General features: G+C 45.6%; 1 protein-coding gene, 1 long non-coding RNA gene and 1 pseudogene across 4 annotated transcripts; all 3 read left to right on the top strand.

Moving 5' to 3' along the window:
• Positions 1–376: 376 nt before the first annotated feature.
• Positions 377–1,999, top strand: LOC146969733 (uncharacterized). 2 transcript variants are annotated; one of them, XR_015038068.1, is made up of 4 exons: positions 377–458; positions 570–754; positions 1,235–1,271; positions 1,898–1,999. It is a non-coding gene; the product is annotated as an uncharacterized LOC146969733 (long non-coding RNA). The 2 variants fall into 2 exon arrangements; XR_015038067.1 differs by lacking the exon at positions 1,898–1,999 and adding an exon at positions 1,769–1,829.
• Positions 2,000–7,906: 5,907 nt separating this feature from the next.
• Positions 7,907–33,740, top strand: LOC146969732 (uncharacterized; annotated as a pseudogene). Its single transcript, XR_015038048.1, has 3 exons — positions 7,907–7,959; positions 28,199–28,316; positions 29,922–33,740. The product of XR_015038048.1 is annotated as an uncharacterized LOC146969732 (transcript).
• A 10,881-nt stretch (positions 33,741–44,621) lies between these two features.
• LOC146969731 (verrucotoxin subunit beta-like) lies at positions 44,622–46,613 on the top strand. Its single transcript, XM_085804384.1, has 2 exons — positions 44,622–44,746; positions 44,857–46,613. The coding sequence occupies exons 1-2, from the start codon at positions 44,647–44,649 to the stop codon at positions 46,611–46,613; spliced, it is 1,857 nt and encodes a 618-aa protein (XP_085660510.1). The 5' UTR covers positions 44,622–44,646.
• Positions 46,614–60,948: the final 14,335 nt, after the last annotated feature.

Here is a 60,948-nt window from a genome sequence, read left to right as displayed (position 1 = left end):
TGTAGAGTAGCGAATACTTTATTCATCCCTAGGAGGGAAATTCAAATTAGTCTAGTAGCTCACACGACAATGACACAAAAAAGAAAAAAAGATGGAGCAGGGCCGCCGGATGGAGCAGGGCCGCCGGATGGAGCAGGATCGCCAGATGGAGCAGGGCCGCCGGATGGAGCAGGAACCACCAGGTGGAGCAGGACCGCTGGATGGAGCAGGGCTACCGGATGGAGCAGGGCCACCGGATGGAGCAGGACCACTGGGTGTAGCAGGACCCACCGGAAGGAGTAGGAACCACCGGATGGAGCAGGGCCACCGGATGGAGCAGGGCCGCCGGATGGAGCAGGACTGCTGGATGGAGCAGGAACCATCAGGTGGAGCAGGAACCACCAGGTGGAGCAGGACCGCTGGATGGAGCAGGAACCACCAGGTGGAGCAGGACCGCTGGATGGAGCAGGAACCACCAGGTGGAGCAGGGCCGCCGGATGGAGCAGGAACCACCAGGTGGAGCAGGGCCGCCGGATGGAGCAGGGCCGCTGGATGGAGCAGGAACCAACAGGTGGAGCAGGAACCACCAGGTGGAGCAGGACCGCTGGATGGAGCAGGAACCACCAGGTGGAGCAGGGCCGCCGGATGGAGCAGGAACCACCAGGTGGAGCAGGGCCGCCGGATGGAGTAGGGCCGCTGGATGGAGCAGGAACCAACAGGTGGAGCAGGAACCACCAGTTGGAGCAGGACCGCTGGATGGAGCAGGAACCACCAGGTGGAGCAGGACCGCTGGATGGAGCAAAGCCACCGGATGGAGCAGGGCCGCCGGATGGAGCAGGGCCACCGGATGGAGCAGGAACCACTGGATTTAGCAGGAACCACCGGATGGAGTAGGAACCACCGAATGGAGCAGGGCCGCCGGATGGAGCAGGAACCAACAGGTGGAGCAGGGTCACCGGATGGAGCAGGAACTGCCGGATGGAGCAGGAACCACCGGATGGAGCAGGACCACCGGATGGAGCAGGAACCACCAGGTGGAGCAGGACCGCTGGATGGAGCAGGGCTACCGGATGGAGCAGGGCCACCGGATGGAGCAGGAACCAACAGGTGGAGCAGGGTCACCGGATGGAGCAGGAACCGCCGGATGGAGCAGGAACCACCGGATGGAGCAGGACCACCGGATGGAGCAGGGCCGCCGGATGGAGCAGGGCCGCTGGATGGAGCAGGAACCAACAGGTGGAGCAGGAACCACCAGGTGGAGCAGGACCGCTGGATGGAGCAGGAACCACCAGGTGGAGCAGGACCGCTGGATGGAGCAAAGCCACCGGATGGAGCAGGGCCGCCGGATGGAGCAGGGCCACCGGATGGAGCAGGAACCACTGGATGGAGCAGGAACCACCGGATGGAGCAGAGCCGCCAGATGGAGCCGGAACCAACAGGTGGAGCAGGGTCACCGGATGGAGCAGGAACTGCCGGATGGAGCAGGAACCACCGGATGGAGCAGGACCACCGGATGGAGCAGGACCACCGGATGGAGCAGGACCGCTGGATGGAGCAAAGCCGCCGGATGGAGCAGGGCCGCCGGATGGAGCAGGGCCACCGGATGGAGCAGGAACCACTGGATGGAGCAGGAACCACCAGGTGGAGCAGGGCCGCCGGATGGAGCAGGACCGCCGGGTGGAGCAGGAACCGTCGGATGGAGCAGGAACTGCCAGGTGGAGCAAGGCCACCGGATGGAGCAGGACCGCCGGATGGAGGAGGAACCGTCGGATGGAGCAGGAACTGCCAGGTGGAGCAGGGCCACCGGATGGAGCAGGACCGCTGGATGGAGCAGGAACCGTCGGATGGAGCAGGAACTGCCAGGTGGAGCAGGACCACCGGATGGAGTAGGACCATCGGATGGAGCAGGAACTGCCAGGTGGAGCAGGGCCACCGGATGGAGCAGGACCATCGGATGGAGCAGGAACTGCCAGGTGGAGCAGGGCCGCCGGATGGAGCAGGGCCGCCGGGTGGAGCAGGAACTGCCAGGTGGAGCAGGACCGTTGGATGGAGCAGGACCATCCGGCTGCCCCACTACTATATTCCTCCATCTTGCAGCAAGGAGAGAGGAGCCGTCCACCACCGCTGCTTTCCTGGTCAGTCAAGGTGCCATGAAGTGGATGATCCAGGCCGTCCAGTATTGCTTCCTCCTTCTACAGTGCTCTAGTGCCTCAGGATGTTTAGTCTGTATCCTAGCAACAACTTCGTGGAGAACTTCAGATGGAACTTCGGCAGTTACCATTGGGTGGGATGTACAAGTGTTGTTGTTAATGAAAAGCACAGAGAGGTCGGCTGTACCTTTGATTACCTAGAGTCTTGAGGAGGCCTTTCTAACCAAAGTGCTAAAATATCAGCAGCTGAAGCAGACCATCTCTCAGCTGGGCTAAAGATGTAAACTTTTAGTTTTTATATTTGGTAGTCTGGGGCATGTGCACAAGTTGGTTGTGAGGGGCCTTCAGATGGCCGGCCTCCCTAAAAGAAGTTAGCCAGGTACTGCTCAGTATCGGTTATTATTGGAAGCCACTCAGTCTGGAGGAGAAAATGTTTTCTGTATCCTTGAATGATGTCTGCTTTCCATCTGACCTATAAGTCATCATATATGTAACAGTGTTCAGCTGCCCAGGCGCTTTGTAACTGACCAACTCCTGTTGTCAACTGCACTAACAGTATTTATGTCTTTTATTATGCCTTTTTCTTACCTCCAGAATTAATGCTGTCATCAGTACTATTATGAGTTATGTTTGCTATATATTTGCTATTATCCCTACTACCCTTTATATCGTGTTTGTTATTGCGACCTGTCACCGTCGTGATTCTTTAATTTCTTTCCTTATCTTTGCACTATTACCATCACGACACTACACTGCACTCGAACTACACACGCACATCTTGTGTATCCATTGCTCTATGTCTGTTATGTTGTTTGTCTTTTGTTTCACAATAAAAAAAAATAAAATAAAAAAAACAGTATTTATGTCCCTTGTGCAGGAACCCTTGTACTTTTTTATGTGGGCATAAAGAAATATTTCAAATGTGTCCTCAAGTCCTTGTGTCAACAGGACATCAGCGTGATTCAAAAGACTATGGACTCATAAATTAAGATAAAACACAATAAAGATTAATGGCTTCATTTTCACTTTCATGTTTGCAGCCAGATTTAGCTCAGAAATATTGCACTGACTTATGTGATTAAAATTAAATATATTGAAATATATTAAATAAGTAAGCAGTAAGCAATGAAAAAGGTAATACAATTTGGTCAATTATCTGAATTATGAGAATGAGAAACTTATTTACGTATTGATCATTTAACCAAAAGGAGTTTCAAAGTGTTGTAAAGCTGGGGACACACTACACGATTTCTTGCCCGATTCTACCCACGATTCACAGTCAGGTCTAGTCTGCACCAGTCAGCTCTGGTTGGGTAGAGTCTGCATGGCGAGTTGGTGCAGAAATCTGTAAGCGTGTTATGGGATACAGCTTCAAATCGCCAAGTGTGTGAGGCGAACAAAAACTGCCTGACTTCAGCCACAGCAATTCCAACATGTTTCATTTTTCATTTTTTGAGCCAACTCTACAGTAGTAGGCAAGGCAGGTCAATTGTATTTGTATAGCCCATTTTTCAATCATTCATTCATTCAATCATTGGAGTTTAACAAACGTCTACTGCTCAGGCATACTATCACCTAGAGACTTCATTTAAACTTTAAACTGTAGACACAAGTCTTGTGTACTGGCGTATTACTCCACGTTTTGATAGGTCATACAGTTTTTGATCAATCCCTGATCAATGACCATGATCATTTTTGGAGAAATTATGAGATTATAATGGTTGTGTATTGCACGGAATGTTCGTGTCAGAGTGCGTGACATCATCGGTTAGAGTGGGAGAGAGCCCAGAAAAACTCCAGATTTTTTCTCTTTCCACACTCGGCCCGGCCACAATTTACATTCTACACACATGATTTTTTCAGAATTTGTAAGACAAACTTGTTATCTCTCTCATCATGTGCTCAAAATATCAGAGAGACTTACAGAATTTACAGAATCAGCCTCTGAGTGCGGCCACGTCTGTCTCTGCTCCTCATTGACTCCAATACAAATATTTTCTGAGAGAAGCAGAACGGGCCATGTTTTAAAACTGCCAGCGTCTCCAAAATATTTACTGTAGAAACACCAAATCGTATCACATTTTTCAGGAAGTCCTTAGAGCACCGTTGATCTGTGTTTTGTTCTGATAAGAGTTACCGTTTTGTCACCCTAAGCCTTTTGCGAGACCAGTGCAGAAGCAGAAAATCGCTCTTTTTCTCAACGTTTCTGTCTGTCTCAGCCTGGGGGGCCCCTATCGCCGTGGTAACCTCTGTGATTCTCAGGCCAGAGCTCGTTATCTTCATAAACAATCCACCTGGCGCTCGTTTAAATTTTTATAAACACAGACACAGCTAAATCAGACTGACACAGGATGCAGCTCATAGCCACACACACACAGGCTCTAGAACCAGCTTCATGTGATTACAGTTACAGACACACACACACATCAAAACACACAGGTAACATACAAAGGTAACTTCATGTGATTACACACACACACACACACACACACACACACACACACACACACACACACACAGGTAACCTAATGTGGTTATGTGGTTACAGCTCCTCCATATCAGTGCCTATCCACCTTATTCCTGGGGTCGTTACTGTAGAAACGGTTATGGGTGGAACTTCCGGTCAGCACCGGAAGTAGCAGTGAGCCATTGGCTAACAGCAGTGGTTGCTAGCGGTCTTCATTACTGTTAGCGGGTTATTTGAAAGTTTTCACATTGTTTTCTGTTTTCTTAGTTAATTCGGTAGATGAGGCAATTCATGTAGTGATAATAGATCGGTTATTGATCCATGGTGGTGAGCCTCGTAATTAAAAAAAATCAGCTCGAGTGAAGAGAGAGAGTAGCGCTGTTTGGTTGACCCGTCTGCAGCTTCTGGGGGCTGCGGGTGGAGGACTGGACTGTGTTGGACGAGTCAGACCAACAGGTCCGCTTGGACCGCGGCCACTCGGACCAACAGGTCCGCTCGTACAACGTAATCTGGGCAGGAGACCGAGAAGTGGACGGGACTGAACCGGGAGTGAGGCAGTCACTGGGCGTGTGTGTGTGTGTGTTGTGACGGGAGTGAGGGGGCGCGCCGCCCGTCACAGAGGAGAAATGCATTGTAATGAATGTAACAGCCCCCCCCCCCTCGAGATTATTGTTATTCTGACACATGAGTTAAATAACAGCTGTGTTTGAAACCACGCTGCGGTTCGTAATCGCGGTGCAGAAGAATGAGTTTGGAGCTGACGAAAGGAGAGAAAAAAGAGAGTCGGTGGAAAATGCTCATTGATTAGAGAGACAGCGATCAGCTCCGCGGTGCTGACGAACCCGCTTCAATATGACAAACTATGACTGTGATTAAAAGAACCTAAACCAAGTCGATTAGAGCTGAGCTGTAACTGTGTAGTGGAGAAGGGGCAACACCATAGACGCGCGGTCGTCCCCTCAGATGCGGCTGCATCTCTCCAGGACACTGGTGTGTGTGAGTGTGAGAGAAATAAAAGCTGTGACTTGCTTGGGCAGACGTTGTTTGGTGTCACCCGCTGATTTGCATAGGTACATAAATATCTAGACCCCGAATCTATAAGACTATATGTATACAAATAAAAAAATTTATAAAAAATTGCGTGTATCATTTAGGGGTTTTTATATCCCTAAATGATACACGCAATTTTATGTTTACTGTTTCATTCCGTGTAAACGTTGTGTACACTGACACACCCCTCTGTATCAAAAGTATAGGTCTTTATGATTAAAATAAACTAAATGGATTTTTTTTTTACTACAACTTTGTTGGTTGGACACTCGGATGTGTCTGTGTGTGGTCTTATAATAGATCCATGGTGAGAACCTACAGTAAAATACTGCGCACCCACCACCACCACCACCACCACACACACACAATCCCTGAGAGCAGACAGTAAAGAGGTGAGTGAGAGAGAGACCCCCCCCCCACACTTTATAAAAGAGGAATGTGTTTTAAAATAAAATTATTCCAACTTATATGAGGCAACTTTCCAGAGCTAGCAGATAGCTCGTTGCCTCAACAACTGAAGCAACCAAGTTAACAAGTAGCTAAATATGCTACTGTACGTTATCTTTTTATTTTTGGACACTTTTTTAAGTCGTCCTCACACCTCACAATATTAGTAGGCAGCAGTATTATGATATTGTCTCGTTTGAGTTCTAAAAGGTGGTGTTTTATGTCTCTAACGCTCGCAGAAAGTGGATTAGCGCGTACTGTTAGCATGTAAACAAACGCTACTTCCGGTTCGCACTGGAAGCTGCGCCCATAATTCCCGCAAAGCATCATGGGGGCTAGGAATAAGGTGGATAGAAAGATGATCATGTGTCTGATCAGTTCTGTCTTGACCTTAAGATCGTGGGTTTGATTCCCATGTTGACAGAGATGGCAAAACCGGCAGTAGTCCCGTGGCCCATTCAAAATTTCCCCAGGGGAAATTTTCTAGTTACTGTAATATAATAATTCGGTTCCACCCCTACCAGGAACCCTTGTACTTTTTTATGTGGGCATCAATAAATATTTCAAATGTGTCCTCAAGTCCTTGTGTCAGCAGGACATCAGCGTGATTCAAAGGACTATAGACTCATAAATTAAGATAAAACACAATAAAGATTAACAGCTTTATTGTCACTTTCATGTTTGCACTAAGACAATGAGAAACTTATTTACGTGTTGATTATTTAACCCAAGGGAGATTCAAAGTGTTACATATATAAAGCTGGGGACACACTCCACGATTTCTTGACCAATTCTACCCACGATTCACAGTCAGGTCTAGTCTGCACCAGTCAGCTCTGGTTGGGTAGAGTGACAGTCTGCATAGCAAGTTGGTGCAGAAATTTCTCAGTGTGTTATGGGATACAGCTTCAAAACAGCAAGTGTGTGAGGTGAACAAACACCGCCTGACTTCAGCCGCAGCAATTCAAACATGTTTGATTTTTCATTTTTTGAGCCAACTCTACAGTAGTAGGCAAGGCAGGGCAATTTTATTTGTATAGCCTGTTTTTACAAACAGTTTGTCTCTCCCTCACATCCACTGAGGAAAAACTCCATAGAAAACCCTTTTTAACAGGGAAAACTTCGAGAAAGCTCAGGGTGAGCAACAGAGGAGTTTATCTGTGCATATATCTGTTTCAGTCTACTCTTGCCTCCTGCTCTGCCCTGTCGCGCTCAGCCCTGCGTTTCAAGCCTCAGTTATCTACTCTGCTTCAAGTCGTCCCCTGTTTTTGTTCCTGCTAATAAAATCTTTAACCTGACGTCTGTCGGATAGTGGGCCCACTATTCTTCAAATGGTTCAAGCAGTTCAAACGACAGCAGTAAATGAGGAATGTTAGTTGACACTATAAAACAAGAAGGTGGTGTGATCTGAAGCCAAATATCTCTAACTTTATTAATGATTACATAACTTGACACATAGGACCATGGACTTACAGTCCACAATGTCCATGTGTCTTTTTGTGTGTGTGTGTGTGTGTGTGTGTGTGTGTGTGTGCGTGCGTGTGCGTGTGAGTGCAGACTATATACAGAAGCTGTAGAACAGAGACCGGCCTCTGTTTCTGAGCCTGATCTCTGGTAAGTACCTGAACTCACTGAGTCGTTAGTTCCACTCTGTCTGTGCTTGTTTCAGTGTCAAACCTCAGTTTACATCTTTCTCAATAAGTAATCACCTGTGAAAATGCAGATAATAAGACAATGTCACAGGAATGTCTTCTCATGAAATGATTGAGGTCTTTTTGTTTTCCATCAGAAATGGGGAACTCAGCATCATGTGGAAGGAGAAAAGAGATGATGGTGGACAAGGACCAGGAAGCAAGACACAAACAGGTGAGGAAGGTGAAGACAACATAGTTTGTGGGGAACAGGGAGGTGAGACAGAAAAGTCAGCTCAGGTCTATGAGGTGAGGAAAAACGTTGAAAACATGGGTGGGTGGGCAAGTGGTGACATTTGTGGTGGACAGATACGAGGCTGTGAAGATGATGCAGTAAGACTGTGTGTACCTCAACTACAAAGAAACAACAGCAACAAAAATGATGGATAGGTGGACAGACAGGTTGAGATTCCGTGGCCCTTTTTATGTAGCTGTAATAATGACCCTGGCACTACTCGCTGTCAAAACTTCATTCCATTGTAAATTTTGCTGTGGTTTGTTGCAGTAGTGTTATATGTAATACATCACGACAGGCCGTGGTATACACTCATTATATCACAGCCAAGGGGCGTTCTTCGGCTAGTTTGCTAGACCGCGTTGCGCCGAGATGGGTGTGGCGGTGAGTGCGCTGAAAGCCCGCCAACTCAAACCAGGTCTACTCTTGGCACAAGGCGAAGTGCAGCCGGCACAGTGGTAGATTGGCTGACTGGCGTGCAGTGCGCACACGTCACCAAGACCTCACAGGCAGGTTCCCACAGTTCCAGGCACATTTTGCAGACTGTGAGTGACTGCATGTTGCTGCCGTGTTGAGACTAAACACTGTGCTGTTGTGATGATCCGCTTTATTTATTTATTTACTTACTTATTAAAGGTTCATGAGGCAAGAAATTCACATGCGTTTTAAGTTTTTTACTGCTAATGGGCGATGAAGCGTTAAAAACCAAAAAGAATGAGCCCACTCGCGTATCTCTCCGTTGCCTTGAACAGGCTGTGTGCTGCATAATGCGCTGCAATTCTGGGTCCGAATTTCCCACGCTGTCCGCGGATGTGACGTCAAATGACGCTGCATGCGCGTCCTCGACAGCTTCGGCTTTCCTCCGCTTGCGACCAGCGGTCGGCGGATGTCTTGCAGCCTGAACAGTCATGTGAGCAGCGAGTAGAGAAGTAACGTCACTTTCTTACATTTTAATATTTTTTCATGCGAGAAAGTGACGGTTTAGATTCCCAATCTGTTGTCAGTTTATCCAAATAACATCTGTAAGTACTAGATTTGCTCCGACATTTTTCGGAGGAGTGCAGAGCCACACACACGCAGCAGCAGCAGCAGCAGCGGCTCGTCACAGAGGCTGCAGCCGGGGAGCTGAGCTCATCGGCCGGGCAGCAGCTGTCCTCCTCCCAGGGAAGAAAACCAGCCGAGTAACTTCCCCACAGGTTTTTAGAGGTTTTCTGCCGGCTGGTTTAATTGTTTTTAGGAGATAAATGCTGGATGAAATCTAACAGTGGCACTGTGGCAGTCGGATTAGTTCATTTGAATGAAAAGTGAAGCTTCAGGTGTCTGTGAGCAGCGCAGCCTTGGGGCTCTGTACGTACAAAAATCACCATATTTAGGCTACTTCAATAAATAAATAAATAGTTTTACAATGAGCCGATTGATTCATCCGTGGTCAGTTTATCCAAACAACGCCTGTAAGGAAATTCTCCGACGTGTTGGGAGGAGTGCAGAGCCACTAGAGCAGCCGAGCGGCACCAGCGGCTCACAGAGGCGGCGGTGGCCGGTGCTGACCTGATGCCCGGGCGGTCAACCTCCCGGTGTCACGGTAAATTGAGCACTGTACAATGAGCGCGGCACGGCGCATTTACTGTTTATTAACAGCCAGGCGCGGTGTGTGTAGCCTACGTGTGTGTGTGTGTGTGTGTGTGTGTGTGTGTCTGCTCTGTGTCGTGAGACAGCAGGGAGAGGGGCTGACTGGCAGAGATGAGAGATAGTGAAAGCTGTTCTTTTTTCTGTGAGAGACTGCTGCGGTGGACACAAACCAAACTGTGGCGGCTGATTAATGGAAAACACTGGTATAGTAACGTTACGTCGTTTCCAATTCAGCCACAGTGTCACTGTCACAGCATCAGCTGCTGCTGTGGAGAGTTGATGCGCCCTCCCGCACCAGCTTGGCTGATATGGTTGCAGTAACTCTGACGGCCGCTACGGCCGTTGTATCGCTAGTGAGTTTTATTCCTCGATCTTGCCTCAAGCTCCTTTAATTTATTAGTGGGAGTGCAAGTGTGTGAGTGTGAGTGCCTTTGTTAGTGGAAAGTGTGCGTGTGTGTTTATTTTTTATTTTTACACTGCGCAACTGTTCTTACTGTATCAGGTCAAAACCTGATTAACGATAGTAACCTCGGGCACTCTGAGCTCGGACCTCCGGACCAAAACAGCTGTTTCCTCCTGGGAGAGGTTCGGCCTCTGGCGTCGCTGCAGTCCCGGCGGCAAGGGCGGGCCTGGGCGGGCCGTGCCCGCCCACGGAGTCAGCTGTGCCCCCCCTGGACTGGAAGCTGTTAATTTTATTTGGGTTTTGGTTTTTACCTCGGAGTGGCCAACTCTCTCTTAGTCCTATCTTTATTAGCGACAATGACCGCAGGTGCTCGTCCTGTAGGATCTCAACTCTCTGATGCACACAGCCCAAAGCCTACTACCCCATCATCACCGCAGCACCTCAAGCCTGTAACGGGCCGACCCGCGGTTGTTGGAAAAAAAAAAAAAAAAAGACTCATATTTTTGAACCAGCGCGTCCACACCTTACAGTCTATGGTCCACACCGGTCGAGTTGGACCATCCATGCGCACTCAGGGGCGGATCTAGGATTATGGGAGATCCGAGGCTTAGCCCAGAGGGAGAAAAGATGTATGCACAAAGTTCTTTTTTTAACTTAATTTTTTATTGCTAATTCAGAAAACACATTACATACATACTTTATCTAGACAAAGGTGCTGTCCTGAAGGATCCACGAATAGTGTGTTGCATCCGCTGAAAAAAGAAAAGATAAAAAGGTGTTAAAACTGATCATAAGCATTACATTAAAATCTTGCAGTGCATGTAATCCTGATTGACATCTCAGAAACTTCAGAACTGAAAAACAAACGAACAAGAAGTTTGTTTTATTATCTTACATTAATGCTGCCTGGCACCTCTGCTGTCTTGCTCTGTTCTTCACTCCTCTCTTCTAAACTCCTTTTTGCTTCTCTGTCCACTCCTTTCCTTTCCAGCATTAGTTTGATATCTTCAATATGATTCTGTCTGCTCTAAACAGTTTCATCTCTTGTGTTGAATAGTCATTTTTGCTTCTCTGTCCACTCCTTTCCTTTCCAGCATTTGTTTGATATCTTCAGTTTGACTCTATCTGTCTATCTCTTGTGTTATGTGTTCTCAGTTTCTCTTCAAGAAAGAGAAACTGAGAACACATAACAAGAGATGAAACTGAGTTTAGAGCAGAGTCTTGTACTGAAGATATCAAACTAATGCTGGAAAGGAAAGAAGTGGACAGTGAAGCAAAAACTAGAAAATTTCCTCTGGGGAAATTTTGAATGGCCCACGGGGCTACTGCCGGTTTTGCCATCTCTGTCAACATGGGAATCAAACCCACGATCTTGAGGTCAAGACAGAGCTGATTACATTAGGTGATGACATTAGGTTAACTGTGTGTGTGTGTGTGTGTGTGTGTGTGTGTGTGTGTGTGTGTGTGTGTGTGTGTGTATAATCACATGAAGTTACCTGTGTGTGTTAGAGTGTGGGAGAGGAGTGCATTTGTATGTACCTGTGTGTGTGTGTGTGTGTGTGTGTGTGTGTGTGTGTGTGTGTGTGTGTGTGTGTGTGTGTGTGTGTGTGTGTGTAACTGTAATCACATGAAGCTGGTTCTAGAGTCTGTGTGTGTGTGTGTGTGTGTGTGTGTGTGTGTGTGTGTGTGTGTGTGTGTGTGTGTGTGCGTGTTATGAGCTGCAACCTGTGTCAGTCTGATTTAGCTGTGTCTGTGTTTATAAACATTTAAACGAGTGCCAGGTGGATTGTTTATGAAGTTAACGAGCTCTGGCCTGAGGATCAAAGAGGTTACCACGGCGATAGGGGCCCCCGCAGGCTGAGACAGACAGAAACGTGGAGAAAAAGAGCCATTTTCTGCCTCTGCACCGGTCTCACATTTAGGCTTAGGGTGAGAAAACGGTAACTCCTATCAGAACAAAACACAGATCAACGTTGCTCTAAGGACTTCCTGAAAAATGTGGTACGATTTGGTGTTTCTACAGTAAATATTTTGGAGACGCTGGCAGTTTTAAAACATCGGTCCGTTCTGCTTCTCTCAGAAAATATTTGTATTGGAGTCAATGAGGAGCAGAGACAGACGTGGCCGCACTCAGAGGCTGATTCTGTAAATTGTGTAAGTCTCTCTGATATTTTGAGCACATGACATGAGAGATAACAAGTTTGTCTTACAAATTCTGAAAAACTAGTAGCGAATCGAAAATAGTCCGGAAGAGGACGAAGAATAATAAGGAAGAAAAAATCCACACAATAACAGTAGTGCCAGGGCTTTGCTCCCCTTCCTCCTCCTTCTCTTCCTCCTTCCATCTTCTTTTTTCTTTTCCTCCTCTTCCTCCTTCTTCTTTCTTTTCCTCTGTCCTCCTCCTTGTCTTTCTCCCCCTCCTTCTCTTCCTCCTTTTCTCCCTCCTCCTCCCTCTCCTTTCTTTTCCTCCTTCCTCCTCCTCCTCTTCCCTTTCTCCCTCCTTTTCTTCCTTCCTCCTTCCTGGTCTTTTCCCCTTCTTCCTCCTTCTCATTCTCCTTTTCTTTCTCCCTCTCCTTCTTCTTTCTTTTCCTCCTTCTCTTCCTCCCCCTCCTGCTCTTTCTCTTCCTCCTCCTCCTCTTACTCAGCCTCCTCCTTTTCCCCCTTCTTCTTCCTTCTCCTTTTCTTCCTTCCTCCTCTTTTCCTCATTCCTCCTCCTTCTCTTTCTATTCCTCCTCCTCCTCCTTTTCCCACCCTTCTTCTTCTTCCTCGTCCTTCGCCTTGAAGGTGAAGCAAAAATGACTACGGTAAGTTGTGTTGAATAGTCATTTTTGCTTCACTGTCCACTCCTTTCCTTTCCAGCATTAGTTTGATATCTTCAGTACAAGACTCTGCTCTAAACTCAGTTTCATCTCTTGAAGAGAAACTGAGAACACATAACACAAGAGATGAAACTGAGTTTAGAGCAGAGTCTTGTACTGAAGATATCAAACTAATGCTGGAAAGGAAAGAAGCAAAAATGACTATTCAACACAAGAGATGGAAGAAAAGGAGAAGGACGAGGAGGAAGAGTTCCTCTTGTGTTGAATAGTAATTTTTGCTTCTCTGTCCACTCCTTTCCTTTCCAGCATTAGTTTGATACCTTCAATATGACTCTGCTCTAAACTCAGTTTCATTTCTTGTGTTCAGAAGCCCTAACCCTGCTTCACTATCCACTATCCTACCCCCCAACCCCTCTCTCCCAACTAAAGCTTTTTTTCTACTTTTCTTGTGGTGGTGGTGGCAAAATGAGGCTGTGCCGACGTGGTTTCAATTGGGCAAATCTGTCAATAACATTGTCTGGGGTTATGGCATCCAGGTTGTCCTTTTCGATGGATATGATAGCAAGGTCATTAAGCCTGTCTTGGCCCATAGTGCTCCTTAGCCATGTGTGCAAACGACGTAATGCACTGAAGGACCGTTCACAGCTACAGCTGCTTACAGGAATTGTCAGGGCCACATGGAGGACAGCTTTCAGGGTTGGAAACATGTCCTCATCAAGCATGTGGAACACAGTGGCTATGTCAGGGTCTTTCTCTTTCACACTGGAGACTTGTTTCCCTTTCTCCTTCTCAAGCTTCCTCTTGATGAAATTTGTAGCTACCATAAGCTCTTCTGACTTCAGTGGGATCTTGTAATGGGTAGCAAGGTTTTGGAGGGCATCTTTAGAGAGAAAGGTCGGAGAAGTTGGGTTGCAGGCTTGAATGCCTGACATGAGTTCTTCCCCTACATCTGAAAAACGGTGATTAAGCTCCTGCAACATCCTGTCAAGACATGGATAAAAAAGATGATGCCTGAAATCACCTGAGGTGGTCGGATTAGAAGTTGCCCCACAGGCTGACCCCACCACGAAATCATCCAGTCGTTTTTGTTTGTGCCAGGAACCAGCAGGGAGCTGGATGTCGTTTTCCTCACATAAAGTCATGGCACTCTTAAACATGTCTTCAGCCCCAGAGTCCGTGCGGAGATCTGCCAAGGTTTCAGTTATTGCCGTCTTATACTGCGCCAAGTCCACATTTTCTCCCTGCAGGTAACGATGGAGCCCTTCAGTTATCCCTAGGACTTTGGAAAACACCACTAGCATGTAGATGGTCTTCAGTTTGCAGAGCTTTGACAGGATTCCCTGGGCCATGGCTGTCTTCATGGTTCGGAGACATGTAAGAATTGCAGGGAGGTTGCTCATGACAGCTTTGACAGACCTCACCTGGCTTGCCCATCTAGTTGTGGAGAGCTGCACAAGTTCAGATGTCTTCAGTCCAAGTTGGTTTTGGACTTCTGTGAACTTGTTGTGGTTGACAAGGGAGTTGCTGAAGAACGTGTAAAGATTTTCAAGCAGGTCAAAGCATGCTGCAGCTTCTGGTATCTGGCTTCTGGCTCTACATGAGTGGGACAGAACCAGGTTCAGCTCATGTGCATAACAGTGCACATAAACTGCTTCTGGGTGTCGCTCTCTGAAGCGGGCCTGGACCCCTCCCACTGCTCCACTCATTACTGCTGCTCCATCGTACGTTTGAGCAACGCACATGAGGCCCTCTAAGTTGTGGGAATGAAGCACCGCCTCTATACCATCTGCAATGGATTTTGCATCAAACTTGTCCAGCTTGTATAGACCAAGAAAAGCCTCCCTTGGGGTACCCTCTTCAGTGACAAAACGGACACATACTCCCAGCTGCTGTGTGTGGCCATCTCGGGCTTCATCTGCCATCACAGAATACATTTTGGAGGATGTAACTTGCTTGGTGACATGTATAGTTATTTCTTGTGCAATGCTGGATATCATTTCATTTTGTGATGAATGTGAAAGGTATGTAGTATTTTTTTGTGGTACATATTTTTGCAGAAATGGGTCGAATTGTGTAAGAAGCTTCATGCATTCGAGGAAATTGCCTGAGTTACGGCTGTCTTCTTGTTCGTTATGGCCACGGAATGCGATGCCTTGTTTTCCCAGAAAAGTAGTGACAGCTACAATGCGCTGGAGGTAGCAGCATCTGTCTAATATATCCTCTGCATTTGCAGTATGGAGCTGCTCGACCACATCCCCGTAGGTTTGTGTGTCCTTCCTTATAACTCTGCCAGCAGCCCATACTCATCTTGTGGAGCTCAGATTTCTCGTGTTCACGGAATGAATTCAGAGCTCCTTTCCAGTTAGAAAATCCAGAGCTTCGGATTAGAGCATCCTTGTTGGTACGGACATGCTGCCTTCCAAATTGATGACAAGGGAAACAAAATGCAGAGTCTTCCTCAAACCAAAACAAAATTCCTCAAACCAACTCTTGTTAAATGCCCTCTGCTGGATACCAAATTGGCTGAACGGGTACTGGGAGAGGGGCACCTGCTTTGGGCCACTTTCTTTTGTCCCTAAATCAATAGGAGGCAGTACACCTGCTCTCTCTTGTTGCTGTGCTGTCCCTTGCTGCTCATCCCTGCATGTAGCTGACTTATCTGCGTAAAACAAAACAAAAATCCTTTTCACATGTCAAATTACAGTGAAAGGGACAAATTTAGCTAACCTCTAACTCACCACTAATTTCTTGAAATGGTTTTCACTTTTCATAGAGAGCAGCACTAGTCTAGAACCATTAAAATAGAAATACATAGAAGAACATTATTTATTTTACAAACCTGAAACAGCATCTGGAGGACTGGCTGATGCTGATGCAGCTGAAGTGGATGGCAGCTGATCTGAATGGCAAAATACACACACGCACACGCACGCGCAAACACACACACATGCGCGCACACACACACAGTCAGTGACTCATGTGGTTATATTTTATCCACTTTACCCTTCAATTTAGATTTTTATCATGTAGCGTTTATGTTGTTGTATTCACTTTAATTGCGTGTGCTAACTGTTATCTGTCAGTAAAGTGTCAGACACCTAGTGTTAATCTAAAAATTCACAGACCTGAAACATCTGTTCCGGCGTTGGCATTGCTGGTTGGTCGTTGCGCCGCCGCTGAGAAAAATTTCCTAATATCCATTATCTTCTACGTCCATCTGACAGATCGCGGAATCAACACAGGAAACAGAATCAGGGAGGACACACTTCTTCTCGGGAGGGCAGGCTATGAACGCAGGTTACTTTCCCTGTTAAGACCGGGTAAATGGACTCGGAGGCAGAGACAGAGGCAGAGGCAGCAGATCAGTGCAAGAATTTATTATTCTTTAGCAGGAAGATTCTGGGAACCCAGCAGCGCTCCTCAGGGCCATAGCCCTCCCAGTCCACCAGGTAACGGAAGCCACGCCCCTGGCGGCGAACGTCCAGGATGCGCCGCACCGTATGGACGGGACCACCATCCACCATGCGGGCGGGAGGGGGGGCAGCATCAGGAGGAGAGAGAGGACTGGAATGAACCGGCTTCAGCTGGGACACGTGAAACGTAGGATGTATCCTACGTAAGGAGGCTGGGAGCTTCAGACGGACAGCACAGGGGTTAATTACAGTCTCAATTTCAAAAGGCCCAACATACTGGGGAGCCAGCTTCCGAGACTCCACTTGGAGAGGCAAGTCCTTGGAGCGAAGCCACACCTTCTGACCCGGGGCATAACTGGGAGCTGGAGCACGCCGTCGGTTTGCTTGCGCCTGGGTCTTGGCTGAAGCACGTAGCAGGGCAGCACGAGCACGCTTCCAAGTGCTACGGCAACGACGCATATGGGCCTGAACAGATGGGACTGAGACCTCTTCCTCCTGATCTGGAAACAAAGGGGGCTCATAGCCGAGAGAAAAGAGGAAGGGAGACATACCAGACGAGGCATTGGGGAGCATGTTGTGGGCATACTCTACCCAAGACAGCCGAGTACTCCAGGACAATGGGTCCGCTGCTGAAACGCAGCGAAGAGCAGCCTCCATCTCCTGATTTGCCCGCTCCGTCTGGCCATTGGACTGTGGATGGTATCCCGAAGACAAACTGGCTGTCGCCCCGATGGATGTACAGAAAGCCTTCCAAACCTGGGAGGTAAACAGATGGAACAGGCTGCCACAAATGACCGGGTGTCTGCATCCATAGTGGGCCACCAGAAGCGCCTCTTTAGGAACGAGATGGTGCGGTGAGACCCAGGGTGACAGGTAAGGTGGGAGGAGTGGGCCCACTGCAGTACCTGAGAACGGACAGGATCTGGGACAAAGAGACAATTAGGTGGTCCATTACCTGGATCAGGTTGAGTGGTCTGGGCCTGGCGGACCTTGGCTTCTATCTCCCAGGTGAGAGAGGCTATGATACGAGATGGAGACACAATGGGTTCCGGTGTGGCAGGCTCCTCCTCTGCAGAGAACTGGCGGGACAGGGCATCCGGCTTCACATTCCGGGAACCTGGACGGTAAGTCATGATGAAATTGAATCTCTCTAGGAATAAGGCCCACCTCGCTTGACGAGCATTCAGACGCTTGGCCGTCTGGATGTATGAGAGGTTCCTATGGTCGGTCCACACTATGAAAGGATGTTCCACGCCCTCCAGCCAGTGCCGCCATTCCTCCAACGCCAGAACCACTGCCAGCAGCTCCCGGTTACCAACATCATAGTTCTAAGGACTAAGTTTATGGGAGAAAAAGGCACAAGGATGCAACTTATTATCCTTGGGTGAGCGTTGAGAAAGGACAGCACCTACCCCTGTGTTGGATGCGTCCACCTCCACAATAAACTGCAGCGACCGGTCAGGATGGATTAGGATGGGCGAAGAGGTGAACTGGCGCTTGAGCTCCAAGAAGGCCGCCTCGGCTTCAGGGGTCCAGTGGAACGGAACAGATGGAGAGGTGAGTGCAGTTAGGGGGGCAGCTATGCTGCTGTAATTCTTCACAAACCTCCGATAGAAGTTGGCAAAGCCGTTGAAGCCCTGCAGCTTCTTGAAACCTTGGCTGGATCCATTCTGAGTTCTCCCTGTGAGACAATGTAGTCGAGAAAGGAGGTAGAGGTGGCATGAAACTCACATTTCTCGGCTTTGACGAACAGCTTGTTCTCCAGGAGGCGCTGCAGGACTGAGTGGACATGCTCTTGGTGTTCCTGGAGAGAGCGAGAGTAAATCAAAATGTCATCTATATAGACAAACACAAACCGACCAAGCATGTCACGAAGCACATCATTCACCAGGGCCTGGAAGACTGCAGGAGCATTGCACAATCCAAAGGGCATAACAAGATACTCGAAATGACCCAAAGGTGTATTGAAAGCTTCACTCAATAGGAATTTTCATAGACCTGAAAAAAGCCTTCGACACCATTAACCATGATATCTTAATATCTAAACTGGAAAGATATGGCATTAGAGGCATAGTACTGAAGTGGGTCAAGAGCTACTTAGACAAAATATCCCAATATGTTAAAATAGATGATTACTCATCCACTTGCCCAGACATAGTCTGTGGGGTCCCGCAGGGCTCAGTTCTAGGTCCGAAGCTGTTTATACTATATATAAATGACATATGTAAAGTGTCAAACATTCTGAAACTAATTCTGGGAGTAACTTGATCCAACTCGTGGAAACGGTTAACCACGAAATGGCCAAGCTCCATGTGTGGTTTAACATAAACAAACTATCACTAAATTTAGAGAAAACAAAATACATGCTATTTGGGGAAAAAGGCCTCAGCAACAGTATTAACATCCAAGTAAATGGAGTGAATATTGAAAGGGTTAGTGAGAATAAAGTACTGGTGTGACTATTGATATGTTAAGCTGGAAGCCACACATAAGAACTTTAAAAAGCAAGTTGGCCAGAAGTGTATCCATAATATGGAAAGCACAAAAAATAATAAATCAAAAAGCCCTCCATATGTTGTACTATGCACTAGTCTCTCCACACCTACAGTACTGTGCAGAGGTGTGGGGACACACATACAAAGGCTCCACCCATCCATTGTTAATACTCCAAAAAAGAGCACTGAGGATCATTATGCCAATTATAGGGCACACACAAATCAGTTATTTATTAAATCTAATATTCTCAAACTATGTGATTTAATAAACTATCGCACCATGCAAATGATGTACAAAGCTGCCAACAACAGCCTCCCCCTCAACCTGCAAAAGCTATTCATGAACAGAGAAGGGAGACACAATCTTAGAGGGGAAAACATCTTTAAGCTGAGGAGGGTACGAACCACACTAAGATCCTTTTCCTTATCGGTCGCAGGCGTCAAACTATGGAATGTGCTAGAGGATGAAGTCAAAAAATTACCAACATTTAACGTCTTCAAGAAAAAGTATGTAAACTCAACGATTGACCGGTACAGAATGATACATGAGAGCTGATAAAGGTCAGAGAGGCTAACGGCAGACACAGTATCGAGACTACAAGGGGAAATAACAAAAATCATTGTGTTCCCAAAACAATGTGATGAACCAGAGAAACTTGTGTGGCCAGAGGCCAATGTCAGTTTGTACGTAGTATGTTATTATAGTACGTAGTATGTTATTATAATGAGTATCAACAGGGTGATGATAAATTGGGGCACAAATGCAACTGTGATTTAATTTTGAGAAATCAGTCAAGTGAAGAACTCAACTAACTGCTAATCGACACACCAACGCCAATCAACTGGTCCACGATGGAGTTGCTGAGCTGGTCACTGAATGCGATTGACAGAGTGTTCTCAACAAGGCGTGCGGCCTCTGGTGAGCCAAGATGCCCGGACGGAACCTTCATGTCCGGCTACATGCTGGATGGATGGGAGAAGTGGAGAGTCCTTTGCCTTGCCCCACTGGATGTGGAGGATGTCGAGGACGTGTACATCTTCACGTTCATGACAATTGGAATGATCGCCCTGGGTTTTGGCGCCTACATGCAGTATCGGAAAATGAGAAAGATCGCCACCGAGCAGACCGACGCGAGGGAGGATAACGCAACAACTCGGAGTGCTGTGGTCGGGATACGGTCCGACATATCTGCAATCCGAGAGTATGTGTCACTGATGCGAGCTCACATAGCCAAAACTCGGGAGGAAATCGAGAGAAATGGCGACAAAAACCGCAGAGAATGAGTAAAAAGAAGAATTAGCACAAAAAGGGCTCCCACACCATCCCACCATCCCAACAAATAATCAGTACACTGGACTTTTGCTCTCTGTCAATTGGACCACACCAGACTTTGCTCTCTGTCAATTGGACCATCTTGTGACTTTGTGACTTTTGTGACATGCCTGGCAATAAGAAGAGACTGTTGTTTGCTCATGACGGAAAAAAAATTTTTTTGGACACATGTGCAGACACACACGTAATCCTTATGCTCTATCTAGAGCTGGACTTCAATTTCTTCAACTCTACATACTGCCTAATGCTGCAACACATTGTCAAAATGTCAAATGTTGAAAAAAAAAAAAAAAAAAAAGTGAGAAATGTCATGTTAAAAAAAAAAAAAAAAAAATGTTATGTCAAATGTTAAATTTTGAAAATACTGGAAGAATGTTATGTCAAAAATGTAACATGCAGAAAAAATGAATATGTGAGTATTGGGGGCGGGACTAGATAAGCTTTTGCTTCTCCCGCTTTCCCTTTCGGTCATGTGTATTGTATTAATTGGATTGAGATGATGTGTGATGATGATGACTAATTGACATGCCCGAAATGAACCAAATAAATAAATAAAATAAATAAAAGCAGTCTTCCACTCATCACTCTCCTTTATGCGCACCAGATGGTAGGCGTTGCGCAAGTCCAGTGTGGTGAAGATGGTTGCTCCTTGTAGAGGGACAAAGGCAGAGTCAATGAGAGGCAGGGGATACTTGTTTTTGACAGTAATGTTGTTAAGCCGTCTAAAATCAATACATGGTCTTAATGTGCCATCCTTTTTCCCCACAAAGAAAAATCCAGCACCTACCGGAGAGGACGATGGACGAATGATCCCAGCTGCTAAGGACTTCTGAATATACTTCTCCATGGTTTGTTGCTCTGGACGGGAGAGGTTGTACAGCCTGCTGCTGGGGAGTGGAGCTCCAGGCAGGAGCTCAATTGCACAGTCATAGGGCCGGTGAGGGGGAAGAGAAAGGGCCTGCTCTTTGCTGAAAACCGGGGCTAGGTCATGATAGGCTTCAGGAACAGACGACAGATCTAGGGGCTCCACTGCAGGCTGAGGATCAGAAGTAGAGGTCAGGGCTGAGCGGAGACAATGAGAATGGCAGAAAGGGCTCCAGGAACGGATCTTTCCAGTGGTCCAATCAAAATGAGGATTATGAAGCCTTAACCAGGGAAACCCCAGGATCAGAGGTACATGAGGGGAGTCAATCACATGAAAACCTATTACCTCCTGATGATTGCCAGATAGATGCATGGTTACCGGGGCTGTCTTACGGTTGATTGTGGCCAGCAGCATGCCATTGAGGGCCTTGGTCTCCAGGGGAACATCGAGGGGCTCGGTCTGGATACCCAGTTGCTGTCAAACAACGCTGTCAATAAGGCTCTCGTCGGCCCCTGAGTCAATGAGTGCTGTGAGGGGGAAAGACTGACCCCTCAACAAGAGGGCAGCCTCAAGCTGAGGTCGGTCTGGGGGAGAAGGGCTGACTACACGGCTCGACAGTATCTCCCCAACTACTGCCAAGCCGGACCTTTTGCTGGACGGATAGGACAATTAGCAATGAAATGGCCAGCTTGGCCACAATACAAACAGGACTGGGCCTAAATTTTGCGGGCCTTCTCTTCAGGGGACAGGTGAACACTATCTACTTGCATGGGCTCGGGTTCAGGGCTCTTCGGCATCTCCCGGTGGACCTCACAGGAACTTGTCACCTCTCGGCGTGGGCCGAGGGATGCTCACTGCTCAAAACGGTAAGTAGGGGAAACAGTTGATTCAGAACGCCACAGGGACAGTTGGTCACTTACTTTAATAGCTGATTTTATGGCCTCATCTAAAGTTGTGAACTCACCCCAGACTGCTAGCTCCCTTCCGATGTCACGGTTGAGCCCGTTCTGGAAAGCTGTGATAAGTGCTGCCTCATTCCAGCCCGACTCCACTGCAGATCCTCGGAATTGACTTTCAAATTCTCGGACAGGAAGTCTCCCTTGGCGGATCCTTGAAAGCTGCAGACCAGCCTGCTGGCCCCGTATGGGATGATCATACACCCGCTTAAGCTCAGTAGCAAGTGCATCAGCAGACATGGCGAGGGGGGAGCGTTGCTCGAACAGGGCATTGTAGAAGCTGAGGGGGGGACCCTCCAACAGGTTTACCAGGTAGGCCACTTTAGGTGCCTCACTGGCATAACGATTAGGCTGAGCATTGAATGTTAGCTGGCACTGGGTGAGAAATTGGCGACATGTGTTGGGATCACCTGAGTATTTTGCTGGAGGTGGAATGTGGGGGTCGTTGCCAGCCGGGTGGAGCAGCTGGAAGAACTGGAGGGGCTTGCGGCGCAGCCAGCGGCGCTTGTTGGTCAGCAGGTGGCTGAAAGGCAACAACAGTGTTAAGTCGATCGGTAACAACAGCCAGGGCAGCAGTAATTTGACTGAGTTGATCCCTAACGTCGTTCAGGGATGTGTTGAGATGTCCCAAATGCACACCCTGGAGTGTCACTGCCTGCCTGATTGCCTCCTGCTCTGCAGAGTCCATGCTGGCTGGATGATACTGTTAAGACCAGGTAAATGGACTCGGAGGCAGAGACAGGGGCAGAGGCAGCAGATCAGTGCAAGAATTTATTATTCTTTAGCAGGAAGATTCAGGCCGTGGGATTCTGTCGATGTGAGGCAGGTAGAGCAGGAAACTGGCTGAAGAACTCTGGTCGAGTGCAGAACTGGGCTGGCGATCCTAAACCTTCCTTATCATCCAGCACCGACTGCGCACTTAGCCCAAAAGAACAGCTAGGCAGCCCAGTCCAGAGAGCAACAAAGAGGAGCAGAGAGAGACAGCAGAGTGTCTCTGTGTGTGCATGTCTGTGTGTGTGTGTGTGTGCATGTCTGTGTGTGTGTGTGTCTCTGTGTGTGTGTGTCTGCTGTAAAAGATAGGCTAATTCTATAATCATAGAAGGCTGAAAATCTCAGGACATGTCTGCTCCAACTATTCAGCAGTGTAAAGCCAAAGCACGTGTGGGCCTTCTGTCATATAGATATCTGACAGTAGCTGCAGCATCAAGATAGAGATGAGAATAGGCCAGAAGTGTGGAAGAAGACAGTGGCCTGAAGAGCTCCATGGTGAAGCAGAGGAAGGATTGTCACTGGCCGGTCCAGGCCAAAATATTAAAAATTTGAGTTTTGTTTTTGCTCTCCAGCCACAGCTCCACACTAGACCAGTTCTGAGTTCAGTTTCATACACTTCAGCCATTCTTTTTTTTTTTTTTTAAAGTATATTTTTCGGCTTTTTGCCTTTATTTGATAGTGATGACAGTAGAGATAGACAGGAAATGGGGAGGCAGAGAGAGGGGGAATGACACGCAGGAAAGGTCTGCCCGACGCGGGATTCGAACCGGGGACGCCTGCGGCGAGGACTGTAGCCTCTACATGGGGCGGCCGCTCTACCCATTGCGCCACGCACCGCCCCACACTTCAGCCATTCTTGCAATTACAATGATAGGAACCTCAGTCAGTAGGTAAAAACATAATTTTAGTGTTTTTAAAACATGTAGGAATTTACCAGTAGGGTTTGCCCAGGTCTTATTTAATCTATTTATTAGAAACACTTTACTTTAACTCCATTTTTACTGTTGATGAAAGACAGTAAAAAAAAAGCCTGGCCCGTAGCCAAGGGGGATCAGGATTCGTCCCCCCCCAAAGAAAAGCAAATGCGGCACAGTAGGGCGCCGCGCGAGTTGACGCTCTGCAACCTGCGGTGCGGTGTTGCGTCAGCATCACTGACATGCTGCTCTAAAGTCCTGCTCCTGGCATCAAGCTGAACGGGCCTGAAAGTTAAAAGCCGAACCCGGTCTGACCCGCGGGTGTTGAAACCCGGACCCTGAATTACAGTAAGTTGGTTCGAACCCGACCAAAGAAAAAAAAAAAAAAAGAGAGAGAGAGAAGAAGCCGAGTAGGAGCGCGACCTGACCGAATTAATTTCTACATATTTTCGGACCGAACTGACGCGGCCGGTCCGTGAGAATTCAAATCTAAGTCCACCTGGTAGCCCAAAAGAACAGCCAGGCAGCCAAGTCCAGAGAGCAGAGGAGAGGGAGACAGCAACAGGTGTGTGTGTGTGTGTGTGTGTGTGTGTGTGTTTGCGTGCGTGCGTGCGCATGCCGGTACAATCATGTCATATTACGTGCGCACCTATCAACTGGATGTGTCACACCCGCGTGCTTTGACGCCTGTGCAGCAGACAGCGCCTGACGTGTAATGTAGTTTCCTCATTGACTTATAATGGCCCCCCGTTCACGCGTGATGGCTGCTGCACGCCTGTAATCACACTACGCGGAGTGACCACGTGTAACATTCATGCGTTTTTCAGCGAACGCACGCATTAACGCTCGCGTGAAGCTGATTGAACATTTTTGTCAGGCAATCACGCGTACGCGGAAACGACGTGCGCAAACTGTGTCACGCGTGACAAGAAGCTGCGTTCGTATGAAGCAGATTGTGCACGTCTGTCTGTCACTGTTTGACTAATGTTGTTACGCGTTCACACGTGCATGCGGTCGCAGAATCTATTGCTGCGCAGCCGGAAGTTGATCTGCCCGGTGCGCACCACTACGCGTAACGTGACGCGTAGTGTAACTTACTTGTTCTGTGTTGCATTTTCATTTTCATCCAGTAGATGGTGCAGTCGATCCAATACGAGATACAGATATATAGGCTGTTGCATGACATGATTTATTTGTTCAATGAAGACAGAGAGAATAATCCGTGTCCCAGCTGGCCACAGCGGCCGGCCGGAGCCACTCTCTCCACACCTTGCGTCTGAGCCGCTGTGGACCGTGGTCCACATGCCATCCCCGGGTCAAGCTGCTGCTCCGCCCCGCTGACCAGGCAGCTCACAGCGGCAGTGGCGGCTGCGGCGACGTCGCTCCCCGGTCCTTCTTCATTTCGTCCGGCAGGCAAAGTCTGGCTCACTGCTGCCTCCCCTGGTTGACTAAAATGAAAAGGCCAACTACATTACACGTCAAGTTACGCGGAGTGGTGCGCACGGTGCAGATCAACTTCCTGCTGCGCAGCAACAACATCTGCGACCGCACGTACGTGTGAACGCGTAACATAATTTGTCAAACAGTGACTGACAGACATGCACACGCTGCTTCATACGTACGCAGCTTTTGTCACGCGTGAAATACAACCTGCGCGTAACAACGCATGCCCGCACGCACGCGTAACAAAGTAACCATGCGTGCACACACACGTCACTGTGCGTCTTTCCGGTTGTTTTGACTTTGATTTCACCTCATAGCGTGCGTATGTGTGTGCATGCGTGCTTATGTGTGTGTGCATGCGTGCTTATGTGTGTGTGCATGTGCATGTGTGCGTGTGTTATACCTGCAACCTAAATGGGAATGGGAGCCTCCTTTCATTTATATCTGACAGTAGCTACAGCCATCATACAGATGAGAACAGGGCAGAAGTGGTGGTGGTGGTGGTGGTGGTGGTGTGGTCTTAAAGAGGCTCATGGTGAAGAAGAAGTGTTTTTTCTCACCAGCCACAGCTCCCCACTAGACCAGTATCATACAGTCCAGCCATTCTTGCCATTACAAAGACAGAAACCTCAGTCAGTAGCCTACCAAATGTTTTTGTTTGTTTGTTTGTTTGTTTGTTTGTTTTATTCATGAAGTGAATGTTGTCTTCCCATTATATTCTTCTCAGAGTACACCAGAATGCTTCATTTACCTCTTAAAATCATAAATTTTTTCTGGGGGGACCCAGACCCTCAGTTTGCAGGTACCTATGTGTGTGTGTGTGTGTGTGTGTGTGTGTGTGTGTGTGTGTGTGTGTGTGTGTGTGTGTGAGTGAGTGAGAGAGAGATAGGGAGAGAGATACATTTAATTACATTTAACATTATTATGATTATTGTTATGAAAAAGCTAAGACTTTTTTTTTTTTAAATAAAAATAAATTCGGCCTACATGGTGAAAATGTTGTTGTTAATGAGAGCAACAGTAGGTAATGGATGGAGAACAACAGAGAAGAGAAACATGTGATGTCAAAGTGAAGTTGTAATGGGGGAAAAAAGAAGTGTGTGCCTGTATTATTATTATTATTATTATTTATTTTATTTTTTTTTTTGGGAGGGGGGGAGTCCACTTTTTAGGGAAAAAGAACCCCCCCTCCACAAGGCTGGCTACGGGCCTGAAAGCTGACTTACTTTTGAACTGGGTTTAGACAGGAAAAGTGACTTTACCTGTCTAAGGCAGTGGCGAGATCATGGGAAGATCCAGATTAAACCCCAGTGTCAGCAGGATATACTTAATGCCGGAGATAAGGACACTGAGACTGTGGAACTAGAACATCATCATAACACAGGATCAGGCAGCTCTCCCTCACAGGGAGCTTCTGCCTCTGATACCTAAGTATCCGAGTTGTTGTGTTTGTTGTTGAGGACATTTATTCTCATTTATTCATATCGTTATTCTTATGGGCACGTCTGGTTTATTTAAGTGTGACGGCATCGTCATTGTCAATTGTTCATTTCTTGTCGTCCAATTGGGATGATTTATAACTTTATAACTGAACTATAACTTTATAACGGTGATTAAATGGCCGTGGTTGTTGGGCGCTTTGTCAGCATGCTTTGTTTTTCAGTGATGTGTGTTTAAGGATTGCATCATTGAACTGTATTAATATCTTCCTTATTAATATGATATATTGTGTGTTTTATGCCACACGTTTACCAATTATGCATGTAATTATTCTGGAAATAAACAAGTGGCATGGTCATATGTTTGTGCGCTCCTGATTGGCATTCTCAGATATCACACAAATTCACAACTGTTCTGAGAGATTACAGTATTAGCTTATTCCTCATTCCATTTCAGTCAGAGGTCTCACTCCTGCACCTCCTTTACAAGAGACCCAGTTTGAATGGGGGGCGACCAAATCTCTCTCTTTCAATATATAAATAATTTTAAACATAAAACAATAAACATATCTGAATACCAATGTACTGTAAATGGTCATTTCAGCCTTGGTTTACAAAATGCAACAAACAAACGTACCAACTCTACATTTAACAACACATTAGGTCTCATTCATGAAACGTTATTTAGAGAGAATACTTTTGGGTGAAATGGAGTCCAGAAAAAATATTTAATTCTCTTCTAGTAGTGGTGTGACTGGGACAGTCACAGGGTAAATCAAAGGCGTGGAGGGAAGTTACAGATCCTTGGTTTAAAGAACCATTTAAGAAGCAAAGCCAGAATAGTTCTACATAAAACATGGAAAAAATAAATAAATAAAATAAACACAACTACAGAGCTACAGCAGCCACAGGAGGAGGAGGCTCTTCACAGCCTCAGCTGTAGCGGAGCATGGTATCAACACATGAAGTTATAGGCAGGTTATATTGTTACAGAAGCACCAGCCGTCTGTCACAGCTCCATCCAAACCGGTGCCGACTGCACTATTACGCAGGATGAAGTGTGCATCCACCGAGCATGTAGCAATACACACTTTGCATCGCATATCGGTTGCACATTTATGGAATGAAAGTTTTTCAGTTTCTTTATCAGATTATTATCATTAGATTGCTGTGCATTCCTACATTTACACAAGCGCTAGACACAGTCAGGAGCAGGTGTAGATTTTGTGAGTAGCTACAAAAAGATCAGTGCTACTAAAAAGATTGATGAATGCGGAAATCCATGTAAATTTCGCTGCACACGGTTTACACACAAATCCGTGCTGCTCACATTTCATGAATGAGACCCATTGTGTGTTACTGATTCATTCAAAAATGTTTGTGTGTAGTTATGTCTTTTGTGATTTTTCTGAATTTCCACAAAAAGACTTTTGGAGAGACTTTTTCTCCACCTTATGCACTCAGGAGTATTTAATTGACTTAAAGGGATAGTTCAACATTTTGGCAAATTGGCCCATTGCCATAATCCCTAGTCATAGCAGTAGGTTCGTTATCTTTGTTTGTCTGCTCAGCCTTAGCTTGCACCAACAATTAAAGGTAACGAACCTACTGCTATGACTATAGCGATTATGGCAATGGGCCAGTTTGCCAAAATGTTGAACTATCCCTTTAACTGATAATTAATTGAATGATTTTCCAGGTGAAACATAGTGACATCATGGTCTCAGCTGGTGATGAGACCATAGAGACTGCAGCCCTGGGAAGACCATTCCAGCTTGGCATGCTGTATGACTGCAGGAGGGACCTTCTTGTTCCAGGTAGGACCTGATGGATGTGATCAGAGCCTCAGTGAATTTTAACATACTGCTTAGTGCCAGTGAAGGCGATACAGACCCCCTCAGGCCATGACAGAGGTGTCATTCAACCTGTTGTAAGTCGACTTTTTCTCTGCAGCTCCAAGGCTGTGGAACGCCCCCCCCCCCCCCAGACCACCTGAGGGCCCCACCACTTATGTTTTTAAACAAAATCTAAAGACAAATTTATTCAAGAAAGCTTTCTGCTAAATTTTAGTACACTTTTCATTGTCGTTTCTTAACTTTTATTAACTTGTGTCCAGTGGCGGCTGGTGGTGAAATTAGTTGGGTGGGCTAATAAATAAATTATACCCATTAAATGGTTAACACAGTAGTAGCGAAAAGTTACATCCCATCTGACTGGCACAAAAGTATAGCAACTAACTAGGCCTACACACTGGATCACCTGGTTATCTCACACACTCACTCACACACACACGCAGTTTCTCTCTCTCTCTCTCTCTCTCTCTCTCTCTCACACACACACACACACACACACACACACACACACTGTTGTTGATGTCACTTGTTCCCTTTTGTGCTCCAAGTGCCAAAAGGGAACCAGTGACATCATCACCCTTGTGAAAGCCCACACAAGAGGTTAAATACTGGGTCTCCACACCAGTTAGTTGGACCAGTCCCAGCCTGGTCAGATGCTACGTGAACTGATGAAGCCTCTTGGATGAGAGGTGAAACGTCTTCCTAGACAAATAACTAAGTCCAGTTGCTTTCGATTTAACCTCCTTTGAGATACTATGACCTGGACAAATGAGAATATGCACAGGCTTAGGTAGGCTAATTACACTGTATTTACTTACAATATGCTTATAGCTCATATCGACTGCCTTTCTGGTGCTCCCAGTGAGTTTAGAAACTTTCGTTCATGTTAGCAAAGACAGTTTAGATCAGTAAAGTAATGCTACCTGTGATGCTAGCGCCTAGCGCCGCTGTTTCTGTCTTCTCCCTCCCACAACAACACAACTTTTCCTCTGGTTCCTGTCATTGGTCTGAAGACAGCGGTGTTGGGCTAAATGAAATTAGCCCCAATGACAAGTAAACCAAGGGGGCGGGACATGACGCCTGTCAATCACTGACCCTGCGTCAGCTCGCTGCTGATTGGTCAGAACCGATCGGCCTGTGGGCTGAATGAAGTTAGCCCAAACAGTCGGTCAATGGCGAGGGTGGGACATGGCACCTGTCAATCATCCACAGTCGGAAAATGAATGAGAGCAGACTCGGAGAGTTCGGGCTGATTAAAATTAGCCGATTTAGATATATCCTGTGTTTTTTTTGAAACTATTTAATATTGTTGCCACTTCGGCTTTCACTAAGACTTATAACAATCTTTTGTATATTATTTAGAAAATATTTTTCCTCATCTTTTGTTGTGTAATGCAGAGAGGGCTTAGCCCCACTAGCCCATTGATACCAGCCGTCACTGCTTGTGTCCCTTTTAAATTAAGCTTGTACTGTAGCACTTTGAGATTGCTTAAATGTAAAATGCATAATAAATAAAATGTATTGTTATTATTATTAATTCACAACATTGTGTCATTAATGTGTCAACAGGTGTAACTCTGTGGGCTCCACATCAGCTGAAAAATAAAAGAAGTGTTCAACAACAAAATAAAACTGACTTCAATGTCACCACATCAGATTCAATAGAAGAGAAGTCAAATTCATTACAGATCTCTGGCTCTCTGAAGCTGAGCATCTTGGGAGGACTGGTGAATGTGGATGGATCAGCAAAATACTTCAAAGACACAAAGAAATCTGACAAACAAGCCCGCATGACTCTTCAGTACAAAACAACAACAAAGTTTGAATCATTAACGATGGCTCACCTGGGTCGTGGACAGGTGGCTCATCCTAATGTGTTTGAGGACGACACTGCCACTCATGTGGTCACAGCCATCTTGTACGGAGCTGGTGCTTACTTTGTGTTTGACAGAGAATCATCATCAGAGGAAGATAAGAAACAAGTGGAGGGGGAGGCAAAAGTCATGTACAATAAACTGAAATTCCTTTCAGTAAATTGTGAAGCATCTTTCAACATGAACATGAACGAAGAAGAGAAAGCAGCAGTAGAAAAGTTTAGCTGCACGTTTCATGGAGACTTCAAGTTACCTTCCAACCCAACGTCCTTCAGTGATGCTGTGAGTGTTTACAGGGACCTTCCTAAGATGCTGGGAGAGGATGGAGAACATGCTGTTCCTCTCAGGGTGTGGCTCTACCCTCTGGTGAAGCTGGATTCAAAAGCAGCAAGACTCCAAAGAGACATCAGCAGTGCTCTCATCAGAATCTCTTCAGAAACAATAGAGAGTTTGAACCAGACAGAGATGAGATGCAGAGACCTGCTGAGAGACACCACAGCTGCAACATTTCCTGCCATGGAAAAGAAGGTTCAGGATTTGATGCAGATGTGCAAAGACTACCAGATGGACTTAGTGCAGAAGCTCGGGTCAGTGCTTCCTTCAATCCGAGGGGGTGGGAAAGAGGAAAGTGTCCTGGAGGACATCCTCAAGGAACATGAGAAGTCACCATTCAACAGTAAAGACCTGGATCAGTGGCTGAAAACCAAGGGGAAGGAATCAGACACACTGAAGTCCTACCTTAAGCAGCTGGAGGAACTACATGTGAAGATGGATGATGAGCTGGATGACCTCTTCTTTGATTCAGACATCAGAAATGTTGTGTGCTTTTCATTTACCTCAGTAGAGCAGCCTGATAGTTTCCTGGTCAAACTGTCCAATCACCTGAAACCAGCAGGAATGATGGACACAGCTGGAGAATCCTCTGATCGAACCACCAGAGACTCAGACTGGCTCACCGTTGATATCAGACAGACTATGAGGAGACAACTACAACTGTTCATAGAACTGAAGATGGTGAACAGCAGTGATGACACCAGATTCATATCTGCATCAAAATATGATGGACGTCATCCTGGGGCGTGTATTTACATATATGAAGATGGATCAGATGAACCAGTCAACTTTGTTCTTCCATCAAAACCTGCCACCCCAACAGCTGCTGCTGGTTCACATGACACAATAACAGTTAGAGCAGCACCTGAACCAGATCCTGGATCTGTAGAGTACAGAGTAGAACACAGAATCAAACAGGAAGGAAACCCTCAGTGGGAATCTGAACCACTGAAGAAGAACCAGGAGGAAGTGACTCTGTCAGGACTCAGACCAAACACTGAGTATGAGATCAGAGTCACAGCTGTGGGCAAACTCAGCTACACTGTCAGCAGCAACATCTGCACAGCTGTGACCCTCACAGCAGCTGGTCCACCAACTCAGGTAAAAGACACCGAAGTGAAAGGAAACTCCATCACTCTGACATGGAGCGCCCCGTCTGTCCTAAAGTGTGATGTAAGAAGGTACATCATTGAGTTCAAGGAGGAGAACAGCAGTCAGTGGATGAGCACAGACACCAGGAAGGAGGTGAACACTTTCACTCTGAAGAACCTTAAACACAACACGGTCTACTCCATCAGGATGCGCACAGATGTTGGTGTTGGACGGAGTCGACCTGGAGCAGAGCTCAAGATTAAAACTAAGAAAGAACCACTGGATAACACAGAGTTCACTCTCCTCCCAGGTGATCCACCTGTCTATCTGTTAAATCTGAATCCAGCAGGAGATGGTCAGTTCAACAAAAAGGTTTTTGGAAGGACACCAGCCCAAAACCCATCAAACAAAACCATCATGGTTGTTGGAGCCACTGGATCTGGAAAGACCACCCTGATCAACGGCATGATCAACTACATCCTAGGAGTCGACTGGGAGGACAACTACAGATTTAAACTGATAGGTGAAGAAACTCAAAAATCACAAGCGTGCAGTCAGACCTCAGAGGTGACGGCCTATCAGATCAACCACAGAGATGGTTTCCAAGTTCCATACTCCCTCACAATCATCGACACTCCAGGGTATGGAGACACAAGAGGAATCGCACAGGACAAAAAAATCACAGACAAAATCAGAGAGTTTTTCTCTGTCAAAGGTGGACTTGACAGTGTTGATGCAGTGTGTTTTGTAGTTCAGTCAGCATTAGCTCGTCTGACACACACACAGAAATACATCTTTGATGCCATACTCTCCATTTTTGGGAAGGACATTGCCAGTAACATTGTTGCTCTGGTCACGTTTGCTGATGGTAAACCACCTCCAGTCCTGGAGGCCATCAAAGAAGCTAAGATCCCATGTGCTACAAACCCTGATGGCTCTGTTCTCAATTTCAAATTCAACAACTCTGTGCTTTTTGCCAAAAAAACAGGAGCCACGGCTGGTGAGGACGAATTTGATCACATGTTCTGGAAAATGGGGAAAGTCAGCATGAAGACATTCTTCACTCATCTATCCACCATGGATCCTCAGAGTCTGACCCTGACCAAGGAGGTTCTCCAAGAGCGTGAACAACTTGAGGCAACTGTTGAAGGTTTGCAGCCAATTATACAAATGAGTTTGTCAAAACTGGAGGAAATAAACATGACAAAAGCTGCACTCAAAAACCATGACACCCACATGAGTGAGAACAAGGACTTTGAATATGAAACAGTGGAGATAACTCTGCAAAGGGTAGAGCTTCCACCAAAAACCATTGTCACCAACTGCCTCACTTGCAACACCACCTGCCATAGTCCTTGTCGCAGAAAAATTGATAAGGACAAAAAAAAGTGTAAGGTAATGAAAAAAGGACGCTGCACAGTGTGTCCAGGAGCGTGTGTGTGGAATGTCCACCGCAACACGCCATATATATTTCAAAGAAAACGTGAAACAGTGAAGAAGACGTATCAGAAGCTGAAGAAGAAATATGAGGTAGCACTGGGAGGCAAGATGAGCAAAGAGAAAATCATTAAACAGTTGGAAGTAGAATATGAGCAGGTGCAGAAGACAGTCGTAGAAATGATGAACAAATTAAGTAATTGCCTGAAACGTCTGAGAGAGATCGCACTCTGTCCAGATCCGTTGTCGACTCCAGATTACATTGATCTCCTGATCCAGACAGAGCAACGTGAGGCCAAACCTGGATTTAAGCAGCGAATCAGAGAGCTGCTCTGTGTCAGAGAGCGAGCAGTTTTTCTGAAGAAGGTGGCAGAGGAAGAGAATAGAAGTTAATACTGGAGAAGATGACGTCCAAGGTGAAGGGGTTATTCAACGATTTTACCAGTTGGTTTAACTAACTTGAAAACCTTCTTAAACCAGAACCTGTGAAACAACCTCCACCAAAAACAGTTCATCAGTGTGACTGTGGTGGATGAGCAGTAGTTTTAGTTTCTATGTACCAACATGATAGTGATTCCTGCTAATGAGAGAAGACTCTATGTGATTTTATATTTTAATTTCACCTTTTTGTTCCCATTTAGATTTGTGTGGTAAATAGTTTTGTTTCCTGCATGAAACTAGCCGTTGGCTAACACTGGCACATTTACATTTTAGTCCAGATAAAGTCCAATGGAATGAATTCAGGATTTTATTCTTAAACAACTTCACTGTGGCAAAGTTCACATGGAACTGAACAGTGATTATTAAACAGGTTTATGTATTTGTTCATTTATTCACATATCCGGATATAAAATATGCGCATATTGAATTTCCATTTTAGAAAAATATGTGTAAAAGTAAAATTATATTTGTAATGTGTGTAATAATTAAGTATGAAATGGGAACATCTATTGACAGTGTCTCAAGATCATAAACATAATGTAACATCCAATATAAATACTAACCCAACGTGTGTGTATTCTTCATAGATGTGTAATATAAAAGTAACACATGGAGTTCGGTACAGTTCAGACAACTTGACTTATCAATTCAATTGACAGTTCATGTGAGGCTTTCCCATTGTTTACATTAATTTTCATTGTTTCTATGTAATATTATTGTATTGTATATTGTTGTATTGTATAGAGCAGTGGTTCTCAAAGTCCAGGGAACCCCAGGGGTCCTTGAGAGGGTTGAGGGGGGTCCCCAACCGTTGCCTGAAATTTTACTACTTTTTTCTAGAATTTTTACAGTTGTTTTTTTTTTGGAAAAATATTATTCTTTTTTTAAATATACCACTTTTTTCCTAGATTTTATTTTAAAACAGTTTTTTTGAGAAATTTTAACACATTATTCTAGATTTTTTTTTACTTATTTTTGGGGAAATCTTACCACTTAGGAGGTAAGAATATGTAGAATTATTTTCTTTCTCACTCTTTTTTTTTTTTTTTTTAGAATTTTTACCACTTTTTTCCCCAGAATTTTCTCTACAATATTTCCAAAAAATTTCATTGTGTTAATGGCCTATTTAGTCTCCTCCTCTCAGCTTGCTTGATAACCTAGGAATGCCTCTGTTCCACAAAAACAGCCAATGCTTTTCTCATTTCACCATTTTGATGACTTAGATTGAATCATTCACTGAATTTCTACGTCTGATGTTAGGTGTAATGAAATACATTTTTTGATGAATATATGATCAAGAGGGAGGAGTGTAATGGAGACATTTTAGTGTACTTGTTTATTCATTTCTACTGCTTTGTGCTCTCTGATACAATAGAAAGATGCATCTTCGCTGCATCTTCACATCTTCTTTGCAAAGAATAAAACCCTTAAAAGACAGTCGATCTCAACATCTTTATTTCAGATCTTGCCAAACAAATTTACACAACACTATACAGTGCAATTAAATGAAACTAACTGTGCAGACAACAGACAATGGAATAATTAATCAGTCAAGGAAGCATATTCAGGACATGGGACAGGACCAGGTTACAGAACTACATAACACCTAATGAGGAGAAAAGCTGTGGTGCAGCAGAGGGTTTCCTGCTCTGATCTGCCCCCTGGTGGTCAAACTGGTGTGGTCCCTACAGAGCTGGAGGCTGCAGCTTCAGGACCCTGGTCCTTCAGGACGACGTCTCCGTAGAAGAAGATGGACAGAGTGTGAGGAGCAGCACAGCTCTGACACTACGAGGAGTCAAGCTATTAGTCTGTGATTGTTAACCATGAACCAGATTTACAATAACACACTGATGCATCATTAGGAATAAACCTGTGGATTCTCATTCATCCAGGTCATCGTTCTCTCTGGACAAATTGAATCGTAGACAACTGGGCTTGTATTTGTCTAGGAAGACGATTCAGTTTGCCCAGAGAGAACAAAAGGAATAAATAACAAAAACATCTGGACCTGCAGCTGTTACAAGAACCTGACATCTTGTATCAGCAATGATCAACTCTAATATTGATTACTGATAGGTCACAGTGTAAGAGCTGGTATTGGTATTTATTGTCAGTGAGGTCATGAGTTGTTGAGACTCCTTATTCTTTATTTTTTCTTTCTTACACATTTTTAAATTCAAAGGTTTGAAGAGATATTTTATAAAGTTCACCTGACAGTTTAGAGGCGTTTCCCCAAATTACATCCAGAAAATTGAAGGCACAGACGACATTTCACTAAATTTGTAAAGGAAGCTCATAATTGTAGTAAACTAGTTGGTATTGTATTGTTGTTATGTACCTGTGTGTGTCAATGATCATCTTCATGTTTAGTAGTAACCTCTAAATATACCAGCTCTCAGTCTCTTTATTCTGATGAGGAACGAGTGAGAAGATAAAAGTTTAAAAAATGCAAATGTTTAACTCAGATCAATAATAAAAATGGAAATATTGATCATTCAATAGTGACTCAAGAGTTTCCAGTGATGTGATTGGTCGGTTGTTCAGATCTGATCAAGTTAAGCATCTGTTACCATGATGATTTACCACGGTAACAAGTGAACCACTGTCGCAACCTGAAGTTACACACACACACACACACACACACACACACACACACACACACTGTTTCCTGTAGTATCTTTTTATTATTCAAATGTTAAGTTTGGATTTACAGGCACATGGGGACTCAGGGTCGTCCAGGTCGTCACAGGGCGGGAAAGTATGATGTCATAAGAAGGGGGGGGGCTGCAGGCTGTGCAGCACACACACACATACACGTCGTCGTCATGACAACAGGGTTACAACACAAATAACTGGTACATTATAACTTAAAATACTGTTTATACATCAATGTGCTGCACGTCCTGCAGAGGGAGGGAGGGAGGGGCATGAGCCAATCAGGAGCGAGAGTGGAGTGTTTGGCTCCTCCTACTTCCTGGGTGCGTTCAGGACCCGGTGTGTGTGTGTGTGTGTGTGTGTGTGAAGGGCCCTGCTTCGGTACCGACACGAGGACACGGCGTGAGCGAGCGAGTGAGGATGACGAGGACATTTCTGTGATTACAACCAAACTTTATATTAAGGCACAAAACACTAATTAAAAACACTTAACTACCATAGCAACGTGAGCGGGCTCGTCGCCTCGTTACAGAGCCGAGCCGAGCCGAGCCGAGCCAATAATAAATTCAGTAAGAGCGGCGCAGGCCACGCCCACCGCTTTGAAACGTGTCCTGATTGGAGAAAAAAAAGGGTCAAAGCTCAAAAACACAAAAACTATAAACAAAAAAAAATTCAGTTACGTCGAGTTAACGAGTGAAAACCCAGAGAATCAATAAAACACAAATGAAATATTGGCATCGCTATGAGGCAGCAACACTGAGCCTTGTATACAAGCAAGCATATTATAATAATATTATTAATAATAATATAATAATAATAATAACAACATACCACAGACGTTATCATAGAGATCTATATATATATTGAACCTGGAGGTTTCTGTTGATTGATTGTGACAGAAGCTGCTGTGGCTGTTTTACGTGTTGGAGTTTGATTTGTCCTGAATCATTGAAGCATATTTACACAAATAACAAATTCCTCACTCTACGTCATAATAAAAAACATTCACACAAAAATATAACATTTGAAATAATTATTAGCACCAGTGTATCAGATAAAAATTCTCGCTACGCAAAATGTACAAAGTTGCATAGTGTTGGATTTTAGCCTGGAACAAAATGTTAATGTGTGATTGGCCAAAAAACAAAAACAAAACAAAAAAAAACACCAGTGATGAGCAGCAACTTGTGGGAGAGGGACAGACTATCAAAATAAAAAGCTGTGTGGTGGAACGTCAGCACAGGAAATGGTGTTTGACCACAGCAGGAGTGTCACAGCTGAGGACTACGGCTGCTGACGAGGGTCAAACATGTCCAGAAACGAGTAGCTGACTGAACACACAAACAACGGAAAATACAAAAACGGTGAACGAGGCGCCGCAGGAGGACGAAACAAACACACCTCCGCAACACGAACCACTAGAGCCGTATCCCTCCTCCACTGGAACTAGAGCACTGGAATAAGAGAGGAACGACAGCGCCTCCTGGTGGAGGAATATGGGTTTTGCAAAAGCACCCAAGAACTGACATCTCTGCATTGTTGGTGAATGAGCAGTGTGGTGTTTTCAATAATTTAAGGACATTTATAGATCACCCACGTTAATAGCATCATTGAGGATCCTTTACAGATAAACATTAACACATAGGAGAGTAAAAACAAAAGAAAAAAAAGTTGTCTACATGAATGTTTCAATCTACATTTTGTAATAAACAAATTATAAGTATAATCTGATATGACCAAGACACCTAAAAACAAAAACACGGCCGTTTTCATCAATTTACAAGCAAGTGGGCAACACACATACATTGGAGTGAATGAGTTTTCTGGGCGCTTTTGCAATACCCATATCCTGCCACTAGGGGGCAAAACCCTTAAACCCTTAAACCCTTAAACCCTTAAACCCTTAAACCCTTAAACCCTTACCACGGGAGTCAGTGGTGGTGTCGTTACTCTCTTTTCCAGCGCTCTAACTGGAACTAGATCCAGTCACTTCCTGTTTATCCTGATTTGTAGGAAATGAGTTGTGGTGTGTTTGTTTCGTCTTCCTGCAGCTCCTCGTTCGTGTTCTCCTGAATTCTCTGTGTCGTCTGAATCTGGATCGTTTGTGTATTTACAGCTCGAGTTCTGGGCTGTCACAGTATTTTTTGACCCTTGTCAGCCTCCGTAGATCACAGACAGAAGAGCACCTGAGGTCCTGAGAGATGTTTGTTTCACCATTTCAAATTCAACAACTCTGTGCTGTTTGCCAAAAACACAGGAGCCAATGTTTGAAAATGCAATTTACCAACAGAGGAAATACTGTACAATTTACAAAATGAAAAATACAAAGTCACTGCTCATCTGCCAGGGCTTCTATTTTCCTCTCCCATGTCTTTTTTTCCCCCAAGATCAGCCCAAATAGGTCACATGACTGAAAGAACCTCAACACCTGTGTGTGTTTCCTAAATGTTACATGTACAGTATACTGTATACATATGGGAATCAGCTGTGACTGATTGATTTGCATGAGCTCAATCAACTGTCTTTCAAAAGCAATGAAACAAAATACAGGTCATACATTTGTTTCAATCTATAATGTAAACTGCTGTTTATTTTAGCTTTTAGGTTCAGTTTAGAACATGTGATTCTTTTGATCTTAGTTGAGCTTGTGTGTCAAAGAAGTTACAACAAATTTTAAATGTGTAAAATGTATGCAGTATAGTGAAGTTTTACATCATAACCAAAAGAAGAAAGAGTTCACTCTATTCTGCTCTATCATCATCATCATCATAAATTCTTATCAGCTAATTAAACTATTGTGTCCTACACAGTTTGACCTCTGACCTTTGTACTAACCTGTAGTTATAGTTATAGTTAATTTTCAGGCTGCAGCTGCTGTGTTGTAGTTGTGAACTGATAAAAAAAAAAAATGTTGTTTCTGAAACTATATAAGTCTGAAATTGAATTGTGTTAACAGGAATCAGACTCTAACATTACATTATATCTGTAACATGGATGATAAAGTCTATAGCAGAGTTTAAACGGGTCAGTCTGAGTTTTATTCTGGCTCCACCCTCACGTCTGTTAAGTTTTATCATCTAATAAATTCTGAATGTGCAGGAAGTTTCCTCTCAGACCAGAGAGTTTCATGGTTCAACAACACTTAAGGTAAGTGAGCTCATATATCAGAATCAGTATTACTTATCATTAACATGTGTGTACAACAGTGGCGTCATTAGGCCTATTTTAGGGGGGCTGAAGCCACCCTAAAATATTCTCAAGCCCCCCCAAATAATTTGGTGTTCTTTTATTATGGGACTTTTTTTATAGGCTATGTGACATATATTCTCCCTTTAAGAACCCCAGCTGTCACCGCATTTGTCTCTTGTTATTTCTGATTTGTTTAATTTAATTAGTTTGTTGAGTGTGTGTGACCACCCCCCTCCCAGCTGTGAGTTGGTAGCGCCCATGTAGCGGCGGCTTGTTTGAAGCTCCGCTCCGAGCCTGCAGTGACGGGCTGCAGGAGCTCTGATGTCAACAAAGGGAGAGAGTCAGTCCACCTGTAGCTAAAAGCAGGACCAGCAGGCATCAGACAGTAAGCTACTACATCTCTAAATAGCAGTGTTGTTGTCAAAATGACCGCGATAAAATTTTAATTAATGTAAAATATTAATCGCGTTGTAAACGGGTCAGTTTTAAAGCTAGAGCGAAGATACAGATATCATATGAAACCATGAGACACGAGGCTTCTGTTGGTACCAACCATGGCATGATAGCTTGTCAAAAAACGGGCTAAATATGCTCCAAAGTTCGGCTAGATTCTGGTGGGATCCTGAACACTCCTGTCATCCTTGTGTATGTTCCTCTCTCTCTCTCTCTCTCTCTCTCTCTCTCTCTCTCTCTCTCTCTCTCTCTCTCTCTCTCTCTCTCTCTCGCTCTCTGTCTGTCTCATGTGCCGTGTGTGTGTGTGCTGTATGTGTGTAATGTGTTAACATTCATCTGGTACTTTATATAGGCTTGGCTGTGTTAAAGAAAATAACATTTAGCAGTAAAAACAGATTATTTAATGGATCAAATTAAAACACTAATGATATCTGGTGACACTGCAGCAGCACAGACAGACAGGGAGAGAAATGCTGTATGGAGAGGCCAGACAGAGACATGCCCTGGATATGCAGAAGATCAGGTAAGACACAGGAATATATAAAAACAGCATGATAACTTGTCCAAATAAAACTACTAATAAAAGCAGAATATTCAAATTAAAATGATTCTCAGGGTCAGTCATTGTTCTTCTGGTACAATAATGATGTCTAGTCACACTGCAATAAGCAGAGAGAGGCATAGCCTAGAGAGAGTCCTCAATGTTCTAAAATAGCAATTTTTAAATATATTAATATCATAGAATTGTGGGAAATGCTTTAGAAAATACTGAGGAAGGGATCTCATTTGAACCACCCCCCAATGTCTATACCCTGATTAAGCCTTGTATTTCAGCTAAAAACTTTTTTTTTTTAAATCAGAAATTTCTTGTTTGGTTGTTTACATAAAGATGAAGGGGTTTCTAGGGTGAAGTGTGCACACTTTTACCATAAATATCTGCTCCAGTTGTAGTCGCACTTCATTTCTGTTGTCTGGTCTTATTTGAATGGGAAAATATGAAGAGGTCTGGGTGACATCAGAATGAGCCAAAAACAGCTGTATTTGGATGGAGTGTATAACCATTATGACGTAGGCTATTGGTGAAAAAAAGTGAACCTGAGTAATTTTTCAGATGTTTTATTATCACGGATATGTCCAGGCGGAATTTGACATATCCGTGATAATAAAACATCTGAAAAATTACTCAGGTTCACTTTTTTTTATTATCTACTTTAGCAGTTACTCATTAGATGTTACTTTACTTATTCTTAGATGGGCTACTATCCCATGATTCAATACTCTAGATTTACTCTAAATTCTAAATAATGTGTTTTTTTAAGTTTGTGAAAGTTTGTTCTTGTGCACTACATTCGCTGGGGGCTAAGCCCCCCCTGTCCTTAAAACCTAGTGACGCCCCTGGTGTACAAGACATACTTCAAATCATGGCAACTTCATGGTTTAGGAATTGGAATCAGAACCATACCTGTTGTATCTTCTGAGGACAGACAAACTTACATAAACCAGGAAACACAGAATAGTTTAAGATTTGTAACATGGAACAGGGATATGATGTTTATTTTTCAGTGATGAATTTATACAACAACATTTAAATAACTAGCCTAAATCAGAATCAGAAATTATTCTATACATCCCTAGAGGGAAATTCTTTTGATGCAAAGCCCCTGAATAGAGTCACCAATAGAGTTTGAAGGAGCAAAGATAGATAAATAAAAACATAATTCACATATAGGTGTAATATAACACAGTATACATAGTGCGGATGTTTCTTAAAGTTAGGGTTAGTGTGGTTGGTAGGGTGGTAGCGGTTGCTTTTGGACTTGTTTAGTTTCAAGATAGCAGCAGCAGCAACAACATCTGTGCATAAATAATCTTTTATTAGCACAATGAACAAAAGGACCTTGGTCCATGACTTGGCACACCTCACATACTTTATCTCTCAGAGAAAAGTAATTGGGGAACAGTGACATGTATCATAAATGCTGGTTTTTACGATGCTCAAGGTTCATTTATTTTCATTCTAAGCATGTTTTTACCTAAAGTGAACAAAATCTGTTACTCTGGTCCCAGCCATGAATACAAATGAATAATAGGACCGCATGGAACAGCCCACTGGTCCGACCTCCCATTGGTTCGACCTCCCGTTACTCCGACAAAATCAACCACAAGTCGGACCAATAGGAGGTCGAACCAATGGGTGGTCCCGTTAGTTCGAACTGTCATCGCTACTTTGTGACAAGCTCACTTCACGGGCGCGAGCCTGCTGCAGCCGCCGCTCCTGCTGACAGACTGAGAGAGGAAAAAAGGTAAATTTCGCTTTGGTTAGGTTCAGGCAATGAAGAAAGGAGTTGGTTAAGTTTAGTAAAAAGACCAGGTAGAGGCTAGACAGGCTGGAAGCATAATGAGCGTTATATGTTATTAATATGAAGTGCTTGTTTTGCAGTTAATTATGCACTTGATCCGTTTGATCCCAGAAAGGAAAAAAGGATCAATACGCAGCCTCCGTTTCCTTTCTGATTGCGTCCGTCTGTCTGTTCGGAGTGGGAGAGAGAGACAGAGAACCCAATCCACCTGTCTGTATATCTGTCTGTTATCTAAGTTTGATTTGATATGAGTCAAGGTTTAATTACGGACACTAATGAGCGCGCAGCAGTGCGTAAAAGTTGTGCGTAATGACAGCTCGTAGTTGGTGAAACACAATAAACTGCACCTCTTCTTCCACGTGTGTCTTATTGACAGGTGGAGCCTATATGAATAATGATATAAATGCATAGTGAACGGTAAGAATGGAGAGTTGGACTAATAACTAGTCCAGTTCGATCTAATGAGGACCTCCCATTAGTTTGAACTCTCATCACTCCGATTGTCGGACCAATGGGAGTTCGAACCAATGGGAGGTCGAACTAATGGGAGGTCGGACTAATGGGAGGTCGGACCAGTGCCATGGACCCAGAGTTGTCAGCAGCATAGGGGCAGAGGTTTCAGTTAATGAAGCAGAGAGTTGGTGCATCTCACTGCTCCGCCTCGGGGAAGAAGCTGGACTTCAGTCGTGATGTCCTGCTTTAATTCTCTGCTGCATTCTACCTGTGGGGAGGGGGGCAAACACTGGGTGGCTCATTTACGACCGAGGAACCAGCATGATAGAGGTGGATGTGGCCTAGTTTGGTAGGCCGGGTTCAGACCAGAGACTGGCAACATTACAAGTTTCACCCCGATGTGATGAATGTGTTCATTCATGAAACGTGAGCAGCACGGATTTGTTTGTAAAATGTGTGCAGTGGAAATTTCGCATTCATCAATCTTTTAGCAGCACTGATCTTTTCGTAGCTACTCACAAAATCTACACCTGCTCCTGACTGTGTGCAGTGCTTGTGTAAATGTAGGAATGCACAGAAATGCTGCTTGTCAGTGTTGGAATTTACAATTTTAATTCATATTACTCTCTCTTATGTTAAAAATATGTTGATGTCTTTGAAACACATAATTTCAATATGACAAACGATTAGAAATATTTAGAGAGAGAGACGTTTTAGGGATTGGACATGCACACGTCAAGGCTCCATCTAATGATGAAAATAATCTGATATAAAACTGGAAAAAATGTAATTCCATAAATGTGCAGCTGATGCGTACGATGATGCAAACCATTTTGCCAAGAAATAAATGACCGCTTGGCAGTCTGGTTTGTACGTCCTTTATGGGTGCACCCAGACCCTCCGTTACAATGACATACGACACACATTGCCAGGAAAGATCCAATCTCTCTGTTTAGACTGCAGACGTATTGGTGGATATCCGATTTGTATCTGATTTATTTCCAAATATAACCGGGGCCTGAATCTGATCTGACAATATCCGATTGCGTATTTGTTCCGTTTTTTTTTTAAATTTAACCTTTATTTAACCAGGCGAAATCAATTAAGAACATGTTCTTATTTACAATGATGGCCTGACATTTACACATTCATGTTACAGATCCGATCTGAGCAGCTTCTGGAGAAAAAATCGTAATTGGGCCACAGCCTTAGATCCCCGATCTCTCTTTTCTCTCTCTCTTTCCTTGTTTGCATCATGGCTGCAGGTGAACAGGATGCACCTACCTCCTTATATGGTGGTCAGGATCTCCTTATATGGCTATTCATGGGTGGAGAGCTATGCTAATTGCTGATCACCGGGGGCGTGCTGTTGGTTTACGATGGGTTGGTGTTCATGATCTCACACACATGCTTAGGATCAAATCTGAGTTTCCCGCACCGTTCATGAATCCGCAGTTGGGTTTTAGTAGCGTGGACTTTGATGTGCAAATCTACACACACATTTACTAACGTTTCATGAATGAGACCCACTGTGTGTAAACAATGTGTCAGAGCGCTCTGTTGTCCTATTGGTCGACATCACAGTTCACGTCGTAGGAGATGTCAGACTACGAGAAGAAATACAAAAAATTCTAACATGCTTTACTTTCCGTCAGCGTCGTAGACACAAAATGGTGGACAGTTATGTCACACTACACGTCTGTTCGTTGACGCTCATGATCAGGCCTGATGCTTGAAATGTGTGGGCCACGATGAAATCGGGGGTGGACGGATGGTTGATGCATTAGGAAGGTGTGGAGAGAAGAACAATCAGCTGGAAGATGTTATGGGACATGGAATCAAGCACAATGAGCTTATCAGAGCAACATATGATGGATTTTTCTGAATTTCCACAAAAAGACTGCACTCCCTTTCTCAGCCTGAAGTACCGATAACAATTTAATTTACTTTTGAATTGATGATGAAGTAGTTTGTGTGTTTGTTTTCCAGTTGAAACTTAGTGACATCATGGCCTCAGCTGGTGATGAGACCATAGAGACTGCAGCCCTGGGAAGACCATTCCAGCTTGGCATGCTGTATGACTGCAGGAGGGACCTTCTTGTTCCAGGTAGGACCTGATGATGTGTTCAGAACCTCATTTAATCTTAACATGAATAAATACACAGCTTCAAAACTATTGTGACAATTCTCAACATCGTTTCATGAATGTGTCAACAGGTGTAACTCTGTGGGATCCAGATCAACTGAAAAATAACACCAGTGTTCAACATCAAAATAACACTGACTTCAATGTCACCACATCAGATTCAATTAACCAGAAGTCAGATTCATTGAAGATCTCTGGCTCTTTGAAGCTGAGCATCTTGGGAGGACTGGTGAATGTGGACGGATCAGCAAAATACTTCAAAGACACAAAGAAATCTGCCAAACAAGCCCGCATGACTCTTCAGTACAAAACAACAACAAGGTTTGAATCATTAACGATGGCTCACCTGGGTCGTGGACAGGTGGCTCATCCTAATGTGTTTGAGGACGACACTGCCACTCATGTGGTCACAGCCATCTTGTACGGAGCTGGTGCTTACTTTGTGTTTGACAGAGAGTCATCATCAGAGGAAGATAAGAAACAAGTGGAGGGAGAGGCACAACTCATGTTCAATAAACTGAAATTCCTTTCAGTAAATTGTGAAGCATCTTTCAACATGAACGAAGAAGAGAAAGCAGCAGTTGAAAAGTTTAGCTGCACGTTTCATGGAGACTTCAAGTTACCTTCCAACCCAACATCCTTCAGTGATGCTGTGAGTATTTACAGAGACCTTCCTAAGACGCTGGGAGAGGATGGAGAACATGCTGTTCCTCTCAGGGTGTGGCTCTACCCTCTGGTGAAGCTGGATTCAAGAGCAGCAAGACTCCAAAGAGACATCAGCAGTGCTCTCATCAGAATCTCTTCAGAAACAATAGAGAGTTTGAACCATATAGAAATGAGATGCAGAGACCTACTGAGAGACACAGCAGCAGCAACATTTCCTGCCATGGAAAAGAAGGTTCAGGATTTGATGCAGATGTGCAAACATTACCAGCTGGACTTCATGCAGAAGCTCGGGTCAGTGCTTCCTTCAATCCGAGGAGGTGGGAAAGAGGAAAGTGCCCTGGAGGAGATCCTCAAGGCACATGAGAAGTCACCATTCAACAGTAAAGACCTGGATCAGTGGCTAAAAACCAAGAAGAAGGAATCAGACACACTGAAGTCCTACCTTAAGCAGCTGGTGGAACTAGATGTGAAGATGGATGATGAGCTGGATGACCTCTTGTCTGATTTAAAGGTCAGAAATGTTGTGTGCTTTTCATTTACCTCAGTAGAGCAGCCTGATAGCTTCCTGGTCAAACTGTCCAATCACCTGACACCAGCAGGAATGATGGACACAGCTGGAGAATCCTCTGATCTACAGACAAGAGACTCAGACTGGCTCACCACTGACACCAGACTGACTATGAGGAGACAACTACAACTGTTCAAAGAACTGAAGAAGGTGAACAGCAGTGATGACACCAGATTCATATCTGCATCAAAATATGATGAACATCATCCTGGGGCGTGTATTTACATATATGAAGAAGGATCAGATGAACCAGTCCACTTTGTTCCTCCATCAAAACCTGCCACCCCAACAGCTGCTGCTGGTTCATATGACACAATAACAGTTAGAGCAGCACCTGAACCAGATCCTGGATCTGTAGAGTACAGAGTAGAACACAGAATCAAACAGGAAGGAAACCCTCAGTGGGCATCTGAACCACTGAAGAAGAACCAGGAGGAAGTGACTCTGTCAGGACTCAGACCAAACGCTGAGTATGAGATCAGAGTCACAGCTGTGGGAAAACTCAGCTACACTGTCAGCAGCAACATCTGCACAGCTGTGACCCCCCCAGCAGCTGGTCCACCAACTCAGGTAAGAGACACCAGTTTGCTCTGACATGGAGTCTGTCCAACTGTGTAATGTAAGATACATGAGAGATGTGATCTTTGTCAACAAGGGAAATAAACATAGAATAGGTACTTTATTGTCATTCAAAATACACAGTGTGCATAGAACGAAATTTTGTCTCACTGACTCTTGGCACAAACAGAAATATATGTGTGTATATATATATAAATAAATTAAAAAACAAGACAAGTGAGGTTGATCGGTCAATAAAGTGCTCTATGTGCATATGTGCAAAAAGGATACTATTTTATATTTAAAAGGGTCACAGTTAAAATGTTAAAAATGTTAAAAGGATCACAGTTAAAATGTTAAACATGTTAAAAGTGGCATGTGCAGAAGTTTAAGAATTCAGCCGTATTGGAGGTTCAGCAGTTTTATGGCCTGGGGGATGAAACTGTTGCAGAACCTGGTTGTTCTGCTCCTCATGCTGCGATACCTCCTCCCAGAGTTCAGCAGTGAGAACAGTTCCTTGTGTGGGTGTGTGGGGTCTCTGGTGATGTTCTGTGCTCTTGTCAGACAGCGTTTCTGACCAATGTCCATGATGGAAGGGAGAGAAGTCCCAGTAATTTTCTCCGCTATCCCCACCACTCTTTGAAGATACTTCCAGTCCGCAGCTGTGCAGCTGCCATGCCACACAGAGATGGAGTTGGTCAGGATGGATTCAATTGCGCTTCTGTAGAAAGTGGTGAGAATGGGAGAGGGGAGATGTGATCTTCTCATCCTACGGAGGAAGTGCAAACGCTGCTGTGCTCGTTTTACCAGAGATGTGGTGTTCGTTGTCCAGGTTAAGGTATCTGTTATGTGCATCCCCAGGAACTTTGTGCTTTTCACCACCTCCACTGCTGTGTTGTTGATGCACAGTGGAGTGTGACTGGGTCGATTCTTCCTGAAGTCGACAATGATCTCCTTGGTTTTGTCCACATTCAGGAGAAGGTTGTTCCTGCTGCACCAGTTCACCAGCTGTTCCACCTCCTCTCTGTATGCCTGGTCGTTGTTATTGCGGATGAGGCCCACTACTGTCGTGTCGTCCGCATATTTGATGATATAGTTGGTGGTGGACTTGGCAACACAGTCATGAGTCATCAGGGTGAAGAGCAGCGGACTCAGGACGCAGCCCTGAGGAGAACCGGTGCTCAGGTTGATGACTGAGGAGGTGTTCTTCCCCACCCTTACGGCCTGGGGTCTATCAGACAGGAAGTCCAGGATCCAGTTGCACAGTGTGGTACTGAAGCCCAGGGGTGCCAGTTTGTTCACCAGATGCTGAGGGATTATTATGTTGAATGCTGAGCTGAAATCAGCAAAAAGCATCCGCACATAGGTGTTCTTCTCCTCCAGATGTTGTAGGCTCAGATGGACTGCAGAGATGATGGCATCCTCTGTAGAGCGGTTCAGGCGGTAGGCAAACTGGAACGGGTAAAAGCCAGAGGGGAGTTTGGAGACCATGTGCTGTTTAATGAGCCTCTCAAAGCACTTCATCATTATAGGTGTGAGTGCTACAGGGCGATAATCATTGAGGCAGGTTATTGTAGATTTTTTGGGCACTGGTATGATGGTAGCTGTCTTAAAACATGATGGGACAATGGCCTGGATCAGGGAGGTGTTGAAAATGTCCGTCAGAACCGAGGTCAGCTGATCCGCACATTCCCTGAGCAGACGTCCAGGAATGTTATCTGGCCTGGCTGCCTTTCGCATGCTGATGTTTCTCAGGGTCCGGCGGACTTCAGCAGTTTCCAGAGACAGTACCTGCTCTCCTGGTTGAGACTCTGATTTCCTCACTGTGGTGGTATTCAATGCCTCAAACCTGCCGAAATGATTATTTAGTTCATTTAGAAAGTCTGTGTCATCTTTACAGGACATCTGAGGGGCCCTGTAATTTGTTATGGCCCGGATGCCTTCCCACATGTTCCTGGTGTTGGTGTTGTCCTGGAAAAAACCCTGGATCTTCTGACCATGGGCACGTTTTGCTTTCCTCATCGCCCGGTTAAGATTGGCTCTAACTGTTCTCAGAGCTACCAAATCACCGGATTTAAAGGCAGTGTTTCGTACTTTCAGTACAGCACGCACCTCAGCAGTAATCCAAGGTTTGTGGTTGGCCCGGGTAGTGATGTTCCTGATGACAGTGACGTCCTCCATGCACTTCTGTATGTATCCTGACACAGACATAGCATATTCATCCACATCGATGTTTTGATTATAGGTGGCTGCTGTTCTAAACATGTCCCAGTCCGTACACTCAAAGCAGTCCTGGAGTGCTTCTGTAGCTCCCTCAGGCCAGACTCTGACCTGCTTCACAGTGGGTTTCTCTCTGATCAGCAGGGGCTTATAGGCTGGAATGAGCATTACAGAGAGGTGGTCAGAGGAGCCAAGGTGAGGCCGGGGTGCTGCTCTAAAAGCTTGCTTGATGTTGCTGTAAACCAGGTCTAGAGTATTCTCTCCGCGTGTAGCAAAGTCCACATATTGATGGAAGTGGGGGAGGACAGTCTTTAAGTTGGCCTGGTTGAAGTCTCCAGCAACAAAGACAGCACCCTCTGGATGGTTCCTTTGCAAATTACTGATGGAATGGTAGAGAATACGCAGAGCCTCCTTGGTGTTAGCACTTGGGGGGATGTATACAGCAGTAATGCTAACCGCAGTAAACTCCCTGGGCAGATAGAAAGGCCTGCATTTCACAGTCAAAAACTCTATGTCAGGAGAGCAGTGGCTGGAAATAGCGGTAGCATAACTGCACCAGCTGTTGTTTGTGTAAATGCATACACCACCACCCCAGGATTTTCCAGTCACAACAGTGTCAAGCCGGAGTGTTGTTAGCCCCGCTAAGCTAACAGCTGCATCAGGTATCACCTCAGGCATCACCTCAGGCATCACCTCGACAACCGCGTTTCTGTCTCCTGTGGCGCCGCCTCCGTGTCCTTCTGTAGCAGCCGGTGTTAGCGGGTGGCTCCGCCGCTCTGCAGGTCGCTTGGTCCTCCCGGCGAAGCAGTCCGAGGTCGTGCAGGCGTTCCTCAAATGCCACGTCCGCAAAGTTCCCACAGCCAAACTGTTGTACTTCCAGTAAGGTCTTACGGTCATACTGGCTCGCTGCAAGCTGTGAAGCTGGTTTGTAGAAAACCTAACACTATCAAGAGTCAGTGTTGCCGCAGCCAGACAGGGTGCCGCCATCTTGGTTTTTTTTTATTAGATCCACAACCTATAAAAATTAGATTAATTATTTATTTAATTTATTAGATCCACAACCTATAAAAACGAAAGTCTCCCAAAAGGAAAACTCTTAAGCATACAGAGCAAACAAAGTGCCACTATTGCACAAATCATAACATAATAAAGTCAAATTGCACATCAAATCAAACGGCAGACTCTGGGCCACAACGTGTAAGAACCATTTTTACATGACCCACACACAACTCAAACAACTAAATATCAAAGTCCATGAAGCACTGATGTGTGGACCCAGTCGCCACATTTCTGGCTCTTATGCTTCTGGAGCCGGTTGCGCCAACTGGTCTTAACTAAGCCTGGTCGTAACTCCTAAGTTGGTCTTAACTAAGACCAGTCTTTAGAGTGGACTTAAGGCCAGTTGCACCAACCAGACTTACGCCTGGTCTTAACTACGCCTGGTCTTAGCGATGCGCGTTCATGTGAATGCTTACAATCAGGGTTCTAAATTAACTTTTTAGATTACCACAGAATTTCCACTAGCCAAATTTTTTCCGGTGAAAATAAGAGATTCTTTACGTTCATACTGTGTTTCCCATGAAAATATGTTTTTAGCCCAACTATCATACTGACAACTGAAATAATTACTTTCAGGTATTGTGCCTCTATTACAGTTTTTCTCCATTGGTTTGGCTCATTTTTCAAAACAGAAATCACATTCTCAAAACAACATGGACAAACCTCCAAACCACTTGGCAAATGTTCACAAAAGAATTGTATTTCTCATTCATTTCATTGTAGCCTAAATGTCTTTGTACATCTTTGCAAATGATTAAGTACAGGTAATGTGTGATGTCAAACCTTATAAGCTACTCTTACCCTAAAATCCTGTTTTTATTATTTTATTTTATCATTTATTTATTTATTTATTCAGTTTTACACACAACTGTATTCTGTTAGCTAGACAAAAAAAACTAAAAAAAACTAGTCCAGTAACTATAGTCAATGAAGGACTGGGCAGACTGAGAGGAGGACATGAGGGATATTTCAGTGCTTCTAACACATTCTACATGTGGGGGCAGAGCTCTGTGGGAAACAGTAGGGGAGAACCAGCTGGACAGGGAACCAGGATTTGACAGAACACCGACAAGCACTGAGAGCCAGGTAGCATGTCGCTGCAGGAGAAGCAGGTCCGTGCAGCTGATCGATTCACATGACATGCAGTGCGCTTGCTGCCTCCCAAAAAGTTGAGCTTTTTCATCTGTGCACCGCGGACATGCACGAAAAAACAAACAAACCGCGACGCATCATCTGCCGCCGCTACGGCTTCACTTTCGTTGTGAGCGGGCATGTGGCGCGTCTACACGTTGCATCTGAACAGCCCCATGCACGCACACACGCTTCAACCCAGCGGGCCGGTGTGAGTCGCGAGCGACGTGTTGGAGTCTCCTCTCTGCTATAGCGTGAAACACCGGCCTGCGCGCAGCCAATGGGCGTCTGATACGTCATCACGTAGCATGCAGTGTTCATGGGAAATGTAGTAAGTGCTGCCAGGGGGACAAATGACTGAGAACAGTAGAGCGGCTCTGGCCGTGATGATTGCCTTGTGCATCACCGGCCAAACTGGCTAGCAAGTATTTATTAACACCCGCCAAAATGATTTTTAACCCGCATTTGGCGGGTTGGCGGGTGTTAATTTAGAACCCTGCTTACAATAGCGTGCGTTGCTAGGATACATTGTTAACTACCTTCCGCTGTCTTGGGGGTTTTAAACAGGGAGGTGTCATAGAGGATGTCACCAGTCACTTGAAATAGTCATGCCACATATCATTGGAAAGCTAAAACTCTTGTGATTAAAGATATGCTGACCATTCCTAAATATAATCATCACAGCAACACTCGAATCAGACTATAAACATGCTAACAAAGTTCGTAAAGAGCCGATATAACTCACAATTTGTGTCAGGGCAGGCTCAGGATCACAGGGTTTCCCCACAAACTTGGTGTCGTTACATTCAGAAAAGTCCAGTAAATCCAATCCAGTAAAGTATTTAGTCCAAAACACACGGTTGTACCGGTAGATAACCTCATCCCGCTGCTGCATCTTATGAAATTACGCATTGTATATCCAGTAAATCCGTTTATTTCTCCTCATAAGTCCGGCGTTTACATGAAAACAATGTTTATTTCACTTCACAAAATGGCGCTGCACTCTGACCTTTCGATTGACAGCTCATTCGACCAATCACAAGCTCCCTGTCCCCGGCTGCCGCCTGCAATAGCGAATGAGTGGCTGTGTCTGATGAGGAACATCCCCTCCGACAGCACTGAATGGCTTCAGCCAATAGGAACCGATCCCGATGGCAACTGATGCATTGAATAGCCAATGAAATTCCGAAAAAAACGATGTGCTGCATTCACGGTCCCTGGGAAAAGGCAGCACTGCCATCTTCATGCGTAACAATGCAAATGCTGCACTTTGGCGCATGTATTGTTTCTCAATGGCAATTTTAGGAAAACGCCTAGATATACACTTAGAAAAACATGTGTAAAATACTAATTTTTAGCAGGATTGTTATCAAATTTGAACTGGGGCCAGGTAAGGCTTCATGCTGTGGTCCCATTGTGTTTTCCAGCTAAAATTCTCAGCTACACTCATCTTCAGGCATCTGATTGCAACAAAAAAATTCAGGCGAGAATAAAAACATTCTAATTCAGTGTGCTCCCACTTAGATTACTCAATGATAATAGCACTTATAGTGATTATTTCAGTTTGGGGAAAAACTTCAGAGTGTTACCTTTCAAAAGAGACCAAGCCCATCCATATTCTCCAAACAGTTCAAGAACAGCATTCAATTTACTTTGGGTACGCCTTGGATAGGCGAATATTACAGAATTTATAGGAGTGAAAAGGGGTTAAAAAAGTGCAATCAGCAGCTGCAGTGTTGGTGGCAATTCTGCCTTGCGGTCCGACGGTGACAGCTCTTCAACAAGTTCATACAGATCTCCCCTACAGTCCTCCTCCTCCTCTTTCTCTCTCTCGTCCGTCATTTGATTTATTTTTTTTCATTGTCGGAGTAACGGCACTGTTATGGCTCCAGTTGGAGACAGTAACTCAACAAACAAATGATGAGAGAGAGACAGAACTTGAGGACAAAAATAATAAGGGTTTATTCACATAAATGAGGAGCAAATAAATTAACAGGATTTTACAGGTGGATGAGGGAAGGAGGGCCATGTGGGTTGTGCCAAAGAAATGAAATAAAATAGAACAAAACTGGGCCTAACTACTGCTTGCTAGGTGAAGAAAAGAAAAGAACACAAGGTCTGACTAACTGAGCTAACAAATGGCTGCAACAAAACTATACACAGGTGGCACCAACCCCTAACCTAGTGTCTCAAACATAAACAACCTACGTGAGTGGTGATGTATAGGGTACCCCAGTCTTACCTTGGCCCACCTCCCTTCCACAAACCCTTAACAAAAAAGAAAACAAGAGCCTGCTGATCACCAGCTACCAGCTCTGGAGGCAAGCATGGAGCAAGCATAGTGAGAGAGCTGTGTTCCCCACAGCAGGCCTTTTAAGCACGGTCCTGGCACAGGATTGGTCCACCAATTAGTGCGGGCGGAGCTGAAGTAGGGCGGAGCAGCAAGGTAGGGAGTCCCAGTGGCAGGCTCTTCCACCTGGATAGGTGAATAAAAAAGAGAGAGGGAGAGCACCACCAAGCCCTGCTCCTACTGAAGGAGAGGAATGTAACAGGCACTTTATTTCAAGTCTGGCTGCAGACCTCCACCGTCAGGCTGCTTCCGGTGCAGGCTCCACGCTCAGGCTGCCTCCACTGTCAGACAGGAAGTGCACGCAAGAAACTTCAAAATAAAATCATGTAGACATTTTTGGAGGAAACGGCTTTGTAGTTGATTTATATATTTAATTAAACAACAATGTAACGCGAGTCTGTCAGCAACATTATTGCATTACAATATAGAACGTCTCTGATAACATTAACTGTCAAAATGGGGTATAGACCTAAACTCTGTCCACATAGCGACAAGTTCATCGAAAAATATTTAATATTTTAACTTTAACTTTTAACCTCAGTTCCAGTCTTTGTCAAAAAAACAACAACAAAAAACACCTTATTTACCATTGAATGTTTTAACAGTAGGATAGGCCTAATGTAAATAAGATCTGATTTAATATGAAAAATGTATTTCAAAACACAACGCTGATGCATCTGCTCAAAGGCTTAAGCCTATAGGCTACGTAACTTTACAGTAGACTAATCTCCGCACACGTACAGTAGAGAGCAAGATTTGAAACCATCAACCAACATAATTAACTAAGATTGTTTTCATTGCTCCACATTATTTAGTCTATTGCATGATTCCACTTGAGTCTTTTATATGATATACTTATGGTAAAATAAAATAAAATATACCGGAGTCGGACTGAAAAAAAGAAAAGAAAGATATGCTCAGAACAGGCTGGTGGTACTTGTACCATCTGCAGTTATTGCGGTGACTCTACCAACATATTCACGAATTCATAACCGGACCCAGACAGGACGTGAAAGGTGCATGTCCGGCCATAAGATAACTCTTGGTCACCCTAAATTAAAACTGTATTACAGTAACATACAGTGTTCTTCATGGTATAATGAAAATAAATTATTAGGTGGGTATCAGGTGTTCATTAAATAGGTAATGAAAACACACAAAATAACAAAATTTCATTGTTGCCTTTTATTCAACAATATTTGTCCTCCATTTCCCATTCTCATACCCTCGTCGGTCAGAAATACGCTACGTGTTTTGAACTTAAACGGCTCCAGGATGACTTCTCTCTCCACATCAGAACTCGTCGTGTCGTGAAGCCTCTTATTCCTTCCGGACTGGACTAAAAACAAAACATTTAATCCTTATTCCATCTTCATTTAGACAACAAATAACCCAAGCGTCAACTGCTAACCACCGTTAACTAATTTAAAAATTACAACAGCTCACCCACATATAAACATTCAGGGCCGGATTTACTAAAGGTTTGCGTGTATTAAAACGTGTGCAAACGTGATTGCACGCGCAAACACATGTGGAACCTGATCTACTAACCGGACGCACCGAGGATTGCGTCTCTCACACGGGCAGAATAGCACGTGCGATCCATTTGGCGTGTTTGCCTTGATGAATATGTAAATATGGGCGTTTCAACCAGAACGTGCAGAATACTGGGAGGAGTAGATGCAAATAGATTTATTTAGCACGTGCAATGTGATTTACCAAACCAGGAAGAGATTGCGGTGGCTGTTTTTGCGTCTTTTTTCACCACGTCTGAAAACCATGTACTAACTGATACAACTTTGCCAAAACGTATGCGTTTATTGATTTGATACCTGTCAGAGCCCCATTCATCTCTGCATTTCCTCACGTCTGGGTAATTCTTTTAACAGTTTTTCAGCCGTGTTAAAAGTCATTTACGCACCGTTACGCACGGGGCACGTCTGTCCTGCAATGCGCTCCTCTCCTCTCCTCTCCTTTCCTCTCCTCTCACCTGGCTGCTCAGCTCCGTCTCTCAGTCCCGGTCCTGGACTGAGACACGTCACCGCTGCCTTCACCCGTCTTTGATCCCGCTGGTCAGTGGTCAGAGCGTTTAGATCCGTGTGTCCAACCTGAGCTCTCTATTAATCCACTGGATCATGGGCGGCACACACACACACACATATTATAGGTGTGTGATTGTCGCTGCTGCTGCTGCCTGTTCGTCACTATATGACGAGTTGGGCCCTGTAGCGATTTGTGTTTATTTATCTAAACAGAGCGCGAGAGAGATGAACACACATGCTGTCATTATGCATCGGATCAAATGTCATTCTGTCCCTTCGTCCGTCCAGCTCTCTGTCCACTCTCTCCATGGCGGAAACGATTACCACACGCAAAACCCTCAATTACATATTGCGGTTTGCACGTGTTTTCATTTAGCGGGTTACTCTTAGTAGATCCCGCACCCCTAGTTCCGACGTGAAATCGCGGACTGTGAGACTCTGTGAGACGTTACAGCTTGTGATCACAGCGGTACCGTTCAATGAAGTCCTTGTCACGTAATGAGCACTCGTCTTAACGAGGTCTCGAGCGCCAGTAAAAGGGAACATTTACATTTCACAGCAAGATCTTCCTACTTTACGCCTGCTTCCGACCAGGCGTCATATTTACGCCTGGTCTTAGTTAGGACCAGGCTTAAGACCAGTTGGTGCAACCGGCCCCTGTACTTTATGCAAAACATATAAGATGCCCCAGGGCCGGCTTTCAGCAACCAGAAAAACAATGTTTGACCCTACGCTTATTTGGGATAGGCGTTTAATACAAAAAATATTTTGCTACACAAAAATTGGGACTCGGCCGTTATTTGAAGTTTTACGGTATGTCCACTATAGATATCAGTTGGAAGTATTTTAGAGAGCACTCATTTACAATCATGACAGAAGGCTTCACAAACAGAGATTTGTCATGAGTATTCATATCACCCACAGCAAATTACTGTCTTTAATAAAAGAGCTAATAAAAGCTAGTCTATTGAGGTATTCACTTTCATTCTGGTGAGATTCATATCATATCATATCATATCATATCATATCATATATCATATCATATCATTCCTATGCCATATGGTAGATAACTGTGGCATTTTTGTACTGTATTTTTATACCGCTGGTTTTTACGTCCCCATGCAGAACATGAATGTATTTATTTATTGAAAAACACAGTAAAAGGGCGCTTTTTAATACAAGGCAAAAAACTACCCCTTGGGCCCTATGTGTGCACGTGCATTATGTGTTTGTTTTCTAGTTGAAACTTAGCAACATCATGGCCTCACCTGGTGTTGAGACCATTGAAGGACAGAAGATGTTGTCATGATGTTGTGTAAAGCTGTTTGAGACAAAATTAAGCGTAGCGTTATTTCTGGCAGGCCATGACGTCAAGCTCTTAATCAGCACAGCGTAACGTAAGTTATGCCTATAACTATGGATCTATGAGACCGAACGATGACCGTCACCACGGTCATTACCTTGAATGATGCCCTCATCTCCCTATCCTCGAGACCTATATATCAACAATGTCATGTGACTGACCTTATGAGGCGTAGCGCCCCGCCCATATAAGCTCCAGGTGAGCACGCCGCTTCCTCCTGCTGGAAACGCCTCAGCCGGTTCTGAGCGACAAAGAGATGGTGACGGTCATCGTTCGGTCTCATAGATCCATAGTTATAGGCATAACTTACGACCTATTTCGACCTCACTCAGACCGTCACCACGGTCATTACCTTGGATGACAAGTGCCAGCAGTGTCGCGAAGAGCAGAGGACTCCCCTTCCTCACAACCTTGCCCAGCAACCGACAGCAGCACAGCAGAGCCCAAAGGCGCAGGGGACGCCACGTTGACCCGATAGAACCTGGAGAACGTGCAGGAGGTGCTCCAGGTCGCCGCCGCACAAATCTCCGACAGCGGAACGCCCTTTAAGGCAGCCCAGGAAGTGGCAACACCCCTGGTGGAATGAGCCACCACATGCCCCGGGAGTGGGATACCCTGACCCGAGTAGGCCTCAACGATGGTACCGACAATCCAATGGGACAATCTCTGCTTAGACACAGGATGACCAACCTTTTGTCCCCCAAAACATACAAATAACTGAGAGTGCGAGCGCCTCAAAACCTGAGTGCGCGCAACATAAGCCCTCAACGCTCTGACTGGGCACAACGCAGACAACCCAGCGTCCGTCTGACCAGGCCGAAAGGCGCTGATGTCAATCACCTGGTTGACTGTTTGAGGGGTCACCACCTTTGGTAGAAACGAAGGGTTCGAGTCGTCAGCCTTCCACCGCAAACAAGTGTCACTAACAGACAAAGCATGCAGTTCACTGACCCTCTTGGCCGAGCACACATCCAGGAGAAAAGCCGTTTTGTAGCTCAAAAACTTAAGGCAGCACTGATCCAACGGTTCATACGGAGCCTGCATCAGGGATCTCAGCACCACAGGGAGGTCCCACGATGGAGCCCTGGGTATCCTGTGTGGGCGCAGCCGACACGCCCCCCTAATGAACTGAGAGACCAGTGGGTGTCTTCCCACTGTTGCACCGTCAACCCCTTGATGAAAGCAAGAAATAGCAGCAGAATAAACCTTGATCGTGCTAGGAGTCCTGCCCGAGTCAAAAAGTGACTGCAGGAAGGCAAGAACCAGATCAATCGGACAAACAAACGGATCTACCTGTTTGTTCTCACACCATGCTGAGAATACCTTCCACTTCTGGTCATTATTAGACCGAGTGGAGGGAGCCCGAGCATTACCCAGGGTCCTCAGGACGGCCTCCCCTAAGTCGTGAGGGAGGGACTGAGAAGGGGCCAGGCCCAAAGCTGCAAAACCGCCGGCTTGGGGTGCCAAATTTGACCCCCTACCTGGGAGAGAAGGTCTGCCCTGATTGGCAGGGCCCACGGTTGGCCGTGAACCAGACGGAGAAGTGTGGGGAACCAATGTCTCCTGGGCCACCTGGGGACTACCACCAGCACCCTGTAGCGGCCCTGAGCCACCCGGTTCAGCAACTGAGGAATCAGAGGGAACGGTGGAAAAGCGTATAACAACCCTTCCGGCCATTCGTGTGACAGCGCATCTAGCCCCAGGGGGCCCCCCTGACCTTCCAGGGAGAACCACATGCTGCAGTGGGTTGTCGCTGCCGATGAAAACAGGTCGGCCCGAGCCCTGCCGAACCGAATCCACAAGAGGGTCACCACCTCTGGGTGGAGCCTCCACTCTCCTGGGGGAGGACCGGTCCTGGACAGGAGGTCTGTGGCCTTATTCGCAACTCCCGGAAGGAAGACTGCCCTGAGTGAGGCCAGATGTTGATGAGCCCAACCCCAGGTCCTGTGCCACCTGAAGGCAACGCAGAGACCGTGTCCCTCCCTGATGATTTATATAATACACTGTGGCAGAGCTGTCCGTCCTGACCAAAATATGTCTGCCCCGCAGGAAAGGAAGTAGAGCGACCAGGGCAAGGTAAACTGCTCGTAATTCCAGGACGTTGATGTGCTCGCCATCCCAGGGCGGCACCCAACGCCCTCGCACCGTCCTGCCCTCCCAGACTGCTCCCCAACCTGTGAGGGAGGCGTCCGTGGTCACCACCGACCTCCTCGATGGGACATTCCCAAGCGGAACTCCTTGGGAGAGAAGGTCCTTGTTCCTCCAGGGACGTAGTGCGCTGATGTGCGTGTAACTCGAAGTTTCACACGTCTGTGCAGCTTGGGGTCGAGTTGGAAAGCATTCAACCACCTCTGCAGTGGCCGAGCCCTGAGGAGACCCAAAGGGACAACAGCTACTGCAGCTGAAATCATCCCCAGGAGCCTCTGAAAGTGGACTAGCTCCAGTCTCCTGCCAAGACGAAACTGGTCCAGGAGGGCCAGAATTTTCATCACCCTCTGAGGGGTGAGGGATGCCACCATCGTGAGGGAGTTCAAACGGAGACCCAGAAAAACTGCCTCCTGCCTCGGTTCGAGGTTGCTCTTGGTGACATTTATTTTGAGACCCAAGGACTGCACATGTGAGACCACTCTCTCTGTGTCTTTCAGAATCTGGCTGCGGGATGGAGCGCAGGTCAGCCAGTCGTCCAAGTAGGGGAGAATCTTTATTCCTGACAACTGGAGAGGAGACAAGGCCGCCCCTACCACCCTGGTAAACACCCGTGGTGAGAGGGAGAGGCCAGATGGCAGGACCTTGAATTGATACGCCTGCCCTTGAAAGGCAAAGCGAAGGAAGGGTCTGTGAAGTGGATGGATTGGCACGTGAAACTATGCATCTTTCAGGTCCACTGATGTGAACCATTCGCCTCCCTCCACACCTTCCAGAATCTGAGACGTGCTTAGCATCTTGAATGGAAGGACTTTTATGTACGTGTTCAGTCGCCTGAGATCTAAGATGGGACGAATCCCACCATCTTTCTTCGGCACCAGGAAATATGTGGAATAAAACCCAGCGAGCTGTTCGCCTGGAGCGACCTTCACTATGGCATCCTTCCGGAGAAGTGCCAAAATTTCCTCTGACAATACCTGCGCCTGGGTCGGTCCCTGACAAAAGTCATGTGAACCCTGGAGAAAGGAGGGGGGCGCCGCCGAAACTGTATCTTGTACCCTTCTGACACTGTAGCCAATACCCAAGGGTCCGACACAGTGCGTTCCCAGCTTTCCAGGCAAAGCCGGGAACAGGCTTCGGTGGCTAACCCCCCCCGTCTCCCTAGGCGACGCCCCCCTGAGGTCCTGGACCTCTGGGGGGGCGCTTCCTCTGTGGTGGAGCTCTAGGCGAGGACTGCGACCCCTGGCGTCGCTGCTGCGGTTGCCGAGATGTACCCGAAGCCGGGAACGCCGACCCCTGTCGCCTGCTATGCACCCATGGCTCCTGGCGAGTCCAGGATGACTGAGGGGCAGGCTGGGAACCCCTAGGTTTCCACCTGGCAGCTGCCGCTCTGCTGAACGTGCGCTGAACGGACTCCTGTGTACGACGTGACTGTTCAGCCTTATCCAGCACACCCTGGGAGCCCGGGTGGAACACACATGCCGGCACTACTGGCATATGGGTCAGCTCCTTCCTGATGTTTTCTGGCAGAGAAGTCTGTGCAAGCCAAACCTGTCGACGTGCCATCATCGCCGCCGACATGGAAGCACCAACATCCCTTGTCAGTTGCGAGTGGGTGACAAGAGCCGAGTCGATCAGGCCCATGGTGTCTCTGTGATCTGGATTGGCCGTTCTCCGAAGGGCTGCCAACAGAATAGCCAGAGCATTCCCAGAACGGGCTGCTCGTGTGGCCGCATTATACGTTCAACACACCAGTCGGTCAGTCTTTTCACACTCTTTCACTGGACAATGCGGGTTTGTAGTCACCCCCCTAGGGATGTCAGGGCCGCCATTTCCCGCTCTACTGGAGGCATATCCCCCAACCCAGTCTCTGAATCATACTGAGTCTCAGCCAACCTCCGGCAACCAGCATTAAACTGTGGAGCACCACTGGGGGCATTCCATGTCTTCTTGAGCATCTGTAAATAGTCCCCTGCCACAGGGACAGAAACAGGTCGTTGAGAAGGCTGGGACTGTGTAATACCTGCCCAAACCCCCTCCACCGGGGCAGGAGCCTCCTCC

The sequence above is a fragment of the Trachurus japonicus genome, chromosome 17, assembly GCF_045865225.1.
Source record: "Trachurus japonicus isolate A0001 chromosome 17, Traja_1.0".
Lineage (NCBI taxonomy): Eukaryota > Metazoa > Chordata > Actinopteri > Carangiformes > Carangidae > Trachurus > Trachurus japonicus.
This window is presented reverse-complemented; position numbering and strand designations above follow the sequence as displayed.

Excerpts from the sequence above, each read along its gene's own strand:
- LOC146969731 (XM_085804384.1), top strand. The coding sequence starts at position 44,647 with ATGGCCTCAGCTGGTGATGAGACCATAGAGACTGCAGCCCTGGGAAGA. Across the intron at positions 44,747-44,856 it reads GAGGGACCTTCTTGTTCCAG|GTGTAACTCTGTGGGATCCA; the intron begins GTAGGACCTGAT and ends ATGTGTCAACAG.